The sequence below is a fragment of the Alosa alosa genome, chromosome 17 (assembly GCF_017589495.1).
Source record: "Alosa alosa isolate M-15738 ecotype Scorff River chromosome 17, AALO_Geno_1.1, whole genome shotgun sequence".
Taxonomy (NCBI): domain Eukaryota; kingdom Metazoa; phylum Chordata; class Actinopteri; order Clupeiformes; family Clupeidae; genus Alosa; species Alosa alosa.
The window spans coordinates 13264136-13336224 of NC_063205.1; the positions used below are offsets into that span (position 1 = coordinate 13264136).

General features: G+C 42.5%; 2 protein-coding genes across 2 annotated transcripts; both read right to left on the reverse strand.

Annotated features, from left to right (window-relative positions):
• Nucleotides 1–33051: 33051 nt before the first annotated feature.
• On the reverse strand, nt 33052–37653 carry gpr85 (G protein-coupled receptor 85). Its single transcript, XM_048267268.1, has 2 exons — nt 37517–37653; nt 33052–36196 (listed from the first exon to the last, which is right to left on the reverse strand). Exon 2 carries the CDS (start codon nt 36049–36051, stop codon nt 34921–34923), a length of 1131 nt encoding a protein of 376 aa, XP_048123225.1. The 5' UTR covers nt 36052–36196; nt 37517–37653; the 3' UTR covers nt 33052–34920.
• Nucleotides 37654–38380: 727 nt separating this feature from the next.
• On the reverse strand, nt 38381–39297 carry LOC125310715 (small integral membrane protein 30-like). The gene is made up of 2 exons (XM_048268355.1): nt 39054–39297; nt 38381–38894 (listed from the first exon to the last, which is right to left on the reverse strand). The coding sequence occupies exon 1, from the start codon at nt 39257–39259 to the stop codon at nt 39071–39073; it is 189 nt and encodes a 62-aa protein (XP_048124312.1). The 5' UTR covers nt 39260–39297; the 3' UTR covers nt 38381–38894; nt 39054–39070.
• Between the last annotated feature and the right edge of the window lie 32792 nt (nt 39298–72089).

The window sequence follows — 72089 nt, forward strand, 5'->3', positions numbered from 1 at the left end:
CAGAGAAGCTCCGGCAAATGCATTGAATATATTAATGATGCGGTAATGAGCTGGAGGAATGGGAGAGGCTCCAAATGGCAGCCTAATTAGCTCACATGCATTGAATGCTTACGTATCTGTGGATAGAGGGACCCAGGGGCTGATGAGGTGCAGCCTGCATCTCAGCAAACGAGGTCCAGAAGAGTTCCCCAGTCTGGGGGTATGGGAATGCTCTGTGAGAAGAGAGCCCAGGGATTGAGTTGATGCAGGCCTGTAAAGCCTCATTTATGCTCAATGTTGAATATGGATACAGATGCAGGCTGTGTGCTTTCAGTGAGCTGATAGATCATGAAACGGAGCAACGTTTGAAATGGACGTGTTTTCGTACAAAAAGGAGCAAACATCAGGCTCAAGCCAGTTAGCAATGGAGGCCTAGAGAATCAACCGCTGATCACCATCCTTAGTCTAAAGGAATTAGTGGAAGCATAGGATTGGAAGAGTAGCATGGATGGAAATTAAGTTCCTCTATTTCCAGAACCTTGTGCACTTAAAATAGCACCCTCAAAATAACCCTGTTCTTGTTCCTTTGACTGAGTTATGTGAACCTGGTGTCAAGTTAATGTATACTAAACTTGATTTTACAATGTTTACATAACTTAGTCAATGCAACAAAATCACTTTATTTTCTTGAGAGAGCTCATCTTTTGCTACAGTGTACTTTGCAGAGAGACCTTGACCACTTTATTTTCTGAGGATAATAATGAGCACTCAAGTTGTAAAAGGACCAAATCTTGAATAGAATGTGTCAACGCCTAGTTATGCCATTATTCAGCTGACGCTTTTGTCCAATGTGACTAACAACATTCAAGCTACTGTACAATAGGACCTTAGACTTAAGATAACCAAAGGCTAGTTGTAATTTAACCCCTAGGTTTGACTACCCTCCTACATTTGACAGGGAAGAAATCTGTTTGAAATAGGAATGTCCGATGTAATGTTTTAAAATGTCTTAGATAGATAGATAGATAGATAGATAGATACTTTATTGATCCCCATGGGGAAATTCAAGGGTCTCAGTAGCATACAGACATCACACACAACATGCACCTACAGCAGAAATGGTAAACATAAGTATAAGTATAAACATATAACTAAACTCCACTGTACAATAAAGACAGTACAAGATAAGAAAGATAAGAAAACTAACAAAACTAAATACTACTAAATACACTATATAAATTAAATTAAGAAAGTCCAATGTGCTTGAGGGTGATCAAGCATAAGACGCTTGTAGTGACAGGGCCGGGACTAGTAATGTGCTAAAGGGAGTGAGTGTCATGGTGAAGGTGCAAAAAGTAGTCCAACATTAGTCCAACAGTGCAACAGTGCAAGAGTAAGGTCTAGAGACCGGCATAAATAATATGGACAAATAGGAGAGTAAAGTATAATGTAGACAAGGTAGAGTAAAAAACTATTTCAGTGCAAGAACAGGTTGAGGTAATAGGGTAGCCATTCATTCATTCATTCAGTATTGTAGCAGAAGCCTGACCGCAGCCATTGATCATGTGTGCTAATATAGAATGAAAAACAGTGTAGCAGTAAAACAGTAGTGAAAAACATTAGGCTGTGTACATTAGTAAAACAGTAGTAAAACAGTAGTAAAGCAGTAGTGGGCAGTCAGTACTCAAACATGGAGAGGGTGGAGAGGCAGACAGACTAAGCAGAGAAGTCTATCTCTCCTCTTCCCTTTAGTGAGGCATTGAACAGTTCAATGGCCCTAGGAACAAATGACTTCCTCAGACTTTCAGTTGTGCATGGCAGTGAGCGAAGTCTCCAGCTGATCAAGCTCTTTTGCTTTTTGATAGTGCTGTAGAGTGGATGACATTCATTGTCCAAGATGTTGATCTGTTTGTTTAGGGTCCTTTTGTCAGATATTGAAGTGATGCACTCCAGTTCAGCTCCCACTACAGAGCCAGCCTTCCTTACCAGCCTGTCAAGTCGCCCAGCATCCTTCTTCTTTGTACTTCCTCCCCAGCATACCACTGCATAGAAGAGGGCGCTGGCCACAACAGACTGGTAGAACATCCTGAGGAGCTTGCTGCACACATTGAAGGACCGCAGCCTCCTCAGGAAGTACAGCCTGCTCTGTCCTTTCTTGTAGAGTGCATCAGTGTTGGCTGACCAGTCCAGTTTATTGTCCAGGTGGAGACCCAGATACTTGTAGGTGCTTACCACCTCCACATTGACCCCATCAATGGAGACTGGTAGCAGAGCGGGCTTAGACCTACGGAAATCCACCACCATCTTCTTTGGTCTTTGAAGTGTTGAGTTGAAGGTGATTGAGTTTGCACCACTGCACAAAGTCCTTCACCAGGCTCCTGTACTCCTCCTCTTGCTCGTCCCTGATACACCCCACAATTGCAGTATCATCAGAAAACTTCTGCATGTGGCATGACTCGGTGTTGTAGCAGAAGTCAGATGTGTACAGGGTGAACAGGACTGGAGAGAGCACAGTTCCCTGTGGCGCTCCGGTGCTGCTGATCACAGTGTCAGAGAGGCAGTTCTTCAATCTGACGAACTGCGGTCGCTCGGTCAGGTAATCTGTAATCCAGGTTACCAGGTGAGCGTCCACACCCATCTGCAAGAGCTTGTCTCCCAGTCTGAGGGGTTGGATGGTGTTAAAAGCACTTGAGAAATCAAATAACATGATTCTCACAGCACTTTTCCCCTTGTCTGGGTGAGAATGTGTCCTGTGTAAAAGATAAGTGATGGCATCGTCCACGCCCACTTTCTCCTGGTATGCAAACTGTTATGGGTCTAGTGCATGGCGTACCTGGGGTCTGAGCATACCTAAGACCAGTCGCTCCATTGTTTTCATCACATGTGATGTTAGAGCGACAGGCCTGAAGTCATTAAGCTCACTGGGGTGTGGTTTCTTGGGGACGGGGGTGAGACATGATGTCTCACCCCAAGTGTTGGAACTTGTCTGTCTTGGTGGAAGAAGCCGGGGCAGGGGAGTCAGTTTTCTCCCAGCGTGTGCCAATGGTGAAGGTCCTGACATAACAGAAAAAAAAAGAATCTGTAAGAAATAAAATGGCTGTAAAGTTTCTCATTACACAGCTCAATAGCTCTTCATTATTACGTAACAAGAAGAGGGCCTCCCTGCTGACTGGGAGGTCTTGTGTACATGATCTAATTTGCTAAGATGCCGGGGTATTGATTGGAGATGGCTAGCCAGCAGAAAATCTCCCTCCGATGCAATTCCCCTCCTCGCCGCCATCTTTTGTCATTTAAAAGAAGCTGAGCGGAGAGTGGAGAGTGTGTAAGCGTGGGTGTGTGTGTGTGTGTGTGTTTTTGGTGGCGGGAGGGGGGTTAGAGTGTTATGGCAAATGGGCTATGTAAGGTAAAAAGCTCTATTACCTGCCTGTATGAGCAATGGGGACAGAAGGCGGGATCAATACAGTTGTTGGGTTGTCAGTTGAAAGAGAAACTAGCTTTCGAGGAGGACATCAACGAGAAAAAAAATCTGTTTCATCGACTGAATTTATCAACCTCTAGCAGACGAGCATTTGCCATGTCATCCATTTCCACTGGTTTGTGTGGCAGCGATAAGTTCTGTCTCTCATACTTGATCACTCCACTACCCCAACACACAATGGATATGACCGGCTGTGTACAGTCAGTGTGTGTGTGTGTGTGTGTATGTGTTGGCAGGGGGTTAATTTATAGCTAGTGGAGACATGGACAAGGACTAACCCTCTCACCCACCCTCATAGAAACAGACTGACAGGTAATCTGGAATTCCTCTGTAAGGAGAAGAGAAGAAATTCCTCTGACTATTCATCTGTAAACCTCTCTCTGTGGCCTCTACTCACTCTCTTTTGTCTGTTTCTCTCTACCCTTTATTTCTCTCTCTCTCGCTTATCCTCATTTCCTGTATGCCTCTGTATGCCTCCATTTCTCCATTTTTGCTGGAACCTAAAAGCTTCAGTGTGTACATTTCTTCACTCTTGTGTGCATTCTCTCTCTCTCTCTCTTTCCCTCTCTCTTCCTGTCTCTGCTTACATGGCACTCTGCTCTGCTTAATCAAGCATAGTGTGTTGCCCTCGCAGCTAACAGTGGTCAACATTTAAAGTACACACAGACACACACTCACTCACACACACACACACACACATACAAATACACACATTCAAGTGCACACACACACACACACACACACACAAACAAACACACGCATGCGTGCACACACATACACACACTGAGCACATAAAACAAGCCTCACAGCTATTAAACCATGTGCTACGCTATATAACACACTGGGGCCTGAGCTGAGTTAACACAAGCATAAGGGCCTATATGCAGCATCTTTTCATGGTTCATGGGGAAAACGCCATGGACACTTTCCTCTGTATAAACAGCCACAAAGAGGCTATGTCTGAAGGTTCTGGGTCCAGGATACAGGCGTGCCTGCAGGTGTACGTCCGTACGCACTGTGCGTACCATCAGGCTACTCAACAACGAGAGAAAATTCCCCTTATGTGTGTGTGTATTCACACCAAATTGGCCCACCATACCTTCCCAACTATTAGCTGCAAGCCATCAGGCTATTTACAATGTTCTATTACATAAAATTAGCGAACACGTTATCAAAATGAATGCACACATTTTGTTTAAGCAGGAGAGAGAATATGCACGCAGGCACGCAACTAGGCTACTACTTGTTGTTTTCTTTTACTCGGTTATCAGCACACAATGTTGAGCTAATTCACTAACTCAATACTCATCATGGATATCACAAGTTTAAACAACGAAAACAGAAAGGATGGATGCAGCAAAGCTAGAGGAGTTATTCCAGATGGGCAAGAATAAGGTAGGCAATTGCTTGTCAGAACGTTAGACTGCATTACAGCTGTTTAAAGCCAGACGTCACGGTAGGCTACGCTAGAACAGAACTATAGGGCTGTATCAAGTTGTCCAAATGAATAGGTCATTATAGACGTTGTTGTTGTAGCTTAGCCTATTATTGCATGTGTGTTGCTATGCTATGTAGGCTACTGCTGCTGCAGGCACCCCTGCCAGGATATATGTTCTCTATTTTATAACTGTTAATTACATTTATGTAAGAGTTTGAGGTTGTAAAGAAATAAGAAAACCCCAAGAGTGAAATTGTGCATACAACTTGACAAATGTCAGTAAATGCTTTAAAGGAACATCCCAACATTTTGTTAAATTAGCTTATTCGCTGTCTGCCTCCAAGTTAGATAAGATTATGCATACCCTTTTTGTCTCTGTGCATACAGTAACTCAGTCTGATACACCCACCATTAGCCTAGCTTAGCATAGCTCATTGATGTTTGAAGAACCAACCTATCTCCCAAAAGAACTCCAACATTGTCTTATTTAGCTTAACATATAGTATTTCTTTTAATCAAATCTAAAATCCGTAGGTGAGCTGAAATCTGAATTCTCATTTGGAAGTGGTGAGTAGTTATGACCAACCACCCATATGAATCTATTATAAACTACTCATAAAACTCGTTATGAGTAGTTTAGCCATTATGTCAAAATGGCTGTTTCTTCATATTGATATTTCAAGGTCATTGGTAAATGTTTGTCACCTTTAATCTCTCCTCGTTCAACCTGGGTATTTCCTTGTGCAAACGGCAAACACATCCCTATCTTTACTTTCCAGCAGTCGAGAAGGGTGGATCTCAGGATGAACAGGACATCTTTGACTCAGAATCCCTCAAACACTCTCCTACTCCCACACAAACAAATTCTTTCTCTCTCTCTCACACTCACACACACACACACACACACACACAGACACACTTTCTCTGCAGCTTGCAGTCCTATATTCTGGATGAGTTGTCTCTCAGCTTATGCTGTGTTGTTTGTTGTGTTGTTTGTTTGTTCGTTTGTGTTTGTGTGAGACTGATTGCTTCTGTCTGACAGGCCTATTTCCACTGCTATTGTGTGATGCAATGTGAGCCATTACATCCAGCATTAAGAGCATCCCTCAGTGCATTGTGGGTAGGAGGAAGTGAGGGTCTTCAGTGAAAAGAAGTAGGCATTAGGGAAGAGGGGGGAAATGTTTTTTTTCTGAAAGCAGAGAATGAAATCCATCCTCTGGAGTCTCTGATAAACACTCACTTTCACATCCGACAGCTTTCTCTCTCTCATTCACTTACTCCCTCTTTCTCTCCACACCTCTGTCATTTCCCCCATGTCACTCTCACTGCTTATCCTCATTCAACCCCCCCCCCGTCTCTCTCTCTTTCTCTCCCTCTCATTCCCTTGCTTCCTGCCTCTTGTTGAAAGGTGAGATGTTGACGAAGCAGAGGCGTGACCCGACCTGACATTTCCCTCCAAGTTGTGTTTAATGAACCCTTTGGGTGGGGTGGAGGTAGGTATGAGTGTGTGTGTTTATGTGGAGGGAAAAGGGTGATGAGGAAGGGGGGAAGGAGGTGTGAGGGTATGCCCCCCCCCCCCTACACAGACACACACACTCAGAGTAGGGATAAAGCTGATGATTCACCCAAACGGCTCGATTATTGTGGACGATCATTGTGTGTGCGTGCGTATGTGTGTGTGTGTTTCACGGTTGACTACCTACCATATTTTTTGGTGCCTTTTTTGCTAAATGTCAGGCTCATCTTAGCACAGGCAGGGAGCTCTAGTGATGCTGGGCACCAGTGGTGGGGAAAACACCAACCCAAAACCTCATTGCCCGCCAATACTGACCACAGTCAGAGCCAGAGTCGACTGATTGACAGTCCCAGGAACCAATCTAAAGCTTTGTTCTCTGCATCCCACACATCCCATAGTTAACACTGCCCTGTGACATTCACACTGCATTATTTATAATTCTTTTTTTCTTTTTTGGCTTGTCTCTGACAGGCCTCACAGTGAATGCTTTATAGAGATGGGCGCCAGCGCCATGCCACACCCAAAGCCATGGTTCTGCATGGGCCTGACTGAGGAGAGACTGGACGGAATGATTGCCTGACCCTACTGCTGTGCTACAGCTTCCCAGGCATAACCAATCCTCCAATAAAATGAAATCAGACCAAGGACAGATGTGGTATTGGTGCCAGAAATAGGTTGAGGAGGCTTCATCGTCACTTGACTGATGATGATGTTGCTGACCGGTGATGATGAACTGCTATTCTGTCTGTTTACATAAATAGGGCAAAGTTGGTCATGTTGGGTGAAGAAGAACCTGATGGATAGTGACCCATTCACACTTTCATTGGTAATTAATATGCCAGCGCACACACACACACACACACACACACACACACACGCGCGCACACACACACACACACATACACACACACACACACACTGAGAGAAAGTGGAATAGAACATTATTTCCAATATTCCAATATGTGGTTTAATGTTCTGCATTATGTCCAATATTCCAATATGTGGTTTAATGTTCTGCGTTTGTCATTAGTAGGTCACTTTGATACTAAAAGTATGATTCTATGTAATGACTGTATGATATCTGTACTGTCCCTGTGTATATCTCTGTGTGACTGTGTTTAGAGATAAGCAAGAATATTATGACTTTGCAGTGTTTCACTGTTCTGCATGGCTGCGTCAGTAGCTATCTGCTCCGGATTGCCAGGCTGCCACTAATCAGGGTCTGATTCAGTGTAGTCCACGTGAGATGGGATGACCAACGCCATCTCCCGTCAGCCTGGAAGGATACCTAAACTCTAACTATTTCCTTGTCTAGTTAGAACAGCTGATGGATCTTTAGGTGAAGTCATGCTGTCTCTCCCTTGATGCGCATCAATGTAAATAAACTCTGTTCCTGATTTTTCATACTTTTGGTCTGACTGAGTCTCTATTAAATCTATGGTATCAAAATTAGCATCAGTTTATGGAGGTCCTACCGAGATTGATAAGGATTGTATTGATCCATTGAATTAAGGATTGTTCTTTTTACCAAACTTACTGTGTGTGATCCCTCAGCCCACTGGAAAGACACGCTCTCGGTGAGTAGTATGCTTTGTTCCTTTAAAGTGCTATTATGACTGCCATTGGGCAAAGGGGGATTGCGTTGAGTAGAGCTCCTGTCTTAAAAATAGACAGTTTGGGTGGTAGTGTGTTGTAGCAGCTATCGGCCCGTAAAAGAAGGAACAAATTGTGTGTGCACACAGGTTGGGCTTACGTCAACGAATCTCCGGAGCGTTACAGATGTTTTGAGTACAGGTCACATTCACTGGGTTTGCTAAATTGTACAATCTGTCAAATTTTGAGACCAGTCACTTTACGGTAACCAATCAGGAACATGAGTCAGTTTATGTCTCAACATGTATGTCTATCTATGTTTCTGACCTACGCGTTATGTGTATGTGTGCTTTGCAATTGTCTGCTACTCTCTGATACTAACATGTCTGAGTGGCAACCTGTCTCTGCTTGAACTATTATTTGGCATAGTTTGTTCGGAGCTGCAAAGCTATTTGAATCTAAGAAAACGTCCGCCTCATCTGCTTTGTTAAGGGAAAGTTAACTTACAGTACTTGGCAGCTTTGTCTGTCTGTGGCAGCCACACATGGTCAGCAGCATGAGTTGGGCCAAACTTAGATAAAGGTGGGGACGCCTATTCAAAACATCCCAGTGCTGCAAACATTGTGTGTCAGCCAATCAAAAATACCACAAAATAATTAGAAGAAAGAATCTGTCTAAAACTATAGGTTACATGTTATGGTTATGGTTATGGTTATGGATTTAGCAGACGCCTTTGTCCAAAGCGACACATAAATACAAAACAACATAATAATATTTAAAAATGAACAGGGAACAGATTAAAATGTAGGTCAAATATAGTAAGGAGAATAGTTGTAGTACACAATAATATCAATTCAAGCAATAGCCTAATAAAAGCAATGTAAAAAGGGGAAAGGCAATAATAAAACAATAATGTCAATTCAATCAATAATATAAAAACAATGACATGCTAAGACTACATTAAGGAGAATATCAATAATAAACAATAATGTCAAATTAATTAACAGCCCATAACATTAATTATGTGTTGCAACTAAAGACTGAGTCCGTTTTGTCTTTGTCTTCCCTCCTGTCAGTCGACATGAGGCCTGAGTGAGAGTGTGCTTTTTTTTTTGCTTCCTCTCAATAAGATAATTATTTTTGGGTTTTTGCTTGGGATTCAAACTTGTTTGATTTACTGAACTATTCTCAACTAAACTGAAGCCAAGATTTTGTTAAGTGTTTGAAGTCAAATTCCCTCTCTCCTGTTGAGTTGTTCCTTTTCACAAAGGCAAAGGATATTCTGTGGTCACCATTGAGGGCACTCTTGCTGGTACGGAAAACACTAACACACTTAACCACAAGGTACAGATCTTCTCTGACTTAGCTGTGTGTGTGTGAGTGGTTGTTATCTCTGCACTTGATGGTCAGGGAGCCAGTGTAAAGAGAGAGAGAGAGTGGAGAAGAGAAAATATGTTTATTACACTTGAATTATGAAGTTAAAGATATTTTAAGTTCGACCAATTTGAAGGTGTTTCTTGTCAGAGGAGTCTCAAATTCTCTTTTAAAATGACGTTTTGATGTTGATAGCATACCATTAATTCAGTCAAGAGTGGCAACATGTTTTGTTTTGGTTTGTGTTTGGTCAACATGCCTTAATTATTTTATTGGGGGCCTAGCAGCGAAGCTGCGAAGGCACCCATTGAGTTACTAGCTTTTCCTATTATTATACTTCCGCCATTGGAGTCTATGGCAGCCCATAGAACGCCTGGCTAAAAAGTGCTGAAATTTGGCAGAAAGTTTCGGGACACTTCACTGACCACTCCCGCTAATTTACGGATCTCTTAACCCAGCCGTCTAGCGCCACCAACGGGTCAAAAGTTGGTCGAAAATTGAACCGCTGGGTCGAAAGTTATGAAATTCGGCGCACTGATTCAGGACCGTCCCATGATCACTCTCACCAATTTACAGAACTCTATGCCCAACACTCTAGCACCACCAATGGGTCAAAACTGGGTTGCATTCACGCATGTGACCATTGAACGGTGCATCCGATTTTCACAAATCAGGCACTGTTGGAGTCCCTAGACCGACCTGAGTTCAATGACTCCTATTACGTCACTTTCCGCCATATTGGACTTCCGCCATATTGGATTTAGTCCAAACTCTACGAAAAGTTTCAGCGTTCACAAATTTTATCCGATTTTCACAGAACTTGTCGGAGATGATCTTCAGACCGAGCCGCACAAACGATACTTGTCAGATTTTTAATTTAATTTTGTTTTTGTTTGCCCACCAACAGCCAATCAAATATGGCGATGAAGCCACCAAACAGGAAGTTGGCTAACATCTCGGATATGCTTTTAATGTATGAAGTCCAAACTTGGTACAGGGACTTGGTATCTGATTGTGAGGACACACTAGAAATTGGCACATTTGGCCTCTATAGGGCTTGTAATACAGGAAGTAATGCATCTCAGCAACGAAAGTCCAAACTTGGCTCATATGACCTATATGGACCTGTTACCTCACACTAGGAAATTGCAACATCTCTATGAAGTCTCCTATCTTAGCACTAGGACTTGGTAATTGTGAGGACACAGTAGGAAATTGGCATCATTTGTGGCCTCTATAGGAGCTCACATCTCAGCAACACTTTGGTAATACAGGGAAGTGAGCTTGTATCTCAGGAAGTGAGCTTGTAAGCAACGCTTTGGTGTACAAAGTCCAAACTTGGTATAAGGACCTATAAGGACCTGTTACCTGATTATGATGACACACTAGGAAATTGGAATCATTTGGCCTCTATAGGGGGCGCTGCAATACAGGAAGTGAGCTCCTATCTTAGTAGCGCTTTGATGTATGAAGTCCAAATTTCGTACAGGGACTTGGTACCTGATTGTGAGGACACAGTAGGAAATTGGCATCATTTGGCCTCTATAGGGGGCGCTGTAATACAGGAAGCTGGCTCATATGTGAGCTCACATCTCAGCAACACTTTGGTGTATGAAGTCCAAACTTGGTAGAGGGACATGGTAGCTGATTGTGAGAATGCACAAGGACATTGGTGTAATTTTTGGGGGCCAAGCAGCGAAGCTGCGAAGGCACCCATTGTGTTTCTATCTTTTCTTATTATTATGCAACTTTCTTCCGCCATGGAAGTCAATGGCAGCCCATAGAACCGTCTGGTAAAAAGTTGTGAAATTTGGCACACTGATTAGGGACAGTCCCATGATTAATGTCACCAAGTTTCATGATGGCACCTCAAGCACTCTAGCGCCACCAACAGGCCAAATTTGGACGTGCGTTCACGCAAGTAACTTTTGACCCGTTTGCCCGATTGTCAAAAATGAGGTATCGTTGGAATCCTTGGACCAAGCCGAGTTCAACGCACCCTATGACGTCATTTTCCGCCTTGATGGATTTTCCGCCATATTGGATTTTATCGAAAGTGAAACTAAAGTTTCACGCCTCACATAGTTTGTCCGATTTTAACGAAACTTAATACATATGATCTTCAGACCAATCCGGACAAAAAGTTATCGATTTTTGTCTTCGAACTAAAACCGTTCGCCCGTAAAACTAATCGAAATATGCGCGAAGCCAAACAGGAAGTGAGCTTATATCTCAGCAACCCTTTCATCTATCATAAACCAAACTTAGTACATGGACTTATATCCCCATCTGTAGAGCACTCAAGAAATCTGGTGACCTTTGACCTCTAGGGGGCGCTGTAATTAAGAAACATGCCTTTTGGCCTGTAGCAGCAGTTGTGCTTAGAATTAAAACCCACTAGTGGTGTCTAGTACTACTGTTGATGGTCCTTAGGGCTGACCCAGGCCAACTTGTGATGTCATCGTAATTGATTCGGCCGCCATATTGGATTTAATCAAAAACACAAACAAGTTTTCACAGTTCACAAATTTCATCTGATTTTCACCAAAATTGGCACAGACCATCCTCAGACCATGCCTTATCACTGCCTAATTTTCTGGAATTATTGACAGAAGCATTGGCCCATAACGGGCAATCGAAATTTGCTGTGAAGCCACCAAACAGGAAATGAGCTCATATCTCAGCAACGCTTTCATGTATCAAAACCAAACGTAGTACATGCACCTTTGAGCCCATCGGGAGGACACTCAAGAAATCTGGTGACCTTTGACCTCTAGGGGCTCTGTAATTGACAAAAATGCATTTTGGCCAGTAGTTGCTAATGTGCATTATTCTGCAATGGAAGTCAATGGCAGCCCATAGAACCGCCTTGGTAAAAAAGTTATACAATTTTGCACACTGATTGGGGACAGCCCAATAATTAATTTCACCAAGTTTCATGCCGGCACCTCAAACGCTGTAGGGCCACCAACAGGCCAAAGTTGGACGGTGTTCACAGACTTAACTTTGACCCGTTGACCTGAATGTCAAAATGAGGTATCATTGGAATCCTTGGGCCAAGCCGAGTTCAACACACCCCATGACGTCAATTTTTGACCTCTGTGTTTAAATCACAGCAAGTGTGATCATATCTCAGTCAATCTTTTTTTTTTTTTTTTTTTTTATGTGAAACTGATGACAGCAAGTTCCATCTACTGTAGTTCATTCTAATGTGTGCGTGCAAGGGTGGGACGGGGTGGGATGGGCAGGGGCAGTTGCGGCGGTGGGCTGGCTGGGGGAGGGGGCGGCGACACTCAGCCCTGGTTCAGCCCCACAAAATCAGTTATGTTTTGATGTGAAACTTGACCTTGTAACTCAGCCAATCTTGGGTTGTATGCAGGCTTGGAATTTCACCATTCTGGGGCAAGGCCACTTGGCCTTCAGTTGGGCATATTTGGTGGGGGGCACAAAGGCCACATGTCAGGGCACCAAGGCCAAAGTTAACTATAGCATATAAAAATGATCAAAGTTGTATTTAGCCTATTCACTGCAGTAGACCTGCATCACTGCATGAAACATGACAAAAACATGAAAAATGACATATTACATAGAACTGTAAATCTTCTGATCATCTAATAATTACAGATATCTAGGCTACATATAACAGTTATTTTATATTTGGCCTGCTATGAAATCATGTATTGAACAATTTAAGCACAGCTCAGCTTTAAGAAACTCAAATAGCCTAGATGCATGCTTAGCATTTTGTGATCATTAAGGCTACTTTCACAAACTGTTAGTCAGCTGTCCTCTGATTTACCAATATCTAGGCGATATTTGTAACATTTATTTTGTATTTGGCCCATTATGAAATCATGTGGAACAATTTAAACACATTGTAAAACTTAAAGCCCAAATTTGGAGACATTCATGCATGTCGAAATTTACTGCAAATTCGAAACTGGATTACTCTGGAACAGCTAACTGTACAGGGACTGTTTTACACCTTTGTGTTCGGTAAGGTCTGCTGTTTATTCTTATATATGGTTTGTCATGTGTTAAAAAGAAGGGTTCGTGAAGTATTCCACCGATATGAATGGGTAGGGAGATCATGGACGAAAACCTTCAGTAGAATGTATGATTAAATTGAATTATATTATTTACTTTTATCGCGAACCGTTCAACACAGCAATTATCGGCTAACATCGTTTAAAAGCTGAGAAAAAGCTCTTTCATGTGATACTTGTGATGTCTGTGTGATGATGAGTAGGCTACTTTGCGAGTAGTTAAACTGAGAAGAATGGGTGAATTTGGACGCCTTTTCTTTCTTGCACTGTCACTTTCTCCACTTTCGTAAAAGACTAAATTAATTTGCTGTGAATGCTAAGATTATTTTGACAGGCCACAGGCTAAATAAAAATCCCTATTAGTAGGGCCTTAAAGCAGAATATTGAAAGAAGGGGCACCAAGGCCACAGTGGCCTGTAAACCTCTGATTTTCAAAGGGCATCACGGCCAACGCAAGGGGCGTGAAATTCCTACCCTGGTTGTATGGCATGGAACTTGCTGTGACTGCTTAACGCTATATGTCAAATTACGCTTACATGGCAAATCTTGCCTGCTGAACTCTCTGCTTGGCCCCCTCATTGCTGCTTGCAGCTATATTTGGTCTTGAATTTCCACTGGGGATCAATAAAGTATCTATCTATCTATCTATCTATCTATCTATCTATTTGGCCTCTTGCTGTGAGTGCTTGCTCATGCCATGGCAACGCCATTCCTGCTATAGCGCACTGCTAGGCCCCCGCATTGCTGCTTGCAGCTATATTTTTGTTTGTTTTCCTGTCAATGCTAAAAGAGGCATGTAATGCCCTTCGTTGATATTCTTGTTAGATTTGCCAGTTTTGAAAAATGATGTGCCATTGAATTACAATTGTCATTTAATAATTTCTACAGTCCTAAGTGTTTTTTCCTCTGGAACAAAATGGAGGGGGGTGATCTTACAGTCCTGGTTCTGGGGATGGGCCTCTGGAAACACCCGTAAGGGAGCTGAACACGCAGCAACGGGTAAACCAGAGACCTACAGCCAGACTAGGGCTGTTAGGTTGCTACAGCCCATCTTATCTTTTTTCCCCTGGTGATTCAGGCCCTAGCCCTAGAATAAGATATACTCAGAGAAGCCTGAGATTCTAATATATGAGAGATCTGCTCACAACAACAAGTAAGGTAACAAACCACCAACATTTGATTAAGTGACTGAGTAGTCACACTTGAGTTGTATGACTTTAGGTGTAGTTATGCTTGACTTATGTAGCCACTGAAGTATATAAGCACTCTTAGAATGTAAAACTCTTTGCTTCAACCAGCTGTGCTGGTTTGCAAAGATTCAATATAATTTGATGATTTTGATCACTGGCTCCTGTCTCATCTTCTTGATTCCGAATTGATTTACCTAACAGAATTGCGAGAGGTCCCGGGATCCCAACATCTGGGGTCAGAACGAGCTTTCTGAAAAACCGTACATGGTGAGGTCTGGGACCTTGGATTTGGAATCCTGGAAGCCCTTGGTTGTCTGAGACAGCAAGGCGAGATGGCTGACCTTCTGACCCCCGGTGACGGGATCCTACTGACAGGGAATTCTCCTGAGACGTCGGAGCGAGAACCAGTGATTAATCAAAGACAAATGTTCGGTGAGTAAAATATTTTTTTTTTTAAAAATCTCCTCCGAAGGGAGTCAAGGCTATTTGGTAGAAGTAGTCCTATGATGAAAAGAAACCCAAAGCGAAGAGGCGCAGGGGTGATTCATCCTAAATAAGAAAAACCTAGGTTTATGAGATCCTCTTGATATTTATAAGGACCGCTACGTAGTGCTCATTGGTGAGGGAAATAACAGTTTTGCATGTTATTTGTGATGATCTAAAGTGTATATTTACACGGTTAGCCGCAAAAAAAAAAAAAAATATAGACTCTTTCACCAGCCATTATAGATATATAAAATTATTAAAATGTGCTACTGTCTAACTTGATCTAACTATACTGTGTAGCCTACATTATCTGATTTTAATATGTACAGATATGTATGCTATATTTAACATTTAACATTTATTTTCTTTTTTGGTCTGTTATGAAATCATGCATTGACCCATTTAAGCACAGCTCAGTTTTAAGAAACTTAAATACATGCATGCTTAACATTTTGTGAAAATAAATCATTAAGGCTACATTGAACCGTGAGCTGCCTGTATATTCTCTGATTCTGATATTTACAGATATCTAGGCGATGTAAGCACAGCTCAGTTTTAAGAAATGCTTAAAGCCGAAAGACCATGTTGAAATTTGCTTCAATTTATTTCAAAACCGGATTACTCTGGAACAGCTAACTATAGCCTACACGGAAATGCATTACACCTTTGTGTTCGGTAAGGTCTGCTGTTTATTCTGATATATGGTTTGTCATGTGTTGCGTGAAGAGTGTAGGCCTACGAGATTCCACCGAGACGAATGGATGTGGAGATGTGCGCAGAGAATAATTGTTAAATCGCTTGAAGTTATTTTTCTGTTGGGGTGATAAAATAAAGTGTTCTCATATCAAATAATAATAGCAGATAAACATAAATGTGTGAACAGTATTACTGTTTATAATCATGAATGACACCACTGAATCACCCTTTCGGAAATGAATAGTTCAACTATTTCGTCAACATTACTGCTAGCTAGAAGCTAACCTATAACGTTACAGTCTAAAAAGTGGATGGGAATAGCTAACGTTAACATTACGGCTCCGCTTCAACCCTTTTTGCGATCATAGTATAAATTGAGCTACCACGTCACTCTTAATCAAGTTATAATTTTGCAACCCCAATCAAAGAGTATACCAGAGAAGACATTATAGACGGGCTCTGAGTATACTCTTTGATATGAAGCCAATCTGTTTAGCACCAAAATCTGGGTGGTCGGTGGGGAACGCTGCTTGGTTCGCAGTAAGCAATGTGGCTCTTCAGAAAGGCAGTAAAATTAGGGTCAAAAGTCCGTAAGCATTGCAAATCAGTTTCACAAGCTCGTACTTTCAGTGTTGCGGGAAAGCATCGGCGTGGCGTCAATGTGGGAGATTCACACACGTTACAAAGTATTTGTGCAGGTACATATTTTTTCCACACGTGTACAAAATATTTTTACAGATCCGCATTTCCCCCCCACATATGTACAAAACATTTCTACAGATACACATTTCTTTCACACAAGTACATCATATTTCTACAGGTACATATTTTTTTCACACATGTACAAAATATTTCTACAGGTACGAAATTTCTTTGCACAAGCTGCACAACTTTATTACACATGTGAACATCTTTTCACAAGCTCTCAATATTAAAGACCCTATTTTGACTCCATATAGGCTACTCAACGAGAGAAAATTTCCCTTGTATGTGTGTGTGTATGCCTTGTAGTGAAGTGAAGCTGAAGCGCGGAGACTGCGGCTCACTGGTAGTTATGATAGGTAACTTCAAATCAGCGCGATTTACCCTTATAGCATACCTGTCAACATTTAGCTTTCCAAAAACGGGAGTTTTTTTTTCGGGGGCGGGGCGGGCAGTGTTTATACCGGATCTGTGTTGTACGTTTCACACACGTGTTTCAACACTGCATTTCGGTCGTTGCTTTTACCTTACCATTACCTTACGCATGCCAGTTATGTATCCACCAGCTGCCTGCCTGCAGCCTACTTCCAAAACTCCAAAGCTGCTTGCTGTCAGATTTGGTTCCGAGGGCACAAGTTCAGTGTATCAACAACACTCAATAACAGTTTATGTGATGTGTTAATCAATTAACTCAGTTAATCAGTTAATCAGTTAAACAATTTCACAACAGCTAGTTCTGGAGTACTAGGCCATTCAACTAGCCCGCTTGCTTACGACGAGACTCAGGCTGCGCAGTCGGCACCCGCTTCCTTATTTGGGTTTTGGGTTGCCAGGTTTTTATGACAAAACGGTTAAAATTGAAACTAAGTGATCGTGTATGTGTAGGGTGTATTTCATACACAATCTGGCAACCTGAATGGATTAATGATTTTAAAAAAGTTTGATGGCCATGCAAACTACGGGAGTTTTCCGGGAGAAATAACAAAACGGAAGGGTGCTGGGAGATGACCTTGAAATAGCCTACGGGAGAAACCCGGGAAAAACGGGAGTGTTGACAGGTATGCCTTATAGGCTACTGCACATTACAAGATCTGTACGAGATGATCCGCAGCACTGAAGTGAGAAATGATTTAACTCTTTGTGTAGCGCACGTGAGCGCCCCATTTCGACCTGAATATTGGTGGGGACATTTCAATCGTAATTTGACATTGGTGTGGACACGTCCTTCGGTCCCCACGCAAATCTACGCCCCTGTCTCCGCCTAGGAATATCTGTTGTTTTAACTAAATTTAGTGAAGCTTTGCAGGGAAAATGAAATGCTGTGTGCTGTGCTATAAAGAGTGTTGGATGCCTGGACCAAAGCATCAAGGCCATCCTTGCTCTCCCAATCCACTACAAGTCACAGGAACACATATGCGAGATGGTATGTGAATAATATCAGATTACATATTCCAGTTTTGGTTTACATTTTCCAGTTATAAATTTAATGAAGGCCCCATAGAAAGTATGACCATTTTGCTTAAATACAGACTAATTGTTTCTCCAAGATCCCTGCTCCCCATGCTAATAGAAACTGACCCAAGTTATCCTGTTCCACGTGTAGGCCGCAAACACTGGAAGCCATGCGGACGCTATGTTCCTGCTTCAAGGTAGACACAGATGTGTTTTGACTGTTGATTGGCTAGGTGTGTAGGCCTTGAGCCCTGCCAGGTCCTGCAATCTTGTGCTTCTGGCAGTGACAACACTGACAAGAGTTGAAGCATATCAGTTAAATTCATACTTAAGGGCCAGTTTAGCAAAGTTGTAATCTTACCAACAGCAGTGAATTTATCAAATTGTTGATGCTGACGCACTTAGCTCTAGGACACAGTGTTATAGGCGACAACATTTTAGCTAAGGGAATAATCTTGCAGCCTTGCTGCAGATCATAAGGGGGAGTCTGGTTAAGAATAGTCTGATAACATAGACAGCTAGCTGTTGCAGTGTATCAAGTTATGATTAAAGATAGCTTTTTCTTTCATGGAGGATGAGAGGTTGTTGATGTTGACTTCACTACACTGAACTAATATTGAACTAATAGGTTCATATGTTTATTAACAACACACCCGCAGTTGTTATATTGGTATTTTTTTCATCATTGACATGGAAAAGGTTTTACAACCGTTTTTACAGCTATGCTAACCAGTGTCAAGATGTGGTATGATGACATACATACTAGACCATATTGTTTACAAATATGTTGGATACAGCAATGAAATAAAATAAAATACAACTTTTCATTTGTTTCAGACATTCAGAATATGTTCAGAATGAAGTTCTAACCAAGTTCTTTAAAATACGCCTTTAGGCCTGCTTTAAACAATGTCGAAAAAGGTTCAGATAATTTATAGCGTATGATAAACAATTTGTGATATGAGACACACACACACACACACACACACAAAAGAGTATCCATAAAGATCATGATCATGTGAATTTATATTTCATTGCTAATTACTAATTTAGTGACTAATCATAGCAGTATTGCAATTGAAATATTTTTAATAATGTTAGCTGAAACTTAGGAAGCACTACTGGGGCCTTGGGCCCAGATTTGTATATCTCTGTGTTTTGTTTCAGGTGCAATCAGTGGTCAAAAGGGGGAGCCTTACAGACTCTACACTTTTCCTTTTGTCTATTGTTTCTTTTTCCCCATAGAACTGTTTGGTTATTGTTTTTATCACTGGTACTCTGTGGTATGTAAACTTTTATTTTTTACACCCTGTGAGAAATCAAGACAGTCAGGGCCACTTTTATACATGTAACCATGTTGTTTAATTTGATTAATTACCTTTATTCTATTCTATTTGAGCATTGTTGAGAGACATTTCTTATGTGTTTTTGTTTTATATTCAGTTTTGCCTAAGTATTATACACATAGTAAAGAGACACAATTACTGCATTACTCTCAGTTAATTAGTAGGCTCATCCTGATTCAATCAGAATGTGTGCTATTGTTTGGTGTCAAATGCTTCAAAGTATTTTAAAGGGGGACTTGAGAGTATTGGATTCAGAACTATTATATGTGAATTATTATAATTAGAATTATTATATGTGATTTAGGTCCTGATGCCTCTAAGTTTCTGGATAGTTAAGGGGATGGACCAAATATATTATTTTTGATTTACTGTGGTTGTTATTGTACACCAATCATGTGTAGCTATTTTTCATGACTTATGGAGAAATTAGTTAAATCATGTATCTACTGTAGTCATGTACAGTACCTGCTTATTTGAATCTGACTAACTTTAATGAAACAAGTGTATAATCATTTATATTTTGTGCATTTCCCAGTAGCATTATTTGATTAAATGTTCCAGCCATAAAGGCTGAAAAAGGGGGACTGAGAGAAAGTGGAATAGAACATTATGTCCAATATTCCAATATGTGGTTTAATGTTCTGCATTATGTCCAATATTCCAATATGTGGTTTAATGTTCTGCATTTCTCATTAGTGGGTCACTTTGATACTAAAAGTATGATTCTATGTAATGACTGTATGATATCTGTACTGTCCCTGTGTATATCTCTGTGTGACTGTGTTTAGAGATAAGCAAGAATATTATGACTTTGCAGTGTTTCACTGTTCTGCATGGCTGCGTCAGTAGCTATCTGCTCCGGATTGCCAGGCTGCCACTAATCAGGGTCTGATTCAGTGTAGTCCACGTGAGATGGGATGACCAACGGCATCTCCCATCAGCCTGGAAGGATACTTAAACTCCTTGTCTAGTTAGAGCAGCTGATCTATCTTTAGGTGAAGTCATGCTGTCTCTCCCTTGATGCGCATCATTGTAAATAAACTCTGTTCCTGATTTTTCATACTATTGGTCTGACTGGGTCTCTATTAAATCTATGGTATCAAAATTACCATCAACACACACACACACACATACGTAAGCACTTAACCATGTATTTGGGTTAAATTAAACTCCAGCATAAGCTATGAGTGAGGTTTAATCCAACCCAGTTGATCACTCTCTCCTTAACAAAAGCCGATTTCCAACCAAGACACGCATATTCTCCTTTGTCGTGACGTCTGCTTTTGATAGCTCACATTTCCATCCGGAAGTTCCTTTGAAGGGCAGGGTAGCTTTGGATTCTAATCCCTGTATTTAGCTGTGAAATGAGTTCATCAATCTGAATCAAAGGTTCAAGGACATGTGCACTGCTGCTATGCGTTTAAAAACATTAGGCTAATTGTTATGTTGTGTTAATTAGCTGCTAATGTCTGACATCACAACTTCATTAAGTAATTTTAATTACAAATTAATTTAGCATTAACTATGTTTTACAGGATGAAAACTAACAACAGTATAGCATTTAATGTTTCTCTAAGCTATAGCTATGTACTGTGTTTCATTAAAGCAACACAATGTAAGAATTAATACTTAGCCTGTAACCTTAATTCACAATTTTTAACACGCTGAATACCCATTTAGCACTAAAGCGACACCCATTGCATAGAAAATTGACAAAAGGGTTGTATTTCTACACAGTATGACGAAGCCACTGGTGCAATACCAGCCATTCCAGGGGTGCATTGGTGATGTTCTCTATATTAGTCAGGGTATCATCAAAACGAGTTATTTTAAGGTAAAAAGAACTGCATAGTGCTGCTTTAATTCTTTATTTTAGTCAGTGATAGTCCTTTTTGTTCATACCAATTACTGGATTCAATTTATTATTTATTACTTAAAGAATACATATTCACTTTTGGCAAGCACTTTAAGGTGATTAAAAATTCACCAATCACATGAAAGGATAAACTAATAAAAATAAACAAATTAAAACAGCACAAGAAATTATTTATTAAGAAATTAAATGAACCTTGACAAGAAAATAAACACTGTGAAAAGTTAGGAATGTGACGTTACCAATGATAAGCATGAAAAATCATTAATACACAAATCGTGTTGTATTCTGAAAAGGGTGTTTTATTAAGATATGAAGGAAATACACAAAGATGTTACTTCTTGAGTTTTTAGAAGGCTAATTGGAAACAGAGGGATTTGTTTAGCCCTCTTTCCTTTAACTCCATGTCCAATTCTTTCTTATTAATGTACACTTTGTTGATGATAAGGCCTTTTCACAATTTTTTTTTCCCCCTTGTGTTTGCATTTTCTGTGGTACCCCCCCCCCCCCCTCCCCAACCATCCTATCCTTCTCAACTCCTAAGAAACTCATCCTCAGACATTAGAACAGCATTACTGAACACTACAAGGGCATTATCGCAGAAGCAGAAACACATCACCATAACAGCTGGGAAGAGCTCTGATGCCGAAAATGTAAACCTCTTGAAAAATATCCTGCAAGGTTACCATGGCATTACCAAAAGGGTCGAGCTGTGTGACATCATAACAAATACACAGCACCATAACATTACTGTCAAGACAATAGATGCCATTTGGCTATCCCGATCCATATGAACCACATTGTGTTAGAGCGTTAGAGAGTTAGAGAGTTATTTCACACGTTGAATAATACGATGTCAGGGAAGCATCCTCTGTTATGTGTGTTTGGAGAGAGAGAGAGAGAAAGAGAGATAGAGAGAGAGAAAGAAAGAGGGAGGGAGTTTAATTTTCTGTGTATGTGCGTGTCTGTGAATGTGTATGCTTGTGTGTTGTAAGTTATATTGTCTGTCTGTCATTTTGTCATTAATAATGAAGTCGCTCTTGTTGTTCTACCCTGGCCTGGCCCGGAGATGGCTGACATGCCATCACTGTGCCTAGCTAATCTCAGATCCTTTGGGGAGACAGTGGACCCACTTCTCAGACGATAACACAACAGTGCTGCCTGCTCGAAATTGTCTTTCCTGCTGCTGTCTCAAAGCCTCCAGGATTTTTGAGAGAAGATGAGAGAAGAGAAAAGTAGTGATTTTCTTTCTTTTTTTGGATCAAAACTGTCTCATCTCCACCACTAACCCCCCAACCCTCCATCCCCCACCCCCTTGTTCAGACACACAAACACACACACACACACTTGCATACATACTCGCAGATACACACACCACCACCACCACCAAAACAGTAACAAACACCATACACTCACATCGTCCATATGTATTTTGTCTCTTTGCTGCCAATCCAGCCCACCCACACACACTGCTGTACGGCACTATGTTTATGCGAGAAACTGAGAGAAAGTCTGTCTGATTGGTGTGGAATAAGGACACTGCTGTAGCCTATGCCCAGCAAAAACATCAATACTTCAGTATGGTAGGGACACAGAGAATGTTGACAAGGAGACTGAATGTTGTCAAGGCAAAACAATCTGTTGTCAAGCAACAATCTGAATGAGAATCTTGAGTCAGATTGAAGCCAACCTCTAGCCGGATCTGATCCAGAGCTGGCCCAGATGTGGGACTGCTGTCTGGAATGTGGGTGGGTGGATAAGCGGATGCATGATTTCAGCACTCACCTTCTCCATTTGACATGCATGTGTTGGTTCACCCACTTACCTGTTTTGGATGCATCCAAAATGGCTGACCTATTCTTGAGCACCTACTGTATCTCTCCCTCTCTCACAGACACTCTAGGACTCCCTCACTCTGTTGTACTGGTTTGTCAAATACAATTTAGTGCTTTAAAAATCCTTTCGTTCAATGCACGCTTATCATTTGCAAACAGCAGACCAAGGTCAAGCAGTCTTATTCATTCATAGTCATATTGTCCTCCTATTGCATATCGCTTCCAGAACATGCCCCTTTGTCCGAAGGATTTGATGTTTACAAATGTACAACACAAGGACACTGTGTCTTATAAATATGTCATCGACCATGAATGCCCGAGGACGTCATGCTCCATACATACTCCGTAAGGATTTGTTAAAAGCTCTTGCTGATCTCATCGCTATACACTGATGTTATTATGTGCCGCCAATAAGCGGCACATAAGAGTACAGAGTACTAGCTTCTTGCGGTGTGTCTGCATAGGCTGTGTCAAAACACTAACAATACCTCTTTACAAACAAAGTAGACTAAATTAGACCCGCTTAACCTAATATTGACAAAATCGAAGCAAGAACTGGATAAATGGCTCAATATTGTGTGCAGGTGGCTGTCAGAGTGAGTGCATGGGACTATCTACAAAGTGCAAGTGGAATTGTCATTTGTGTTTTAACAATGTTTCACTTCTGGTTTAGGTTACTGATCAAGGTGAACTAATGTGTAACGTCACAGATTGTTTGTCCACTTATTTATACAGGCTATGCTCACCAAACCATCAGTGACACACTCCATACCAGGAAAGTATCTTTGTGAAACATTGTATAGGTCTCACACACAGTCAGAAGTGCCTTAAGTGACGTTCTTTGACTGAAATATGCTGCATCATTTATCATAAGGAGCATGAATATTGTATATTGTGTATTGTTTTCAGAATGGTTTAGTGTTGGCCCTAGTCACTGTGATTAAATATTATATGCGTGTGATGAAAAATGACGGCTCGGGTAGTTAGCCTCGGGGATGGTGTAGCCTAGCATGATGTGTGTCTCCCCTACAGCAGTGATAAGCAAGCAGCACGTTCTGAATTAGCATTTTCCACCGCAAAGCAAAACAGGTCAGCACACACACACACACACGCACAGAGAGAGAGAGAGAGAGAGAGAGAGAGAGAATTCGGCTTTGAACTCTTCTTAGCTTTCACACCAATCCCCAATAGACACATACATGCACACACACACACACACACACACACACACACACACACACACACACACACACACACATACACACGAGTGAGAGAGGGAGATTCCAGAGTTGTCACTAACACGTCCAAATCAAATTCATATTTTGTTGGTGAATTGCAATGATGTGCATGAAGTGCAATGGATACAGGCGTGCAAAACGTGACACGGTCACAGCTAAGTGTGGGATGCTTCACGACACGACACGTCCGATCCACCACCGTGAGCAAGCATCCACGCTGATGCGTCCAGGCATGCATGCACGCACCCGAGATGAACCCACACATGCGCCATGCAGCCAGCTGCACCATTACAACTGCAAACGGGAATCCGTTGCACAACAAAAAACAAAACAAAACCAAAAAATGTATCTCAAAACCGCTGGGACACAGAAAAGGACTCCACATAGCCTTGAGAACTATACAGTTCTTTGTCATCAAATATTACCAACACAAAAAAAAAGTTCTCTCATTAGAGGAACTGTTGCAGTGGGAAGCAGAAAATGTGTAATTCGTTCCACCAGGTTATCGCCTTCATTATAGACCACCAGACGAATCACATCCACACACTTTGATAATAAAACAGCAGTTGCATCAAGGCCAATTAATTTATTGCTCCAAATTTCAGTACAGGATAATCTGAGAAGATACCCCCACGGAGGAAAGCTTGCCATCTGTGTGGGTTTCTGCTGTTTCCCTGCTTTCTTAAATCCGACAGAACAGTACAAACATCCCATGGGTAATCCATAACATCAGAAGGATTACAGTTTTTTTTTCCGGAGAACTGTATATGCATATGTGCTTCTTGTTATTTTCCACTTTGCCCTTGGGAGGAGAAGGACAAGTGGTTGTGTGTTAATCCTCACTGGGATTTGACTTTTTTTAGGCTCAGAACTACAACCACTAAAACTACGAAACCAAAGAGTGAATCTCGAAAATACTCAGCAAGATGCTACTGCAGCCTGAGGTGCTTTGCATTATAATCTTTTCCTGACAGCATCCATGCCAGATGTAGAATTGGACTGTCATAAACCTGGAGAGAGAGAGAGAGAGTCAGAGAAACGGTGTGGACATTTCTCCCAGAGAACCATTTCATAAATATTAAAGAATCTGTTACATAGGCCTATTCTCACTGAGGAGGTGTGTTCGGATGTTCGTAGTGCATATTGATACAGATGTGTTTGAGTACATACAGCTGGAAAAAATGTAGAGACCACTGCACATTTTTCTGATGTCATCCTACGGTCACTCGGCAACCGTAGGATGACATCAGAAAAATGCGCAGTAGTCTCCTCATTTTCCAGAGTTGTATGTGTTCTCAAATCTACTCAGTCATATGAAAATGCCATGTCTTGTGAGTCTCTGGCTTAATGGTGTTTTATGCCCCCAACGTCGTCTTCCAGGCAGTGCTGCCCCTGCTGACTTAAAGGCACCTAATCCTAAACCTAAACCTAACCCCAACCCTAACCCTAACGTTAACCCATGGCTAACCCTAGTGCCTTCGAGGCAGCGCTGCCTTGAAGACAACGTTGGGGGCATAAAAAAACAAGAAACGAGTCTCTGCTCTCTTGGAAAGGTGTACCCTGAGCTAAGGAAGAAACCATTAAATGTTGGAGGAGGTCCAACACACAAGCCGCCTGCATGGAATTTGTTTTGTTTTTTGCGACGTTGCGACTCATGGTATTATTTTGCTGTCTCTAATGTTAAGAGATTCACATCAAAGGAGACTGTTGGGCCATGGATGATATCTACATGGGTCAGTTCATTTTTTAAAAGTATTACCTAATTATCAAGCCATGAAACATATTATTAAATGTTGGGCACAGATTTGTTACATAATGCTTTTAATGGTCATTTTAATGTAATGAATTTAATCATACACTTGTTATAGCATTAGCATTAACCTGTGTGGGTAACCTGCATCGTAGCTTGGGTGCTAGTCTGCCTGATTGTCCTGAGAAACAGCTGCAGGCTAAGGGATGACAAAGGGACAGCAGTCTAACTACAGAGCATCATGAGGTGACACCACTATAATGGCTCAATCTGTGTCATCGCTGAGGCACAGCCGCTGAGCTAGCCTAGATGTTTTTGTGTGTGTGCGCGCGCGCATGCTTGTGTGTGTGTGTGTGTGTGTGTGTCAGCATTAGCGTAGCCTATGCTAACATGGCTGATGCCACTTAGTGCCAGGTCTGGCTCTGAGAGCTGCTGCTGCTGCCGGTTGCCATTGCCTACGTGACACTCCGGTAAGGCTGAGTCACCACAGAGCTGGCCACCCAAAAACAGAACAGTACAGGGACAGGCTGTGCTTTGAAGACCAGGCCAGATCACACAAAGAATCAGAAGAGATGGGAGGGGGAGGAGAAGGAGAAGGAAGGCAAAGATGTAACAGTCACATCTTACATTAGAGTCTAGGACCCGGAATATTCCTATGAATATAACATAAGGCAAACATAATGAATTCTATCAAATATGTATGCACAGTCACACACGAAAAAAATGTATCAATACGAGAAAAAATAATCATCAAACCACCAATAAACTTTCTGATATTAGCACTGCAATATTCATGTTGAATATAGCAGTTTTGTAATACTAAATAACAGCACTAAAACCATGGCCTGTGGGCTGGTTACTGTGTGTATATGTAGGCTACCATTCCGTCATCACCCAACTGAAAAAACACAATAAAGAACCTGAATGTAACAAACTCAGAGAAGAGCCTAAATATCAGCATTTTCTGCTTTTGCATGGTTTGCTCACAGCCACATTGATATAAATATGCTATAGTTTCATTTTCCTGCCGACTATGCTGATTTTGGGCGATGGAGACTGGGGAGGATATTGGAGTGTGTGTGGATAGAGTGCATATGTAAGTCTCTTCATGTCAGCATTGTACATCACAGTGGGATTCTCCTCCTCTGTGCACGGGCAAAAATTCAGAGCGTTTTTTTTTCCTTTCTTCTTCCTTTCCTGGTAGCTGGCAAATTTCACACTACAAGGGGAAATGTTAGCAGTGGGATAAGATGGCATCAACACTTTTTCACCTCTGCCATATATATATTGTATATGAAATGTTCAGTAACCTACTGTCAGGAATCCCTCATTCACTTTTCATATGACCTAAATATTCATGTTTACATACGGTTACTAGCTATATTCATGTTTCAAATAAGAAAAAAAAACATTGTGCCAGCTCCCCCTGTGCTTTCCTCACACTCTCTCTCTCTCTCTCACTCCAACTCTCTCAGTGAAAGTGAAATTTTACGTCACGAGATTATAATCTGAAGAAAAGCACTCATCATGCTCCCCCAGGTACCATGCACGTAAAGTCAGTCCAGACCATGTGATTAACGATTACGATATCGATCAGCTTTATGACATTGACAATCGTCATCTTCATTTTTGTCGCCCAATCCACTGATTTCCTGAGTGTGTGTGTGTGTGTGTGTGGGACAGCAAGTGGGATTAGCGTGACTGGATGGGAAGCGTATCGCGGTGGTGCTTCTCATTCCGTCTGGGAGAGGGACGGTAATCCCAACGGAACGCGGGATTACGACGCTGCACGCCCCGGGACTGAGCAGGACCCCGTGCCGCCTGGTGTCCTGCGGGTGGGGCCGATTACCACGGGACTTTGTGTGTGTGTGTGTGTGTGTGTGAGTGTGTTGTGTATGTGTTGTGTGTGTGTCTCGGTGAGCGAGCTGTTTCCTATCTGTCTCTCCCAGGGGGCGGTGCCTGCCGATCTTATCTGTCAGCGCGGTGTGGGCATGAGTGTGTGTGTGTATGTGTGTGCGTATGTGTGAGTGTGTGTGTGCGTATGGTGTGTGTGTCTCCCCGGGACCTCTGTGTTCTCGCAGTAAGCCTACAGGCCTCAAGCTGGCTGCCTAACAAGGTAAAGGGTAGTCCTGCTGCTGCAAAGCTGAAATATCACACACACACACACACACACACACACACACACACACATGCACGCACTCAAATACATGCACATACAGTACACACGTACACATCCAACCACACGCATAAATATATCATTACTAACATACAGTTACACTCCCAGTTTTGCACATATACACTATTTACTCACACTCACACTGTCCCAAGGGCTCATAGCACATGACCAGAGTCTCTTTAATCTAGCCTGAATAGAGGAGGACAGTCCAGCATTGGAACATATTTCAACATCATAGCGGTATTGCCCAATAGGGTGCCATTAGTGTGTGTGTGGGTGTGCAAGGAGAGACAGAGAGAGAGAGAGTGGGCGTCTAGGCATAAGTTTGTGCAAGGGTATGTGGGTGTCGGTGCATAAGCCTTTGTATAAATGCCATCCAAAACGAATCACCATTTCAGATTACAGATCAAGAACATATGATCATTAAAACATCTCGAGAGGGAGATGTGTTTTAGCAAAGATGCTAATAAATAGCTGTACCCTCAAGATAAAGATGCAAGCTATAGATGGACTCCCTCCAGCTGTGCTCACACTGTGCAAGGTAATATATTTAATAGAAGACTTTCCAGAGAACTCTGAAGGAGTATAAAGGGATGAAATACACAAAGAAAGAAACAGGATTTTTCTTTATCTGCATGCAAATCGTTTCAAAAAGCCAAAGAGCAACAACAGCAGCAGAAAGCAGCTACAAAGTGGCCTATCTGCTGTGCGATTAGTATTCAAAAGGCATCCCTGGCAATAATAGGTACCAGCCTGAAGATAAACACAGCAACATTTTGTCCAAGAAAACCTTGGGGGAATGACAATCATCACCTTTTCTTCTGATTGGTTGTTTTGCAGCCCCTACATTTTTGACATTCACCCCCACCACACACACACACACACACACACCTCTCTCTCTGTCTTTCTCTCTCTCTGTCTCTCTCTCTCTCTCTCTATTTCTCCCTCTATCTCTCTCCCTGCCTGTCCAAGCCTGTTTGGAGATAGTGTACGGTCCGCTCCGACATTGGGCTTTTCCTGACAGCTTGTCAACAAACAGATTTGAAAGCATCCAGCTCCAGCTGTTTGACTGCCAGCAGAGCCACGGACAGGGTTCAGAGACAGCTGGACGTTTGACGTTCTTGTCATCAACTGCCCTCCCAACCCCCCCGTGCAACAAATGCACACGTACCAACACACACACACACACACACTCACATAGATAGACACACACACACATAAGCACCTACAGATAATAATACAGATGACTATGCACATACACATGAGTGAACACGTGCAAACACACAGACACACAAACAAACACAATGGCATGCACAAACCCATTCTCACTCACACACACACACACACACACACACACACATACACACACACCAGCCCATACAATTGTCTTGTCTTGCAATTCTGCACTATAATGGAGACTGATTGGAAAAGCCATGCATGTGTCACAGAGGTTTGCAGTCTTGAACAGTATCCTGCAGACCGGACACAGCCCATTGATTTTTACACTCCTGGCATTTGCGAGACCATTTAAAACTGTGTTTGTGAGACAGGGAAAAAAACAAGAGTCGTGGTGACAGGAACCAACAGCAGTAGGGTGACAGGAACTAACAACAGTCTGGAGACAGGAACTTCCCAGCTAGCACCACATTCTGGAACTGTTTTGGGCCGGATGTTGTCCAATACTGTGCCTGACATGGGCCAGATCCACAACCATATCAAACCAGATTTTTGGTCTGTGTTATTGTCTACTGGCAGTGCTATCACTGTGCTATTTTTAACCCTCTACTGTAATGCAACAGTATGTAGCCTGCACAGGCTACATAGAAGCACAGAAGGACCAGAGGGAGAATAAGAAACCATGCAGTTAGACCCTTTGCTTCTGTTACACCACCACACCACAACACACACACAACACACACACACAGCACACACACTTGCCACAAAACGTCTATAGCGGTTGTGTCTCCTGGGTGATATTTCAAAGGAAACGGCGATGGGAGCAGGAGCCTCGATTGCGTTGGCCGCTGTGAATTAGCTTAGTGCTAGCCATGTGCTGATGGAGTCGCCCACTCACTTCCCGCTGTTTGTCAGCAGTGTTGAAGCAAAACCGCGCACTACAAGCCCATCTTAACCACGTAGCAACAATTTGTCTGCCATGTTAAGAGTTGCAGCCTCCAAGGCCACTCTGCTGGGTAGGCTGTAAGGTACACAGATGAATGCAGCTGATATCATGGAAAGCCAAATATACTAAAGGACTCAGCAGATGTTTAGTTACAGTAATCATTGCAGTCCCCCTAAAGGCTATATAATACATCAACATTTCCTCACAAACATTATTGATGTCAGAGTGTTAAAAATCTATTGATCGTACAAGTGTTGCGGTGTTGCGGGGACCTGTCTACCCCCATTGCAGTGTGTGTGTGTGTGTGTGTGTGTGTGTTTGTCTGATGCTGGCAGCATCACAGAGAAAAACCCACAAAGAAGAGAACACACGGCATGCTGGGAGAAGCTGATCAGAGGCAACAGATGGCGTTTCCTCGCCCGTGATGACATCATCGGCCACAGATGAGGGGTTATCACCCTCTCTCTCTCTCTCCCACCCTCCCTCTGTCTTTCTCTCTATCTCTCTCTCCACTCACACGCCATTTGGCACTGGTCAGTGTTTCCGTTCATGCCTCTGGCATGGAGCCAGCAGAGGAAGGGGGAAAGGGGGTGGAAAAGAAAGAAAAAGAAAAAAAAGGAGAGATCTCACACTTCTAGGATCATCTGCCCACCACCACCACCACCACCACCCCATCACCCATCCACCACCCCATCACCACCACCACCACCACCACCACCACCACCACCACCCCATCACCACCCCCATCACCACCACCACCCATCCACCACCACCACCCCATCACCACCCCATCACCACCACCACCACCACCACCACCACCACCCCATCACCACCACCACCCATCCACCACCACCACATCACCACCACCACCACCCCATCACCACCACCACCACCCCATCACCCCATCACCACCACCACCACCACCACCCCCACCACCCCATCACCACCACCACCACCACCACCACCCACCCCATCACCACCACCACCACCACCACCACCACCACACCCCATCACCACCACCACCACCACCACCACCCCATCACCCCATCCACCACCACCACCACCACCACCCCATCACCCATCCACCACCCATCCACCACCACCACCCCATCACCACCACCACCACCACCACCACCCATCACCCCCATCACCACCACCCCATCCACCCCATCACCACCACCACCATCACCCATCCACCACCACCACCACCACCACCACCATCACCCCATCACCACCACCACCACCACCACCACTCCACCCCACCACCACCACCACCACCACCCCCCCATCACCCCATCACCACCCCATCACCACCACCACCACATCACCACCCGACAACGACAAACACTAAGGAGCCAGTTAGCTGTCATGACTCTTCGACTGAGGCAGCAGCAGCAGCACCAAACATCCAACCATACAGGCCCACATGTGGCCTAAGAGCTGTTTCTGTCCCATCCACAACACAATGGCATGAGATTCATCTCCATATACCTCCCCTTACAACTGATAGACAGATCAATAGATTGAAAAGAAACACTGGAGGATAGTTTGACATATAGATAGATAGATCGGTAGGTAGATACAGTAGATAGATAGATAGATAGATCTCAGTCATGAAAAGGCCTACAGACAGTCATGAACCACTTCTCCAAACCTATGCACAATGCCTCAAGCATAGCACAGGGAACAATGTGACAAACCCATGAAAAAGGATATCACATGGATAAGGCAGATGAAGAACAGGTTATAGTGCACCCCACTCCACACACATACACACACACACACCACCACCACCACTAATCAAGCTATTTTCAACCTCTTCTGAAAAGCAAGGTTCACATTGCAGGGTTTTATCAACAAATCAACAATCTGCCATTGTTTGAGATAGTGAACAAAAACAGAAGAGAAGAGAAAGGAAAGGAAACACACACACACACACACACACACATACCCGAAACTAGGTCTGATGCCATTTTTGGCATGATCTATTTCCGACAGCCTCCGATTATGAACATAAAATAGACTGTAATGATGTCCTCCTGAGCTGAGTATCACATGCAAATAGAAACAGACTGCGAGTGCAGATGCTGTGGAATGAGAAGAGGTTTTTTCTGTGTCGTTGTTGCCGCTAGTTTTTGCCATTAATGACACTGTTCCAAAGAAAACAGTAATTGTCTGTCTTGCAGCATTTAGCCCCCGACCCAACGAGAAATATTTTTTTTAAAGTCACCATTTGGCGAGCACAAGAGCCATGTTGTTTACAAACAAGCTGCTCATGATGGCAGCCATTTTTTTTTACCACCACGCTCTCTCTCTCTCTTTCTGTGAAGTCTGCAATAATGACAATGTGAGCGATAATCATTTTGTGGATAAAATGATGCAATCGATGTCAACACAGAAAATAGGCTGTTGTCAAGCAGCTCATGTACCAACACAAAAAAGCAAGGACAGGTCTATCAAACTAATTCTCAGGCACAACATTGGATGGGGATGTTGCCATGATTTGCCTAGAGTTAGTTTCTTGAAAACATTTTTCACACTGTGCAATACCTAGTCAACACACAGGCCCTTTTGAGTGTTCTAACAGTATTCTTCTTATGTACTGCTTGGCCAAACTATCACTCTCACTGTATGGCCAATTGGCTAACGAATCATCAGATACAAATCAAAACATTTACTTGAACAGTTGTGCATCCAAAATTAGATACAAGCAAGAGCAGCCAATTTAATGTTTGTTGTTGAGGAGGGGGAAAAAACAGGCTTGCAAAATGTAAAATTTTATTTTTTTTTTTCCAAAAACGTAAGCAACAGATTACACTGATAACTTTCAGCAAATGCAATCCTAACTGAAACAGTACTCACGTCCGGGACTTCAAAATAAAAGACTCACAAACTTACACACTATCTACCTATAATATACAAAAAGAATACAGAATAAATATTAAAATGGCCACAAGAGAAAAAAGTAAGTTGTTCAAAACAATCAGTAGAGAGCAAATGTAAGGAAAGTAGAAACAAGACGCTGTGCCTTAAATACAGATTTTTTTTCTTTTACATTTTTTACAAATTGTGCAAGATCTCATACTAAGGCTCTGGTCTTGACGTGACAGCTGTCTGACTTAAGGACAAACATACACACACACACACACACACACACACACACACACAGACACACACACACACACACACACAAACACATGCTTTCCAGTGCTTAAAGCACTCGTGGGGGTGGACCAAACCTTTTTTTCCAGAATTGAACAAAAACAATGGGATCATTTATGGCCTGTGATGATGTTCATGAGTGTGGGTTATCTTTTCTAAATGACCATGCACTTCACATATACATGAGGAGACAGAAAAGAAGAAACTCTCCATGTCAGGATCTCTTGAGGAGCGAAATGTGTCAACCTGCCGACAGCGAAAAACAGAATGATCATCATAACCGTTAAGGCAAAAACACCTGGAGTGGCAGCGGAGGAGACTGTGGCATTACGTCAGTGGTCAGGTAACATGGACATGACACATTTAACTAGTTTTTCCACTGTCTGTTGTAGCACAAGGTTTTCAAGAATTAAGCTTTTTTTTAATCCAAACATCATTATCCTTTTTAGTCAGATAGAAAATGTCATAAGAAAAAAATGAACGATGCCAGACAATAGGGACATACTGAATGAGTCATTGAACAACAATTAGTTAAGTTGCAACTTCAAAAAAACTCACACATCATTTTTTTTTCTGAACCCCCGCTGACAAAAAAATTAAATAGATATCACTTACATTTACTGTAAATCAATTTTTATCCTCTTGTGAAGGTGTATTCCAACTGTATCTGAACCCAAAGTGTTCTGTTTTGCAGTACTTTACAGTGAATGAGATGTCTGATGCAAATTAAAGCATTCATATTCTTAGTCTGGGAGGAAAAAAAACAAGAACAAGTTGTCCTTTGCAATGCATCTGAGCATAAAGCATCTTAATTTCTTCTCTTTAGTGCAACTTTGAAAAAAAAATCAATTCCACTGATTCCTAAAATTAAATCTCAAGTTGTCAGTTGAAAAAAAAAAATATCCATAGCAAGGTTGCCAGTCCTTGGTTGATGTTCCATTTCTCTTAGTTTTCTTTTTTCCTTTCTTTCTTTTTTGCGTGTTTGCTTCAAAATGGCCTTCAAACAGCAGTTGTTTACTAGAACATAAACCTGGGAGGACTTCTCAGAATCCTGCTTTTCTTATTCCCTTCAAACTCCATGTTTGATGTTCAGTCATTTGGAGAAGCCTTTGAATGACAGTTTTTTCCCTCTGTCACGGTAACAAGGACAAGAAAGAGGAGGAGGTTTTGGGTGAAGGAGGAAGGGAAGAAGAGAAGGCAGAGAGGGAGGGAAGGGAAGAAGGGAAGGAGAGAAGGCAGAGAGGGAGGGAAGGGAAGAAGGGAAGGAGAGAGGAAGAGAAGAGCTGTACAATGAGACAAATCCCCGAGAATCAAGTCGGGATCAAAAAGGAGACAATAAAAGAGGGAATAAATGGTAAAGGAGGAGAAGTAGTAGAATACGAAGAAGTAGGGGGAGGGGGGGGAGGGAGAAAGGGGGAAAAAAACAATCCCACACAACAACATCCAACATCAACCCCCCCAAAAGCCTTCATATAACACAATAGGGTTCCCTAGGTAACCTGGATTTTCTGCAGTAGAGCAAGGTGGTGCTGAAGCAGCGCCGGAGCTCCCTGTTGGAGAAAATGCAGATGAAGGGGTTGACCCCTGCCTGGGCGAAACTCATCCAGACGGCGGCAGTCAGGTAGCCGGCGGGCACCACCGGTCCGCCAGCGAAAACCCGCCAGTAGCAGGCCACCAGGTAGGGCCCCCAGAGCGCCAGGAAGAAGAACGTCATGATGTAGAACATCCGGCTGATCCGCTTCTCCGTCTTGAACTCGTCCAGCACCAGGAGCCGGCGCCGGCCTGCCGCGTTGCTGTTCTGGCGGATCCCGAGCAGAGTGGGTGGGGTGGGTCCGCGCCCGAAGCCGGCCAGCCAGTTGGCGGCCGCCTGGCCGCTGGCGCCGGGGCCGTGGAAGGTCCAGTTCTGGCTGACGGCGGGCACAAACTGGACGGGCTTCATCTTCCGGCGGTCGTGCACGAAGAAGATGAGCTTGAGGTAGACCAGCTGCGTGGCGAGCAGGATGAGGGCCAGCAGGAGCATGAATCCCAGCGAGTCGTTGGCGCGGAACGAGCGGTGCTGGAACGTGCACTGGTCCTCCTCGCGGATGAACGAGTACGTCCCCACGTCCAGCACCGGCGGGAAGGCCATGGCCACCGACAGCGTCCAGACCATGCAGATGACGGCCAGGCACGTCCAGAAGGTAAGCCGCTTGGTGTAAAAGCGGTGGTGAGCAATGGCCAGGTAGCGCGTGACGCTCACACAGAAGAGCATGAAGGCCGTGTGGAAGCACGAGAGCACGCCCAGGAAGGCGATCACTTTGCAGGTGAGCGTGCCGTACGTCCAGGCCGAGCCATTCTTGACCGAGGTGAACACAAAGGGGAAGCAGATTGCTGAGCGCAGGATGTCCGAGGCGCACAGGTCCAGCAGGAAGTAGTAGGGCGCCCGGTGCAGGCTCTTGTCTTTGACAAGCAGGATGGAGATGAGCAGGTTTCCCACGACGCCGACGCCAATGATGAACCCCAGGGAGGTCAGTTTGAGGAATGTGGCGAGAGGAGAGACATTCTGCAAGATGTTGTGGTCCCCTGCATGGCTATAGTTCGCCATAGATGGAGGGATCATAAAGATGACTATGGAGCTTCAGCTGTGTTTCATGATCTGAAAGCGTGGAGGAGCGATACATCCATTTGGTGTGCTTTGAAGCAGATTCCACGTGTGTTGGCAGCCTTGGTTCTAAGGCATCCTTTGTTCTTTTGTCTCATCACACCTAAAGAAGGAAGAGAGAAGAAAAAAGTCCTGAAAATGTGATCCACAAATCAAAATTGACTCTCAACAAGAAAAAACCACCTGTGCTGGATTTTCTATGCGTTTCTAACCGTTAGCCTATATTCCAGGTGTGGACAAGTTGCATAAGAGCCGTGCGTCTGTGTTCTTTTGTGTCTTCTGTTTTCCTTTCCCGTTTAAAATGCACATTGCAATTCTAATGGTATGCAGTGCTCGCCGTGATCTCGCTGGCGTCGTGCATGTATATATCTCGATAAAACACCACCATTAAACCTTGCTACAATAATCAACTAATGAATATGGAGTGCCCTCAAAAACCGAACGAATATCGCCGACAGAATGACACCACTTATCAAAGAGGAAGAACATTATAGAGAGAGAAGCGTCGAATAATTGTTCAGTGTTGTAGCCTATTTTATGCACAGTCAAAACATGCTTGGCAAACAAAGGGCTTTTAAATCGGAGGTTTTGTTTAGTCGCTACAGCATAAAGCCTGTGAAACATTTATAGAAATGCAGCAGGAAAGCTGTTGATCACACCCATATACCCCGCAGAATTGATGTAGGCTATCTTAGCGGGAGAAGCCCCGTATCAAGTCACCCAGCCCCGGTATTGTGTGGGGGGGAAGCGGAGGGCGCACATACAATTATGCATTCGTGTTTCAGACAGATCGACTGTTGCTTGAAATTACTGGGTTCACACAAAAAAGCCATTCTTTTGATTAGGGTGTTCACTGAACTGAACATTAATCAACAGCCTCTGGAGCATATGTCGCGCGTAGACAACAAACGGGAAATCCACAAAATGAAATTTGACATTTACATTTTGTTGAAAATATTTTAAGATATGATCATTATTAAAATAGAGATATAATGCAGAGAGCTACGAATGACCAAACAACCTAAGAAAATGCCTTCCAAGACGAACAATGAGATTCTATGACATTGCAAATGCACAGAGAGCGTTCTGTCAGCTGTAATTATAAATAAAATGTTTGCGTCGCAGGATTTTCGGCATATCAAACAGTAGACTCCATATACATGTTTGAACATATTCTGACGTTTAGGCTAAACATAATTACTCAGTTAGAGCGCAGCGAAATCGTCGACGTTTCGCCCAATGCAAGACAAAGATATTTTTCGTTGCATTTCTGACAGTACATCGCTAGACTGACTGTAGCCAAACCGCACATCCATTAGGCAAAGCAATTTCTAAGTAACCGCTTCGAATTGACTGCGATTCGACCCACACGCAAATGCCAATTAAACAAAGACGGCAACGAATGTATCAATTAAAACCATACCTGTTGATATTCCTCTTTGTCTCCCTGAAGGTTATTTACATTGTAGGAGTCACTTTGCTGTAAAAAACCTTGGTTTTGTTGCCTGCCCTTTTCCCACTGTGAATATACAGTAAACGGCCAGATCGGAGCATGCGCACTGATCCTATTTGTGATCCAAGCCGAACCGCGGCTGGTCTCTTGTTGCAGTAGCACACAGTCTACGCCGGCAGCATCTGCTCTCCGGGAGACCATCACAAGCGTTAACATTTCCTATATCACTCAAATAGTCAGATAGTGATAAAGACTCGATCATCCTGGTAGCGGGTACAGCCTTGTTTCCAGATGATTTGGTTCTGAGGAGGACGTGGGTTCTTATACTGCACTCTTTGTATGTGGCTGCGTCCTTAGTCATGATATGAAGCCTGACGTGTTTTTTTTTGTTCTTATGAAGGGAAATGGGAAATAGGGAACATTTAGGGACTTATGGGACCTGACGCTTGTGGCTCTTTAAAAAAAAACGAAAACAGTCACGAAACTGTTAAGTAAAGAAAGCAGTTCAGCTAGGGATAGTCTTTTTTGGCATGCATAATTGACGCACACTTCACGGAGAAGTGGGCATTGCACTGCGCGTCGCGAGCAGTAGCTTTTCTATCCACATACTCCGTGTTAAAACCAATCAAAGCGTGAGAATTATAAGATGTGCGGGAATTAAGAAGCGAAGTCTCTCTCCCTCACGCGTTATCAGATATTCAGTTAGCACACGTGGGCCTGGAAAAAATATATGTAACTTGGTTCATTTGTTCTTTTGATGCATGTAAACATATGTGAAGGCCTTTCTCTGATAGATCTGTGTGCATATGATTATGATAGTCATTGTGCACAAAATGACAGCAGTTGTACAATTTTATTACAGAAATACAGTAGCACACATTATTCACTCAACAATTACGCACAGCTCGTTCTGTAAGAGCAAGATTTTGCATAGAAAAGCAACCCTGTCAGAGACAAAAGTTTAAGGTGCCAGGCACAAAAATTTAAGTCTGAAACATGACCTATATTACAGGGTTGTGATGTGACTATCTGAACACAAATGTGAGACAAGCGTACAGCGAGGCAAAGGGTTACACTTTGGTCCGTCAACATGAATTGAGCATAGCTAGGCCTATTCGTGATTCTTCAGTCCACTGCCGAAGCTTTACAGCCAGTTCACGTGTTGTAGTTTACAGTGGATGTGGACAGTATGACCATCGTCACTGTTCAATTTGTGCTAGGTTCGGGGCAGGTAACAATAGGTTTTCAAAAGTGTTCGGTTCTCCTTTTCCCTCTCCATTGTGGATGATGGTGCGGTCTCCTTTTCTGAACGTTCTGTTGCAGTCCAGTGGTCCATGTTCCTTGTACCCTTCATCGTCGTCGGGGTAAAAAGAAAGCACAGCGGAGAAGCAAGAAACGTTTAAGAGATTCACTTAGTAGAAAAGTCACCGTATCGCTCTCATGTAGGCTAATCTGAAGCGAGGACAGTAATAGTATATTTCCGGGTACATGGCCTGTTGCAACTCACAGCACAGCTGGGTGAATTCAAAACTGTCCATTTCTTTTCCGCGCATACCACCCCAAGCAGGCACAGAAGCCTACCACAGTAATGGTCATTCCGAGTAGCAGCGCCACTGCATCGCCACCGTCAATTGCTGCAGCCGACGGTATTATTGCCATAAATACAAGTAACGAGTACATAGCTACAGCAAAGAACTCCAACGTGGGAGCCATGTTGTCGGCAGAATCAGTCAGATGGTTGGTGACGGCGAGTCAGATGATGTAGTACAACTTCCTTATTTGTGCTCAACCAATGGCATCGCTCATATCGCCGCGCTGTCGCTGAGGCTGTCTTTTCCATGGTCTTTTCACCCGCAAACAAGTGTCATCCTCATACGACCACAGTGAATCGTCAGTGGTTGCAAGACAAAACACTGATAACGTATCGCTGTTGTTCCTAACCAAGCTGACAAACTCATTACAAAAATAATTGAATAACCTTCACAAATTTACTATAGAATGATGCATGGAATATAAATATCCTTTATGGTAGGTTTCGTAAAAGCAACTAGGAGATATCATGCACTTCTTGCTTCTCTGTTGTGATAAATTGAGTTTGATGGTGAAGATTGGGAACAGGGTAATTAGTAGCCTAGACCTCACCACGTGTGACAGATTTTTCCCCGTTTTTCTCTGTCCTGGAAAATCCCCGATCTACAGGCTCACATTACTTTTCAAATGGGTGATTTGTTCTTCCATAAACTATGTCAGTACAATCTCTGAAAAATTATAAGTGACTAGGATTGTGGTCATTTACCAGATAAAAATATTTATAAACGTTCACAATATAATAGTTTACCTACTTGTCATAATGTCATGATGTTTAGACACTTTGAAAAGAGCACATGCAGGAATAATTTTGCTCATGCTGTCCTGGTTTTACATCAGACTGCAGGTCAGTAAAATACTGTAATACAACATGAGACATATAGAATTACCTATGCACCTGCCACTAGTCACTTGTCCCTGACATAATCCCAGGTTTGGTTCTGCATGTATCAGCCTAAATAGAGTCTTCCTCGACGACCTTGTGTTAAGAATCCTTTAATCCTCTGCCACCCCTTAGGTTTTTCTGACACTGTAATTGCGGAGTAAATTGCACATCCAGATCCAGCATTAGCCGCCCCACTGTTCGGCCATCGCGAGCCCATTTTACAGAGCGCTCAGAACTGGAAGCCAAGCATGTTTGGTGTGTTGCTGACCGCGGTGCAGCTGTGTGAGAGCCTCACCTCAGTCCACCTCGGCCTGCGCCATGGATTAATGGACATATGGCGGGGCAGGGGTTCCTCCATCTCTGTCAGTGACTCACCTGTCCTGCCTTGCATGATGTGATGTGGCTCAGTTCTAATTTAATTAGAAAGGGCCCAGCCAAAATCAAAATACAAGAAAAAAAGAGGAAAAAAAGGTTGACCTTACAAGATGGCTGCAGGGATGTTTGACCTCTTCTCTGCACTGCTATGTTCTGTTCTCTCTCTCTTTCTCTCTCTCTCTCGCTCTCTCTCTCTCTCTCTCTGGCAGATCAGATCAGCTGGACAACCAAAGGCTGGTGTTTGTTGAGGGTGAGCCATTTTTGAATGCCATGCATGCTGAGATTGTGTGTGTGTGTGTGTGTGTGTGTGTGGTTGCTCACTGTTCAGGGGAACCCAACAACAGCCAGATGTTATTGTGTCCGAGTGTGTCTGTTTATTGGTTTGGGCATATCAAAGTTATGCAAGGTGAGACGTATGTAGTTTGTGTGTAATATGTGTGTATATGGTAAGTCAAGTGCCAATAGTGATTTTGCTGATATGAAGGAAAAGGGAAATTTGTGTATGCTTATATCAATCTGTGTGTTGTTTTCCATTTGCAGATAGGTCCTTACACAGGTTTTGATAGCTGAATAAGTGACTTTCCTTTCAATCAGACAGGTAAAGTGTTAACCATGTGTAACAGGGTGGTATATAGGAAGGGCCAAGGGGCCAATCACAGTAGCCTGACTACGCCACCCTGAGGCCTAGTGCATCAGGGAATCTTTAAGAGATTGTACTGCTTTCAGGTTCGTAACTACACAGTGGACATGAATTATAGGAAAACAATATTTATTAAGACAAAGGTAGGGAAGTGGAGATCTGAGGGTGGCAACTATGGAAATTCAGACCAATACCATGCAAGCATAAAGAAAGGTTCACCTGTTACACAGCAAAGGTACACAGTAAAGCTACAAGGAATACACCAAAAACATCACACATGTGCTTAAACTAGACCCCCCTCAGAGCCACCTCCCTACTAAATAAAGATGAAAGTTACACACACAAGGACAAGACAGGCAACACAAAAACCAAACATAAAATAACCAAAGCAAAACCAAGACAAGACAGCAGCACGACCCATGTTCCCCATCAGCATGACTGCTGCCTAAAAGAACAGAACACAGAAGATTAAACAAAGAACACACCACAATATACATAACATAAAACCACAAATGTCTATGGGGAGACAGCATACCCGACGGTAGCAGGCAGGGGCTACACCAGTGGAGTCTACATTGCTACTGGCTACTGCCCTTCTTAAGTAGCACTCCACTGGCGCCAGATTGCTCAAATGCCTATGCCCCGCCCCCTTCATTAGCACTTCCAGGTGCTATGGGGAAATAGCAGGCAGAGAAGGTCTACCTGCTACACATGCATGCCATATATTAACTTTGTATACTGTATATTAATACACCATTTCATAATCATTTCAATGAATGTTCCATGTACTTTCCTTCTGTTCCTGGATATACTTACTAGGTTAAATTATCACTGCTTTGTGAACAGAACCAAACAATACTCTCTCAGTCACCACCATCTGACTATCTCAGGCACCCAATTATCACTACCCAGTGTACTGACAGTCTCTCCCACCTTGGCTAAATAGGACAAAAAAAACAGCCTTTCGGAGGATTAATTATACACTGAAATTGGATTCTCGGAAAGAGAGAGGGGGAGCGAGTGGGAGAGAAAAGGGAAGTGTGAGAGAGAGAAAGAGAAAACTAGTGAGTGAGACAGAGAGAGAGAGAGAGAGAGAGAGAGAGAGAGAGAGAGAGAGAGAGAGAGACTCATAAAGGCGATTGCTGCTTTTGTAGATAGTTCTCTGAACATGCATAATGAATCCCTGTGTAGGGGGTCAAGACAAATGGCTGGTCCTGTGGCTTTTCAACTAATGTTCTGGGTGGTAAATACTTAACAGATCTGAATCACTGTCAGGGGGAGAAGGGCACCCGGTCATTCAGCAGCCATGGGGGACAGTAGGAGACTGGGATGAATGAATGAATGAATGAATGAATGAAAGAATATTTTGTCTTTGAAACCTCTTGAAGGTGTGTGGTGTTGGATGGACTGGTGTGTGTGTGTGTGTGTGTGTGTGTAGGGGTTTGTGTTTTTTGTGTGTAGATGTCTATAGCCTTTTATAGACATGAAGTGGACTCCTGACATGATCCGGGCATCAAATGGGTGCATGCGACCACTATGTCCAAATTATTTTACCTCAAATTACAGTACTAGTGGGCTGGTGGTCTGACACCACCAGTGGGGGCGGGGCGATGACGTTCGGTGTAAAACTGATGGTGTATTGGGTTAACTGTAGCCTGTACATTTATGACATCATCATAATCAAGTTCATCATTAGTTCTCATTCATGATAGACCAGCAAATAAGGTAAGTTCCATGGTTTCATGAGCCAGGATAAGGAGCATCTTGCTCCATTATTGACTTCTGAATGACAGGTGAAGATATGATGAGTGAAACAGAAATATATATAGCTTAATCTATTGATAGAATCACATGTGAACAACATGCTAAGTTAGCCCATTCACATACACAGGGTTTAGGCTACCACTTAGATGAGAAAGGTAACTTAGGTGCTAAACTATACTATAGCCTATGTGAAAAAGAAGACAGTCTTAAAAGGACAGCTTTCGATTCCCAAGAGGGAAAATAAAATACGTTTTCAGAACTTTTAATTTCAATGATCTGGACTTGCCATATATGACCATTATTAATCCTCATTATTGATTGATAGCCTATATTGAGCAGCATCCCCCGACAATATATTGAGCGTCAACCCTGACTCCTCCTTTCACTTAAACCACCCAGAACATTTAGTCCAGGTATGAATAACTCCCACCTGTGTAATGTCCGTTTGCGATTCCACACTTGAGTCTGTTTGAGATCTAGACGTAATTGCATGGACATATGTCCTGAGGACATGTCTGAAAACAGCCTATGTGATGTATTGTGTGTGTGTGTGTGTGTGTGTGTGAGAGAGAGAGAGAGAATGAGAGAGAGAGAGAGAGAGAGACTGTGCTCTGATTCCTGGTACTGGATAATCAAACACACAGGTATGAATGCATTGGCTTTGGATACACTCACCGGATTTTGCCACAGGTGGCCGACAAAAGTGCAGGATCAATCCGAAACAGCCTGATCATGTTGTTCTTTTTATCTTTTCTTCTCCAAGGGGCATTGTCTCTCGCTCCATGTAGAACTACACTGACCATTTCTCTCCCAATTTGCAGTGGTGTCAACTCTTAATGGAATTTATGATCAATGGTTTAGAGCTCAGGACACTTTATTTTCTTGTTTTGTTTGGGTTCTCTGATAGTGCTCTTTTGTCTTAACAGAGATAAATTGTGTGGCTGCAGTTAGATACCAATTTTTCTCCCTCACTCTGAAATCCTCTCTGTTTCTTTTAGCTTTTTTTCCCTCCAGCAAGGGGAGGTTCTGTCCTCGAAGACTGTTGCAGGCAGTTTGTATGCAGTCCGCATGCCTCCAGCAATGCACCGTAATTCATGTTGATTGTGTGTATGTTTGTGTGTGCATTTGTGTGTGTATATGTCTGAATTAATTCTGTCTGTATGTGTGTGTATGTGTGTGTGTGATAGAGAGAGAGAGAGAGAGAGAGAGAGAGAGAGAGAGAGTGTGTGTGTGTGAATGTTGTATACATCTAAATGTATTGTGGCTGTATGTGTGCACTGGTGTGTTGTTCAGTGACGATAGAGGGGGTAATCAGAAATCACACAGCTGTTGATACTACCATGCTATCTGCATGCATATGCCTATCTCTTTCTGTATCACCAATGGCAATGCTTTCCACAAGTACACACTCACACACACACACATATACTAGTACACACACATGCTCTCTCTCTCTCTCTCACACGCACACACACACACACACACACACACACACACACACACACATGCTCACACACATACACACACATACACACAGACACCAATCACACACACACACACACACACACACCTCATCCACTTACTTCTCTCTTCACCCTGCCTGATGATGCCACCATTCAGCCCTGTCAGTCACTCAATCAGCCCTCCAGATCGGCTCCTCCTCCGAGAGGAATTTAATCTTAGGCCAGAACAGCTTTGGGTGCAGATAATCCTGATTGCTTGGGAATATATATATATATATATATATATATATATATATATATATATATATATATATATATATATATATATATATATCTCACACATCGTTTCTGAAAAAAAAAGACAAAAAACATCTTTCTAGTATTTGACTAATTTGACAGATTAGAAGCATCATGATGTTGCAGCCTTATTGGTCTTCTGTAGATGTGTGGCCTTTTGTAAGACAGGCTATGCAGTGTGTGTGAGACAGAGACAGAGGAGTTGTGCTAGAATCCTGATCATTCAGAGGCCTTTGGAGAAGGCTGTCTATTCTATCCAGCCCTGCTTTTAGAGTGATGTCTAGAGGGAAGTGTGTGTATAATAATTCAGTGGAAATGCATGGATTCCAGTTGCTGCTACTGGAAGAAACTGGAATCCATGCATTTCCACTGAATTATTTTTGGAATCTGATCCCTTATCATACCTGTTCATTCTTACTCGTTGCTCGACTTATCGTGACTAAATTCAAGATGGCTGCAAACGCTAAACTTCGTGAAGATACTGTCTGTATGAATCGTCTTGTAAGTAAACTACCAGTGCTTTTTCAAAGTTCTCAATGTCTCGTTTTAAATGTCAGGGCCCTCGGAAGTCTACCAATGAAGTGTGGAGATACATTGAGCCTCGTAAATGGGTGTAAAACAGTGATTTATTTGCATGGCTAGCCCGATGCCGAAGCACCACTATTGAAAAAGCTGTTGGTAGCATCGGCTAACTAGCGCCAGATTTTGGAGTGCAGGGGACAAGCCTAGATGGGCTATGAGACATACGTTCACACTCGGTATCATGTTTCAATACACTTTAGGTCAATATCACACCGGAATTCTCCTTTAAGAGTCCACTCCCGTCAAATGCCCATTCAGTTGAATAGTTCCAGACCATAACAGACATACTGAATAGTGCATAGTGAAGTTAGGAAGCCAGAGCTGCCATAACCCTTTTCAACAGAGTTATGCTACTCAGAGTTTGGGTCCCAGTTTTGAAAAGATGAATGAAACATCTGACAGAAGAATGAACAGTGACAGATTTTACGTAAGTAGAAAAAACACAGGAATGACCTACAGTCTATCATCCATCAGTGATGTACCAATGTTTTTTCCGAAAAGTCCGATAGGAGAATTCCGGCAAGTTTTCCCATAGATCCTCGTTTCTCGAGGTCACCGAGTGCTACTGTCGGTATGAAAAAAACCCCGAAAACAATCGGATTTACCAAGTTGCCACAACCAGCAGCTATCAGGCAGCTCCAGCGCTACACTCTGGGGGCATGTCCATGAGCCCCCATGTAAATGCCCACAGAGTGTAGCGCTGTAGCTACCTGGCTGCGTTAGCTGCTGGTTGTAGCAACTCGAGCTAGGTAAAACCGAGTGTTTTTTTGTTTGTTTTTTTGTGCTGACAGTACTCGTGACCTCGAGAAACAGAGATCTATGTGAAAACTCACTGATTTCTCCTTTAATACTTGTATGGTACAGTATGTGGCTTAAAGCTGTTCTATGTCATGTGGTTGATTTTCATGATTGTGTTAAAACTGTGCTGTGTTTTCTGACCTTCCCCCTGTGTTTACTTGTTGCTGTGCTGTGCTGACTCACCCCTCTCTCTCTCTCTCTCTCTCTCTCTCTCTCTCTGTCTTTCTCTTCTTGTCACACCATCACTTCTATTATTTGTAGATTTTTAAAACAAAATGTGTCATTTGGATGTATTTGATCACCTGTCCACTTGTAGAAGTCGAGAGATATGGAACAGTTTTTTAAACATCAGGATAAGAGTCATTTGGGCCACAGAAAGGGTAACGTGTAAGTGGTTGCTGTTTCCATGGTAACATCAAATGTAGCTGCTCTCTCTCTCTCTCACACACACACACACACACACATAGACACTCTCAGACACACACACACATACTCTCTCTGTCTCTCTCCGGCTCTCTCAACCAGTATTTTTTTAGCACCTGAAGTTCAAAATGAGGGCAGCAATAATCAGAAGCATAGCATGAGAGACAAGCTATCATTGAAATTGTCATAGTGATAAGAACAATTATTTAATGGTAATGGTTGGGCTTTGCAGTCACATCAAATGGAAGCACTAAGATATGTTACACCTCACCCAGACAGATGAAACAGAATTCAAATGGACGTGTCAATCTCACTCCTTTCTCTCTCAATTGCCTTTCAATTCAATTTCAATTTATGGGCATGACTGTACTTACAGTGCTGTCAAAGCAAGATCTCTCATAGGTGCACAGGAAGTCAACATGACAATATAAGTGAGCATATTAAAAAAGTAGAGACAGTAAAGTGAGTATAACTGATAAAAAAAAGCTAATGACGTGGGATACAGGCGTCAATTCTGTCTCTCTCTATTCCACCTAGACTTAGAAACACACACAAACAAAATAGACACGTAAACACACACACACACACACACCGATACATGTATGCAGTCCATAAAAGGCCATCTCCTGGTTGCATTTTCATTTTGCATCCCTGCATTTTCATTCAGCCCAGCTCCATGCTCTCCCATGCATCGTGTTCGCTCACACAGTAAACAACCTATTACGTGACCTATATATCTGGGGCCAGTGCTGTTGCCTCACTCAACTCAATTACCTTGGCCAGCCTGACTGCTGTGGAGATTCTCACAGGATGGTGTGTGTGTTTGTATGAGAAAGAGTATGTACAGTATGTGTGTGAGAGAGAGAGTGTGTGTGTGAATGTGTGTATTTGATGTAGATATATGGAGGTGTGTGTGTGCATGCATGTGTGTGTGTGTGTGTGATAGAGAGGGTGTATGTGGGTGTTCACGTTAATATATGTGAGTGACCGTGTGCTAGTGTGTTTGTGTATGCGAGTGTGTGAATGTGTGTATTTAGTTGAAGAGGGTGAAAGAGGTGTGACACCCCTTACCTCAGCAGGCTGTAGAGCCATAAGTGAAAGAATCTATGCAATATCTAGAGACTGGGAGTAAGTGATTCATAAGTGATGTGTATGTGTCGGTGTGTATGTGTGTGTGTGTGTAGATATGCAGTACACAGATAACACTTGACAATTTATGAGATGCTGAAGTGTGTGTGTGCGTGTGTGTGTGTGTGTGTGTGTGTGTTGGCTGCTCGAGTGGTGGTGTGAAAAGCATGTTAAATGTGCGAGACATGAGAGAGCCTTGGCATGACCAGCTGCATCAATAGCTCCTCTGGCTTGATTGCTGTGTGAAGCTCGAGTTTCTTGAGGATGTCGCTGCTGGCCTGCTTTGGTACAGTCCCTGTGATTGAGCCATCAGTATCTGTCAGTAACAGAGAGAGAGAGGGAGAGAGGGATGGAGAGAGGAAGAGAGAGAGAAGGAGGCAAGGGAAATTAGTGGCATTGCTGATTGCACAGGCTGCTAATCAGCAGTGTTGAGCAGAAAAGCAGAAAGCTCTGCTGGGTCAGAGGCAGCCACCTAATTTCACGCTAGCGTCTCCTTTTTCACTCTCTCTCTCTGTCACTCACTCCTCTTCTCTTTCACGCCTCCTCCCTCACTCTCTCTTTCTCTCTCTGTCTCCTCTTTCTTCTTTTCTCATTTTCTCTCTCTCACTCTGTCTCTTCCTCCCTTGTGCATTCTCTCCTTTCTTCCCCTCCATCACTCTCTCTCTCCTCCTCCTCTGTCACTCTGTCTTGCTCTGGACACTTCGGCAATAGGTTTTGTTGTCACAAATGTACATTTTTTTAAAAAGATGAACAATGTTTCTTTCTTGTTTGGCCTTTCTTTCTCAGTTAATATCTGCCCATGACATGTTTTTTGTCACTCTTCTCTCACACATCATCTCTCTTTCTATATTGCTTTCTATCCTCCACTCACCTTCTCTCATTCTCTTTGCTTTTTGTGTCAATCTCCATTCTCTCTCTCTCTCTCTCCCACTCATTATCCTGCCACCTGCTTATCCACACACACACCTCACTCTATCTTCCTTTCTTTCCTTTCTTCTCCCTCCTTCTCTCTCTCTCTCTCAGTCGTTCACATGTCACCTACTTATCAACACACTCACCTCTCTCCAGCTTCCTCTCAACTCTCTCTCTTTCTCTCCCTCTCTCTTTCTCTCTCTCTCCCCAGAGACAGAGTGTTAAAATGGCCCAGGGACTAGCTGTAATCATAACCCATGCTGCCATCGAGGAGAGCTACAAGGCAAGACGAGGTCGTGATGGGGACAGGCCTTTAAGCATTTCTCATGACAGCTGCCGACTAGAGAGACACACTTGGCCCTAATTCGGCCCTGATCTGGTTAGGATCTGGTATTGGTGCTACATGAAAAAGTACTTTTTATTCATTTAAATATATATTTTTTATAATATTCAAAGACATGTTTATTTGTTTTCCTGTTTTAAAGAACCCCATATGTGAAGAATATGGTCGTTATATTGCTAGTGCAGAAGGAATTATAAAACAAATTACTTTTATATGAGAGCATAGCACAACAAAATGTAACAGTGCAGAAAAAACATAACTTTGTAAAGCTGAAATCAATCAACAAAATAGAACACGGCAATGCATGATACAGTGGACAACCCAGTTTAACACTGTGACGGCCTGTTAGGCCTTCTGCATATTGACTACTTGTTTTCAGGTGTGCTTAGGACTTAACGAGCTGATGAGCTGCACCTGTACACTGGAGTCCTGATAAGAGGACTGCTTCCTCTCCCCTTAGCGGGGCCATTCTTACTTTGGGTTTTGGACATGCAACACTTCACTCAGACACATTGCAAACACACAACATCCCACCTCACACTGTTTGTTTGTTATTTGGTTAATAAATCTATATTTTAGTTAAAGATCCAACCTCTCGACTCCCTCTTTTGTTGTGGCCTTACCCCTAGGTCATAACAAACACCACGTAGAACTATGCCTGGCAACTATGCCTGACATAATACTACATACAGTCCATGATGCACCTGAACATATTGCAGCTAGTCACATCAGCAACCAAGCAGAAGACAGTGTGCATGTATCTGCATAGCTAATCCTGATGAGGGATATTATAGACCCTTTCAACAATAAAAACAAAAACAATGTTTGAACGTTCTATTTGGGCCCCAATCTACTTCCTCTGCATTAAGATAACATATGGAATGTTAAAAAGGAAGTCTTGTGGGGCCAACTATGATGCTGATAATGGAACTCTCTTGAAAGGGTCCATAGTTAGCAGGTAGCATCTCCTCCTGAAGCATCTTTCTGGACCCTGTTTTAGACTGGACAGAAAGGTCCAGGGGGACTACGGGAACAGAGGCAGTGTCTGCGGGCATGCATGTAACCCTTAAAGGTGTAGGTTTTTGAACATTCTAAGTTCCGCAACAATTGAAGGTTCTAAAATTCTATGTTGAATTCAATGAACCCAGATATTCTTTAGAACGTTCATTTCCCAACATTCCTTTATGGGTTTTAACGCTGGCACGGGTCATCGCTCTAGTGATAACGCAGGGCTGAGCTGACAGCGTCTCCGTGCCAATGAGTAGCCACGGCGACTCACCCAGTGACAGGAGCTGATGGCGCTGTCTGGATTCCAGTGATGCTAGACTCTGCCTTAGCGACAAAGGTTCCTGTGCAGGGGCATGATAATGGAGTGTGTGCATACATCTGTGTGTGTGTGTGTGTTTGTGTGTGTGTGTGTAAGAGAGAGAGAGAGTGAGGGGGAAGGGTAGAAAGGAAAGATACAGAGAGACACGAAGCCCAGCTAATCAATACAGCTGGACGTGATGGTGTGGAATGTGGAATTGAACTGAAGGAGATCGCTGAGCTATCGTCCTTCCACAGGGACAGGGATGAGTCTGAGAGTTTGTTTGTTTTGCTTGGAAAAGCATCCATCAACAGGTGACATTGCTCTAGTCTAGCACATGTGAAGCAAGAGAATATTGGACTCGTTAAAGCGAAATGTGGAGGGATGGGGAAGGGAGATGAAGATAGAGAGAGAGAGAGAGAGAGAGAGAGAAAAAGGAGGGAGAGAAAGAGCATTGGAAAAAAATACACAACATTTACATAAACAATGTCTTACCTTCCCTTAAATGTGTTTTGTGGTTTGAGAGATGCGTGTGTTGTAATTTTGTATATTTTTTGGGGGGGCTACAGACAGATCATCACCCCCCACACACACACACACATGCACATGCACACACACACACACACACACACACCCCATAGCTCCTCCCACATAACTGTCCTGTGATTAAGCCAGCCAACCTTCACATTTTACCAGATAAGATGACCTTTCCAATCGCCTGCTAGTTTTCTGTTGTGTGCTACACGGCCAGAATGCAGATCAGAAATAGAGACGGGCGGACGGGGGGGGGGGGTATGAGAGATGGAGAGAGAAGGGGAAAGATATATGAGAGAAAGCAGGAGTAAGAGAGAGAGAGGGAAAGAGAGAGAGAGGGAAAGAGAGAGACAGGAGGTGGGTGGAATGAGGGAGAGTGGGATGAGGCGTACACAGAAGGCAAAGGAGAGAGAGGGGGATGCAGAGAGACTAGAGAGAGAGAGAGAGAGAGGGAGGAAGAGTGGTGAGAGAGAGAGAAGGCATAAGTGAGAGAGAGAAAAGAAGAGAATAAGCCAATAGATAGAGTTGTAAGAGAGGGGTAAAGAAAAACAAGGGAGAGGAAGGGTGGGGGACAGAGAGAAGGAATAGGAGGAGGAGAAAGAAGAGGAGGAGAGCTGAGGAAGGGAAGTGAAGCAGAGGCAGAGAGATGGAGGGAGGAACTAAGGGAAAAGGTCAGCAAAGGAGAAAAGAAATGGAGGATAAGAAAAAGAGAGAATGTGTGCGAGAGAGAGAGAGTGAGAGAGAAAGAAAGAGTCCTCTGAATATGTAATGGATCAGTAACATCCATCAGGACTAAAAAATGCAGGCTCAACCCTCACTGACAGTTAACACCCACAGTGCTATACAGTAGCTATGCTCTGCTGGCTGTAATAAACTATTTTCATACTGTGTTGGAATGGCTGATTACTTCCATTCAATCCCTGCACAGCATGGTTGAAATGGTGATGCAGAGTGTTGCTTTTTTGATGGGTGTTGCTGGGTGACCTGTCTTTGTTGCCTTTCCATATACATAATAATACAATGATTAATGAACATAACAGTTGCATGACTTGAAATGACATGACTTATGTTTCACACATCAGTTGCTTGAAATAACTATTTGATGTTAAGTGTTGTATTATGTCTAACTGTTTCTTGCTTTGAATTTAGTCATTGGTGAAATGTGATCACCGAAGCATTTTGAAATAAAATAAGTCATCTTCAAATAATCTTCCAATGGAATGGCCCATTGCTATACAGTGTACATTACAAACAGCAAACAGGCTAGTGCAATATCGGCAAATTGCACAGGAAACTGGTAGTTATTTGCGATGATATAGAAGTTTATTACATACATGCATTTTATTTGCAAGTGTATAGACAACAGTAGCTTTTAAAACAAATAATTATTCATGATTTGTTATGGTTATTATTCACAAACATAATGGATGAAATAACACAAAAAGAAAGAATAAGGAGAACAAGAATATTATTTATCTTAAACAAAGATATTAATTATTAGAGATTACAGTTTATTCAGGTCTATAGGTTTATGTCCTTGGTTGATAACTGTATCTTAACTTTTGCAAAACATAAAAAACTGCAATTATTTATACATTCCATAGGATTAACTAAATATAAGGATTATTAATGCTACTTCACAGCTGCAAATAAATCTATTTGGTAGTGACCCCTAGTGAGAAACATTGGACAAATTAGTTTATGTATTTTGTAAATTATCTTAAGCTATATATTCTGGAAAAAAAACCCTGTTGGTTTACAGTACTGGATTTCATTACAGCTAGGTATGTACTAATAGAAATGTATTGTAATTGGGAATGTCTTTTTCATCATGTTGAAGTTAACCCGTTTAATCCCAACGGTCACAATTGTGACCGTTCAAAAAATCTTGCTCTTGTTTCTTTAAAACTGTTACTGGATGAATTATCAATACATTTCTCCCAAAAATAGAAACCTGAAAGGGTCTCAGTTAAATATGTGCAGTGCCAAATGTGTAGTGTAATTTGTCACATGGCCAGAGCTGCTTATGTTTTGGTTGATCCCTGACCAGAAAATGTCCACCCAAAAGCTCCCAAACTAAAGCTTAGAAAAGTATGTTTATGTAAACATAGGACAAAGATTTTTGGTACACATCATCTTTAAGGTGTCTAGTATGGAGGGATGCAATTGAAATATGTGAACTTTGTTCAGCGTTCTCATAGCATCATGGCCGGATCTAGAATAGGGCTGGGAGGGGCAATGCCCCTCCAAATATTTCTTCTGCCCCACCTAATTGGTCAATTTTAATTGACAGCTATTGAATCTGCCAATCACACTTTTCTAATTCGTCCTGTCTGAATTTCGAGGGTGCTGATTTGCTGGTTGGATAGTCATTCCTTAACTGTGTTATAAGCAGGGTGGGAATTTTACGGTGGCCACGTCGTTGCCCCTTGCGTTGGCCGTGATGTCCCTTTGAAAATCGGAGGTTCACAGGCCACTGTGGCCTTGGTGCCCATTTCTTTCTATATTCTGCTTTGCATCCGACTAGCGATTTTTATTTAGCCTATGGCCTGATTAAGCTTAGCATTCACAATGCAAATTCATTTAGCCTATGTCTTTTACGCAGTGGAGAATGTGACAGCGCACGGCAAGAAAGAAAGTGCGTCCAAATTCACCCATTCTTTGCTGAAATAGCCTATACTCCGATAGCCTAGCCTACTCTTCACAAAGTTGTGGTAAACAGTTCGCGAGAAAAGTAACTTTAATTTATCATGTTACATTCTGCGCCCATCTCAATACCCATTCATCTCGGTGGAATACTTCACAAATTTTTCCCGAACACATGACAAACCATATATTAGAAGAAACAGCAGACCTTACCGAATAAAAAGGTGTAAAGCATTCCCCTGTACAGTTAGCCATTCCAGAGTAATCCGGTTTTACATTTGCAGCAATGTCTAAATGCAGGTCTCCAACTTTGGGCTTCAGGTTGTTTAAATTGTCCAATACATGATTTCATAACAGGCCAAATACAAAATAAATGTTACAAATATCGCCTAGATATCTGTAAATATTAAAATCAGCTGACTAAGAGTTTGTCAAAGTAGCCTTAATGATGACAAAATGCTAAGCATGCATGTAGACTATTTGAGTTTCTCAAAAGCTAAACTGTGCTTTAATTGTTCAATACATGATTTCATAACAGGCCACATAGAAAATAAATGTTAAATATAGCCTAGATATCTGTAAATATTAAAATCAGGTCTATGATTAACAGTTCTATGTAATATGTCATGTTTGCTATTAGGTTTTAAGGTGAAAAGTAAGGCATTTGTAGTGAAACTGAGGGGGTGTATTCATTGTGTCCACCCCAAATTTCTATTTGCCCCCCCAATCTGAGCAGCCTAGATCCGGGCCTGCATAGCATGCGTGAACATGAAAAATAAGTCACGCTGAAAGGCATATATGATTCTAACTGTCTCACTGAATTGCATTATGCACACTCAATTCTCACTGGTATCTGCTAGACAACAAGTACCAAAACATGATTAGTTTATAGATTTCACATGTAATATACATTTTATACAACCCCACCCCCATCTTGCCTGTTCATAATTCTGAGAAATTCTTGAATTGTGTGCATGTGTGCATGTACATGTTTATGTTTATGTGTGGGTGGGTGTGTGTGCGTGCATGTGCATGTGCTTGTGTATTTGCCTGTTTATGTGCCTGTGTGTGTGCATGTGCATGTGCATACATGCGTATATATGTCTACTGTGTGAGTATGTGTCATACGTAGGATTACTGTGAATGTATGTGTGTGCGTGAGTATCTGTTTATGCACATGTGTGCATATGGAATGGGTTTACATGACCCCTGGAGGAAAACATATGCAAAAAATTGGTCATCCTAGGCCCTACGGTTCTCAAGATATTCACAGAAAACTGTGTCTGCCCTACCCTCCTTTCGGGGGTCCAGTCCAGTGGGGAGGCTACAGATCAAAACGAAAAGCGATGGTTCCATGCTATCCATGTGGGGTTACATGCCCACCAAGTTTAAATTGTACCCGGTCTTTCAGTGTCCCGGGAATCCTTGTTGGTGTAATGGTCATTAAATGTACACATAAATTATTTTATTGTAAGGCCCCCATGAACAAAAGTCCGCGAAACTTGGCATGCATTCGAGGGTGTCATAATGATCCTACACTTACATTTTGTGCAGTTTTGACCATGTCAGCCAGAGATATTGTGATGAAAACACCTAATGTTTTGCTTTTTAATTTTTAACTAGGTGGCGCTATACATGAAATAAGTGGTAATGGGATAGGTTGACATGCCCCCTAAGACCAACATACAAAAAAGGTGGACCTCCTAGGCCCTACACGGTTCTCGAGATATTCACAGAAAACTGTCTCCGCCACCTACAGGCCAGTTGGTGTATAGTAACATAAATTAATTTATTGTCTGGCCCCCATGAACGGAATTCCATGAAACTTGGCGTGCATTCAGAGGGTGTCATAATGATCATACACTTACAATTTCGGTGCAGTTTATGTTAGGTCACAGATACCTGCGATTACAACACCTCATTTTTTTACTTTTGTGTTTAACTAGGTGGCTATACATGAAATGAGTGGTTATGAAATGGGTTGACATGGCCCTTTGAGATCAACATACAAAAAAATGGTCCTCCTAAACCCTACGGTTCTCAAGATATTCACAGAAAACTGTGTCTGCCCTACCCTCCTTTCGGGGTCCAGTCCAGTGGGGGGCTACAGATCAAAACGAAAAAAGGAGGTTCCATGCTATCCATGTGGGGTTACATGCCCACCAAGTTTAGTGTACCCGGTCTTTCAGTGTCCCGAATCCTTGTTGGTGTCACGGTCATTAAATGTACACATAAATTATTTTATTGTAAGGCCCCCCATGAACAAAAGTCCACGAAACTTGGCATGCATTCGGAGGGTGTCATAATGATCCTACACTTACATTTTGTGCAGTTTTGACCATGTCAGCCAGAGATATTGTGATGATGAAACACCTAATGTTTTGCTTTTTAATTTTTAACTAGGTGGCTATACATGAAATAAGTGGTAATGGGATAGGTTGACATGCCCCTTAAGACCAACATACAAAAAAGGTGGACCTCCTAGGCCCTCACGGTTCTCGAGATATTCACAGAAAACTGTCTCCGGCCACCTACAGGCCAGTTGGTGTATAGTAACATAAATTAATTTATTGTGTGGCCCCCCATGAACGGAATTCCATGAAACTTGGCGTGCATTCAGAGGGTGTCATAATGATCATACACTTACAATTTCGTGCAGTTTATGTTAGGTCACAGATACCTGCGATTACAACACCTCATTTTTACTTTTTGTGTTTAACTAGGTGGCGCTATACATGAAATGAGTGGTTATGAAATGGGTTGACATGGCCCTTTGAGATCAACATACAAAAAGAATGGTCCTCCTAAACCCTACGGTTCTCGAGATATTCACAGAAAACTGTGTCTGCCCTACCCTCCTTTCGGGGGTCCAGTCCAGCGGGGGGGGCTACAGATCAAAACGAAAAAAGGAGGTTCCATGCTATCCATGTGGGGTTACATGCCCACCAAGTTTCGTGTACCCCGGTCTTACAGTGTCCCGGGAATCCTTGACGGAAATTTGGACATGCGAAAAAAAAAAAAATCTGACTAAACCTATATGACATAATAAATCATACAATAATATACATTTGTGGTTGCTGTTGCATTGTAGGGTGGTGTTGTTTACACTATAGTCATAATAGTGTGATATAATGCCTTTTCTATGTAAAAATCGGCACACTTATAATATAATATAGAATTGCAGAGGCAATGTTGAGCATTGTATTGTGATACAAAATTAAAAGTAAAGAACAGACCTGGGACAATGTCCCCTTATCATCTCTGATTGGAATTTATTGAAAATTAGATGATTGCACAATGCAATGAGTGAAAATCCCTAAAAATCGGACTATGTTGTTTCCCAACGGTCACAATTGTGACCAAGCATAAAACACTCCTTTTCACCCACTTTTTCAGGAAAATTTGAAAAAATAGTAATTGATTACTTCAAAGGGTTACTCAAGACATATGATTTTGATATATTCAAGTCTGGGAAAAAATTGGGATTAAACGGGTACTGGCAAAAAGAAGAAATGAGAAAGGAAAGACAAACATTCTGTTGAGATCCAAACACAGTTATATACAGTGTGATGTTGGGATCACAGCTGACCAGGGTTTTGAAACATTCAATTCATAAATTTACTTGCACCTTCTGTTTGTGTGTGGAGTGTATACGTGATGTGCATATCTGATACATGTATGTACCTCTAATGCTTGGGATAATGCTTAATCAGCAACCCCCCCCCACACACACACACACACACACACACTCACACAAAGACACACTTACTCACTCTCTCTCTCTCTCACACACACACACACACAGAGATGTTTAATCGCAATCCCAAGTTTTCAAATAAACAATATCACTATGCATAAATGCTCAATCACTCAATTAGTGAGGTGAGTTCAGGTTGAATAGTGATTGTGTATAAGTGTTTGCTTGTTTTTGTGTGTGAGTAATGTATGTGTGTGTGTGTGTGTGTGTGTGTGTGTGTATGTTTCTGTATGTCTGTGTGTGGGTGCTCCGACTGGCAACACACGCTCACAGTGGTGATGGAACAGCCACTGGCACGCCCAGCGGGCATGATGTTGTCAGTGGCGTTACGTAAAAGGCTTTCCCCTCCTCTCGGCCAGCGGGACACAAAACGGCGTCCCGTCCATCCATCACAGAGGGGTCATCCAGCTGTCAGCCACAGCATCGCCGCCTCAGCCACAGCCGGGGGCGGCCACCGGTGATTGGACAGGCACAGGAGTCACACGAGGACACAACACAGGAGTGAGGAATCCTCAGGATTCAGGAACGGACTTGTAGGAGCCAGAAGGTGAAGTGAGGGAAATAGAGAGAGAGAAAGAGCGAGAGAGAGAGAAGAGAGAGAGAGAGAGAGAGAGAGAAAGATAGAAAGGGGGGGAGAAGATGAGAGAGAGGGAAAGGAGAGAAATAGAGGCAATCAGAGAGAGAGAAGATGAGAGGGGAAGAGATAGATAGAAGAGATCCCAAAGAGAGAAAGAGAGATCAAGGAGAGAAATATGGAGGGGTGGTGAAGAGAAGAGAGAGAGACTGCTTTGATAAGATTGGGGGAGAGAAAGAGGGGAGATCAACGAAAGAAAGATTGTGGGGGAGGGTAAAGAAAAGAGAGCGATAGAGGAGATCAGGGAGCGAGAAAGAGAGAGGACATCGGAGAGAGAGAAATAGATGGAGAAGATGAGAGAGAGAAAGAAATAGAGGAGGTTAGAGAGAGGAGACCAGTGTGAGGAATATAGAGAGACAAGATGTTACTTGATTCACATGCAAAGGCACGAAGTAGAAGCATAGAATCAATGTGTATATCCATCGCTCTCTCTCTCTATCTCGCTTTTTAATTAGCTCACTCCTTGGCTCTCTCACTTTCACCTCCCCCACACTCTCTCCATCTTTCTTTTCTTGTAGTTCCCTTTTGTTAGGTGCTCCTTGAGTATTTTTTATAGTGACTTATCGTTGATTTTTCATTTTCTTTTAACTGTATTTGGTATTGGAACAGATCTTGAAACTATGATTTATCTATCGACTCAATAAGTGCATCTCAGACAATCTCTTTCTTCATTTACTTTTTCTCCATCCCTCTATTTTTTCCATCATCTTTTTCCATCTCTCCACCTCCATCTCTCGCCCTCTATTCACACGGTTAGCTGTGATTGGTACAGCGGTGGTGCTCACGGTTGCAGGAGTGTGGTGGTGTGGTGTGTGTGCATGCGTTTGTGTGTGTGTGTATGTGTGTGTGTTTAGGATGCAGAGCCTCACTGAGGATGCTGGGGGTGAAATGCGAGAGGGATTGTTCAGGGCCGGCGCCGCGACTAGGAGGCCGGGCGGCTGCAGCTTAATCTACCAAAACACGATTCTGTACACAAGGCTTACGTTGATTTTCCGGGGCTTTGCATTGATTTGGCCTCCACTGTGCAGAACTGTTGTGTCCTGTGGGCTGTTTTTTTTTTTCCGGGTCTCAGCCAAACAACTTTTTTTTTATGTGTATTGTGACAGTAGGGAATATGGTGAGGACAGGGTTTCAGAGAAATGAGCATCATTCACAATAAATCACAATCGGTGTTTAAGTAATTTCCGTACAGTACAGCACCGTAACGCACGAGTACAGCACCATAACGCACATCTCTTTAAAGGAGAAATCTGGCGAGTTTTCACACAGATCTCCATTTCTTGAGGTCACCGAGTACTGTCGGTATGAAAAAAAAAAAAAAAACTCAGAAAACAATCGGTTTTACCTAGCTCAAGTTGCTACAGCCAGCAGCTAACGCAGCCAGGCAGCTACAGTGCTACACTCTGTGGGCCTGTCCTTGAGCCCCCATGCATACTGTATGTCCCCCTGAGTGTACCGCTGAGTACTCGGTGACCTCGAGAAATGGAGATCTATGTGAAAATTCGCTGGAACTGTATGCATTGCATAAACTTGAACATCTACCCATTAAAGGAGCTTTGAGGAAGTTGTCTTGAATGCAGTTACACAGCAGTCTTCCATTGTATTTAACACAGTGCCAAAGAGGCACAACGTGGTATTGACCGTCACTAGCTGGTTTGCATGCTAACTACAGTTGATATCTGGAGAATACAGAGCATAGGTGTTTTTGAAATTAAATCTAATCCATCCCCAATCCATTCCTCATATATTTGTTGAGCATGTCAGCAGTAGAGTATATTTCATGCTTCCTAGATGCTCCCTTGATTGAAGCAGTTAGAATACTGTAGGATTGCATCAATAGCATTGTGTTACGTCCCTGTATGTTTTATTAGTGTTTGCTTTGGTCTGTCCTGTGTATGTTTTGTTGTGTTTCAGACAGTCCAGCAGGGGGTTTAATTGCTGGGCCGGCCTATAAAAGGTGCCGGCTGACGTCATCGGAGCTCGCTCGTTCGCTCGCTCACTGGCTTTCGGGATTGTGCTTGGGGTTGCCACTGCCATGCCACGCTACGCCGCTCCGCTGCTTAGCGCAAGCCACGCGTTCCAGCAGTTCTGTCTCCGTCGCTCCTGCCTGCTCTCGGAGTGAGAGTCCGGGAAAAGGCTGGGGATTGCCTGGGCCTGTGTTCGAGGCCTTTCGTTTTGGACTTTTGTTGCAGCCTTAGTTTTTGTTCTATAATACTTTTTCTTATATTTTTGTAAATAAATATTTTTGAATTGATGCTCCGCAGTAGTTTTTCGTCGTCTCCTATCTTTTGCTCATGTCCCATAGAACCCCTAGACTGGGACGTGACAATTGGAATTGTATGGGATCTGTAATATGTAGTCACTTTCTTCAAGCCCATAACACCTCCACAAAGCCTCCATGGTTCATTCAGAGATGTGATCTCATGTGGATGTGGCTGCTATCTCTGGATTGGATCAAGGTAAAAATCACCCCCAGAGAAAAGAGGCCTTTTGGGAAACATCTATCTCCAACCAAACTAGCTGGCCACGGTTGCTGGCATCCTTTGAACAGTCTCAGGAACAGAACTTTTGTTTGGAACCACAAGCTGAGTTTACACTGTATGCAACCACAACCAGTGTGGAAATAACCACCACATAACTGATCAGAAGCCTGTGTTTATAAGGCGTGTTACATGGACACATACTGTAGAAGAATAAAAACCCAACAGCCTCATTAGTGTTGCCCTAGCTGCTTCAGGGCACACGCAATACTGTGACTGACTTTAATGGAGAGCAGAATGACATCTGATCACAGGGGGAAACTAGAGAGAAAACAATACAAAACCTCTCTACTGTATAGGGATAGCAAGTGAAGTAGGGTATGGAGAGGGATAGGAGTCTCACTCTGTGTTTCTATTATTATAATTTTTTGGGCTTTTTGCCTTTATTTGGACAGGACAGTGAAGAGTGACAGGAAGTAAGTGTGAGAGAGAGAGATGGGGTGGGAATCGGGAAATGACCGCAGGTCAGATTCGAACCTGGGTCCCCGTAGGCACTTGAACCCATACGGGCGCTGTAGCCTGCTGCGCCACAGCGCCCCCATCACTCTGTGTTTCTGTTCATCTGCCATTCTTCACTTCCTTTTCTTTCCTTCTCATCTTTCACAGTCCATGTTGGTCCATCACACTGCCTTATCCACACATTATAGCTGCCTTCAAACACGTCCTCTGCAGTGTATGTGGATCTTTGTCAAACGGAGGTCTTCAGATGTGATGCTAACATGCGGACACCGACGCACAAGAACAGAATCTCCGCGTGGTTGAACAGGCTGAACGTGAACAGAATCTCTGCATGTTCTTTGCTTCGTTCAGACACAAGCTCATGACCGTTGGAAATACTAGGAGGGGAGTAGTGTAAGAGCCGGCTAAGTTCAGAGATCCAAATCTCCGATTATGTTGTTCAGACATACAACCCAACCGCTTGGCATCCGCGGAACATGCAGACTTACACCTAGGTCTGAAAGCAGCTTATGTTTCTTCCTCCTTCTCTTTTCTTTGTATCCCTTTTTCCTGAAGACTCAGTTCACACACACACTCACTCAAATTGAAATGGGCTTTATTAGCATGGCAGGTTGGTACAATGTTGCCAAAGCTAGTGTTAGCAGCATTCTCTCGCTCTCTCTCTGATTGAGGCAACGGCATGTACAGCTGGTTAATAAGCACCTCTGACCTCACCCCACACACAGACACTGCACTTACTGTACCACACACACACACACAAACACACACACACAGATATAACCTTGAAATACTGCACTCCGTGAAAACAAAACCCTGTGGTTGTATTTGTTCATTGACAGAGTTGGCTAGACTTCCTTTTGATGCTCAAAACCCAAAACATGATGCCACTAAGAGACACTTACTCTCATCAAAAATGAATGAATTCCGTTGGCCAGGACGCCGCCACTGCTCTTGGTATGTGTGCACATTCAGCTTGCACAAACTTCCAGCAGCATGCTGGCAATAATGAGGAGTTTTGCAGCAAATAAAGTTGATCTTGAATTTCAACAGAGCCATCTGTAAAGACTCTGTTGGTGGACTATCAAAATAAAGTGTAATCCGGTCATCTGTGGGCTTTGACTGCTGTAGACATTAGTGACAGTTCTCTTTATGAAAGGTTGTAACAATTAACACCCAAAATGGTAGACTGCTGTCTGCTATCCCTAGATCTGGAGGGATAGAAGATGAGAGTGTATTTGTGAAAGTATAATTTGTGTGTGTGTGTGTGTGAGTGAGTGAGTGTGAGAGAGAGAGAGAGAGAGTCTGCCGTGTGGTGTGAGCATGCTTCATTAATCAGCCTTGGCTGCACTGCAGGGAGCCTGGTCGAGGCCAGGAGATAACTAAGGCATGTAAATGCACACACACACACATACGCACTCACGCACGCACGCACACACACACACTCACGCACGCACACACGCACGCGCACGCTCACACACACACATACACACACACGCACATATACACACACACACACACTCACACACACACGTATATACACACACACGCACACACACACACACATATACAGTATATATGTGTGTACATTCACATGAACATTTACTGTGCACAGCTCTACATTCAATGTGCATAATGACCAATGTACATCCAACTAAACAGCAACAGTCTAGGTGTACTAGAGTAGGATATATATCATAATCCATAGAAAAGACTGCTTGAATGCAGATAGATAGATAGATGGATAGATAGATAGATAGATAGATATATAGATAGATAGCCACAGAGCCAACACTAGTGGTATTTGATTTCGGTACAGTGTGTTATTCTCGCAGCATAATTAAAGGGAAACTTAGCAGGATTTCCCCCTCTGCTGGAGAAATTGTACATTATGCTATTTCAAACTGTGGAAAAAGGTAATGATAAAGCACATGGATTTGTTTACAAGCTAGCAAAACGGTTAGCATAAGTTTGGCAGACAATGTGGATGTTACAAGGTAAGAAACACGATTTAAAACAAGTTTCTTGTTTCTCACTTCTCTTTCCGGGACAGTAGTCTCAATGTTGCAAGGTTGGTTTTCCGCCTGGGGACGCTAGGGGCAGCGGGAAAAGTCACCATTTTCACCGGAACAGGTAATTTAACCATCCAAATGATTTCTAAACTGGTTTATTACGTTGAAATAGTAGCCAAGTTCTCCTTTAATAATTGGACAACAAGTAATATTGTATAGAACGCCAGTCATTATCAGGAAAATAAGTCCCGACAGGGCGAACAGGACCCCGACACGCCAGCAGAGGGGTCTTGCTTCGTCCTGAAGGCACTTATTTTCCCGATAATGACCGGCGTTCTTTACATTATCCTGCTATTACGCGGCTACTTGCCAAAAAGAAAAAATGTAATTCCACATGATATGACTTTACGTTTATTTGTTAACGATTCATTGTGGCTTTTGCTGAGAAACAAATAGTTTGCAACATACGATGAACTTAAATCAAACATTCTTTACTTTCACTTTTGAAATAAGTTCCATTGCAAGAAGTGACCGGACTACTTGGGGAGTGATATGAAATACGTGAATAAGAAGCACAAAACTCATTTTCCTTGACAGCGGTCTGTTATACTTAGCAACGGTCTGTTATCATGAAATATCAGTCCTCCAAACGTTGGGATGGCCCATTCAAGTAAATGGAGCATTCTGCAGCAGTATGAAGAGCCGTGTAATAATAGATATTACACATCTTAGTTATAGAATACTTATTACACGGCTCTTTACAAGGCAAGTAAAACGCTCCATTGACTTGAATGGGCTTTCCAAAAGTTATGGTAAAATATTTTCATGTAATTACCGCTGCAAACATATAATTACCGCTGTCAATAACAACGGAGTTTTGGCAAGTAGCCGTGTAATAAACGGGATAATGTATAGAACGCCGGTCATTATTGGGAAAAATAAGTCCCTTCAGGGCGGAAAAAGACCCCTCCGCTGCGCGTCAGGGTCTGGTTCACCCTGTCGGGACTTATTTTCCCAATAATGACCGGCGTTCTATACATTATCCCTTACATATACTAGACCATAAATGCACATTTGTACAATCTTAGGCACAATAGAGGGGAACTCAGCTGGACCTATATGTGACCAGCATAGAACAGCAACATTACCATTAGATGTCTGTTTAATTAGCTACAGGATGTAGCGGCTTCCTACATGCCAACATAATGGAGATGTAGTGGACATAACTGTGTTGCCAGAGTTATGATGCTACTGGGCGCCCACTGATGCAGGAGAGCTTTATGTGCTGATAAAAACCATTGTGTTGGCTTAACTGTCGCACAGGGGGAAGCGTTATGTAGTGGACATAATGTGCTGGGAATGACTGGAGGGATATTAATGGCGTTTACAAACGGAAGTTCGGGAGGAGCATGCCGGAATTTGCCACGCCTCCTTCAATCAGTCAGGCTACTTATTTGCAGTCTACCTGCTGAAGTTGCAGCATCGGCTTTACTCCGCTCACAACCCACCACTTCCCACAATCCTGTCTTCCTTAGTTGTAGAATAAAGGGGTGTAAGGCGGGATCATGCTTGACTCCTGTGCAGTCAACTCCTGCACGATCCCACGAAGCACTTCAGGACCCTGGACAGAGATTTGCCAAACATGCTCTTCTATTATGCTACTATGTCTTTATGCAAATTCCGGAAAGTGAACTAGTGAATGGGTTGTTATGAGGCATTCAGGTGTTTTTTGTTTAAGTGTGTGTGTGTTTGCATTAGTGTCAGAATAGGTATGCCTGAGTGTGTGTGTGTGTGTGTGTGTGCGTGCATGTGCTCGTATGTGTGTATGTGTGTGTGTGACCTGTTAACAGAAAGCTACATGTCTGGTCTGAAAACCCAAACTGACCATAGCACACAGTATTAATCGACTAGTTTAATAAGATTAAAACATGGTCATGCTTCCTCAACTTCACTGGTATATTTGCAAGCTGTAATCCTTGAATGTTGTGCATGTTTTGTTTTGGTTAATTGTAATGAAAGCTCCACCGGTAATCATTTGTCTTTAAAGTCACAGGAGTGTGCATGATCAATCACAAATACACACTGGGGTGAGCAACAGCATTCCTTATTCCACAGAGGAAGCCATGGATTCATTTAAAATGTTTTGTTAGCAAGCGAGAAAAGACAGAGAGAGAGAGAGAGAGAGAGAGAGAGAGACAAACTGTGTTTGTTATGTTATGGACACTCTTCCTCTGTGTATCTGATGAAGAAACAGGGAAGAGAGGGATAATGTATTTATTCATGTTAAGCGTGTGTGTTTATATGTGTGCAGATGCATGACTGAGATGGATAGAATATGTTTGTTGGTCTGACAGACTGTACGAAGGGAGTGATAAAGACAAGACAGAGAGAGAAAGAGAGAAAGAAAGAGCGAGAGAGAGAGAAAAAGAGAGACCTCCACCGCGAGCTGCATGTAGATGTAAGTGGTCCTGTTGCGTTTATTAGCTGTTTGACATTCAAGCTGAGGTAGAGCTGGTGTGTGTGTGTGTGTGTGTGTGGGGGTGTTGGGGTAGCCTTGGAAACCCTTAGTGCCTTTGCATGTGCATGCTGCCATTGATGGAAAGGAAGTGAGCTAGACAGAGAGAGTGAGTGAGAGTGAGAGAGCATGTGGCTAAGGATTCCTCCATCTGAAAACGGTGAGGACAAGCTTGTGGTGTTACTCTGCTCTCTCTCTCTCTCTCTCTCTATCCCTCCTTCCTTGGAGTGACTTTATATCTGTGTGAAAAGGGATCCCCCTCCCCCCTCTTATAAATGAGGGCAGGTTGGATTCCGACTCCATCTGTGAGCAGAGACAGCGATGGAGAGGCACAAACAGACAGGCAGACAGACAGACAGACAGACAGACAGACAGACAGACAGACAGAGACAGGAAGGGATGCATATACACACAGAGCATGCGTGAGTGAGCGGTAGATGAAAAGAGATAGAGATAGAGATAAAAGCAAGAGAGATGGACTTACAGACACATTTTAAAGGGGTTATATCTACAGAGGGAAAGTGAGAGAGGTAGGCAGACAGATGGAGAGGCAGAAACAGAGAGAGAGAGAGAGAGACTCAAAGTGGAGGCAAAAATGGGGTAGCTTTGAAAATGCTGTGTTTTTGATGATATTCCTTGTGAAATGGTGGAGTGCGGCCATGCCCATTGATATGGTAACTGACTGGCTGCTTATGTGTGTGTGTGTGTGTGTGTGTCCATCCTCTGGCACTCAGACACAACACAGTGACACTAACCTACAGGTACTACTGTGTGCTTTAAGGAGCTATTCAAAAGAAATGGCTAAATTGGCCTCAAATTGGCCAAATGCATGTGTCTTTCTGTCTGCTTGAAAATGTGTGTGTGTGTGTGTGAGAGAGAGAGAGAGAGAGAGAGAGACAGAAAGCATGTGGAAGGAAGTGGGGCTGTGTGAATGTACATGTTTGTGTCAAAATGTTGTTTTTTCTTTTCTATCATTGTGTTAAATGCTCCAAATGTAGAGCACTTTGAGCTGCATTCTGTGTATGAAAGGTACAACTAAAGCTTATTGTGTGATCACCACTTCCAGTCCAAGATTACGCAGATGATGTGCAAATTGCGTCCAGAGATGAGCGCGCGAAATGTGCCGTCTTTTATGCAAGACGCAGCGGAGGAAACCGCTGGTACTCCTCAAAAACAGACAAACCGCCTACATTTACATTGCTACAGCAACCAATACATGTTTATTCACACCGTGAAACACACACATACCTCGGCCATAAATTCAATATAGAAAGTAACTAGGAAGAGCAAATCAAAGAACTCACCAGAGACTACTGCAACAGACTGGACCTCATCGACTCCTGCCCCTTACCCATCATTATGAAAATTCATGCTATAAGAGAAATAGCCCTACAAACTACAAACCAGACTGCATTCTTCACTCCACTAACTATGTTAATGAGACCACTGCACATGTCCTGAATGGGTGCAGTTTTTATAAAGGACTACATAGCAAGGCATGATAGACGGTGGACTTAGTGTCGCAAAGCATCAAACGAGTACAGGAGGGAACGACAAAAATGTACAAATACCACACTGTATAAATGGACTGGTTCAATGACGAAACCACCAACAATATCACTTTCTGTAATATTCCAAATACCCCAGATATCACCATTATAGATTACAATAATAAGAATGTGACTATTGTGGAAATAGGATGTTCTTTTGATTTGTACATGGACATTTGTTTTAACTCCAAGCTGCTGAAATATCCGCCACTTGCTGACAACATCACAAATATGGGGTTTCTTGAATTTCCCCTAGGAATCAATAAAGTATATCTATCTATCTATCTATCTATCTATCATTGCAAAATTATCATTCTTGTTTTTGGGAGTCTTGGGCATGTGCACAAACTTGTCTTACGCAGACTGCAACAGTGTGTAAGCAAGCCAATTGCAAAAAAACTTGCAAAGTACTGCTCCATTTCTGCAATAGGTAGTTTATCCATCTGGAAGCGACGATGCAATGTTTACTCATAATCATGCAGTTCAAAATGAAAATAGCACAATGCATTCTGTGTTTGATCAGACCTGCCTAAGTGTGTAACTTACTTACTTCCTTCAATGTTTGGATCTGTGAATCTTCCCCTGTGTTAAGGTCCAAATAAAAGCATTAAATTGTGTGTGTGTGTGTGTGTGTGTGTGAGAGAGAAAGCACGTGGAAGGAAGTGGGGCTGTGTGAATGTACATGTTTGTGTCAAAATGTTGTTTTTTCTTTTCTATCATTGTGTTAAATGCTCCAAATGTAGAGCACTTTGAGCTGCATTCTGTGTATGAAAGGTTCAAATAAAGCTTATTATTATTATTATTATTATAATGCCTGTCTGCATGTGCATGAGTGTGTGTGTGTGTGTCTGTCTGTGTGCACGAGCGTGTATGCATCTGACCTTGTGCTGCCTATAGGTTCCAGCTGTCCTCTGTTCCATACTGCATGGGTGTGTGTGTGTGTGTATGAGGCGGTTGATGAAACCTTCATTGATTTCAGTGCATGTCTGCGCCGTGCACAAGGTCTTCTCGACCCCTCTACTGAAAGACACGCTGACTTGAGAAATAAACCCGCCTGGTCTCGATCCTCTGCTTCCAGACCACCACTGGAACAGCCTGTAGACTGGGGCCAGCATCTGCGGAAGCATCTGGAACATTAGACCCTTTTCACTTTTCATTTCAACACTCTTCGATGAAAGTCTCGGCCACCATGTTCGGAATTCAAATGCAAAAGAAGAAAAACTGAAAGTGGTGTTTGGTATTTCACCCACATTTAATTTATTAAAATAGGAAAGAATATATTAGAGTGCAACACGCGGAGCGTGCACAGAATTCTCATGGGAAGACAGCTTTAGGTATCGCCTGAAACAAAGGAAAACAGAAAAAAGACAAGTCCCCACAGGGTTTAACTTCCAACATGCTGTCTCCAAATTGGGTAGAAAGCAATGGGTGTGCAGTGCATTTAATGTATCGTGACTGTGAAACTTTATTTTTTCCCCTTTCCAATTTTATGATTTGTGCATCTCTCTCTCTCTCTGTGTCTTTTTTAAATTCATCATTGTGTTGGTGTACTGTATCTGCCTTTGCTAACACATTACAAAGGCAGAACTGCCACAGCATTGTCAGTCCCTCTTCCATTATATCAATGCTAATGAGCTACAAAGCTACATATCTGTCTATATGAGTTAACCCCATGCCATGATGCACTGCCACACACCTTTGTCTAATCATAGTAGCCATATTTTGACATGGTGCTCGTATATGTTGTATATGATGACATATCAAGCTGTAAAGATTGCTGTACTGTACACATACTGAATACACCATATTGGAATGCACAATTCAGTGCCACAAGCAGCCTTGAATAAAATTAATTCTACAAGGAAGAAAACATGGCAGAAATCCAAAGATGAGACTCTGCGCTGTTTAGTGTGAGGAGATATCTAATTGTACCAAGTATAATACCAGTGACATACCCGGCTCAGTCTCTTTAGGCGTTTAAATGAATTCCAAATCCAGCACTTGTTGTAGTGGTCCGTGGAGATTTGCCCGTGCCAAGTTTGTGTTGTGACGGCATCTGGTCGTAAGCCCCCTCATCATATGACTCTTTATGTGATGCCTGGCACAGACGACAGCGTGTCAGTGGCGTTTTGGCAGCCCGGGTGGCTAATGCCCGAGTAATAACGATCACGATAAAGAACGTCAGCCGCCCAAAATGTGGTGTTTTCACTGGCGCGGATCAAAAGCTGGCTGAAAGAACATGAGATGTGTGATATATGGTTTAAATGCTCTTAATGTGGACTGGATCTGACTAAATCAAATGCGGAGGGGGGGGGATGTGGATGCCATCTAGATCGTTTTTTCTCTTTCTTTCATTTTTGCTTTCACTTGGATTTTCCTCTTTTTTCTCATTTTCTAATTCTGATTCGACGTGGCAGAGCTGCAACTGAATTGTAAGCGACTCTTTTATTTTGACTCAATGCAAAGGCAGTCGCTATGGCAACATATCAGCCCTATAAAAAAAGATCTTTGCCACCCCCTCCTATTCCAAATGGAGGGATTGGCCTACACGTGTGTATGATATGTGTGTGTGTGTGTGTGAGAGAGAAAGAGTTTGAGTGTGTGTGTGTGTTTGTGTGCACATGCAGGAATGCACAGCATAGATAGATAGAGAGACTTTATTGATCCTCAAGGGGAAACTCAAGAAAAATGTTTGTGTTTAAGTCTGGATATGTGTTTATGCATATCTCTCTCCATAATTATGTCTTTGTGTGTGTGTGTGTGTGTGTGTGTGTTATTGTGTTCTCAGAAGCAGCCTTCAAACAATAGTAGCATTAGCAACAGTCTGAGGTTGCGGTTTCTCAGCAGACTGAGAGATAAACTGGCCTGGTTTCTCTCATCTGTTCAATAAGAATGAGGAATGGAGAAACATGATCCGAGACGTGCGGATTGTGGTGGAATTCAAAGATGCCACATGCTAGAGCATTCTCATAAGATGGTTGGAGAACAGTTGGAGAACAAACTTACATCACAGCAGAGCATCAACAACATATTTCCATTATACAATGCAGAATAAAAAAAGAGTGCGTTTCCTAATGTGAAAGTTTATGTGTGTGTGTTTATGTACTATAGCTTACACACCTATCTCTTTCTTTTATACACATACTCATGCTCTCATACACACACACACCCAGGTGAAAAAAAATCTATTAAAAATATACTTTTTAAAAGTGTACTAAGTTCAGTGCGTACTTTTTTCATCAAATCCAAGTGTAGTTAAGTGTATTCAATTATGTATTAAGTTCAACTTAAAATCTATTTGACTACACTTCAAGTGTAAATTGTATGCTAAAATGGAACAACTTTTTTCAAACTTTAAGTGTTCTTAAGTACATTATACAAAAAGAGATTTTATGAGCATTTGGAACACAATCACAGTACAATTTTGTAACATCCCAAGTGTATTGGAAATGTACTTAAAAGGCATTACAGTATAACTAATAATAGTGTGGTAGTGTATTTTGAATACACTCTTATCATCCTTATTTCTACTCATTTGGCATGCTTCTGTAATATTTAAAATTAACTTCAAATGTACTTCCTGACTCCAATAAGTGCCTTGAAAGTTTGCAGTTATGTTAATAAAAGTATAGTCTTAAGAGACTTTAAGCATTATAAAGGCATGCAATTTAAGTAAAATATTTGTGTGATTTAAAATTGTACTATTAGTACTCTCGTACCTATTCTGTTACATGACAAATTACACTTTGATTATGAGAAAAAACATTTTATTGACATGAATGAAAGCAAAACATAATATTGATCCATAACAACAGTAAAACATTTTTCTGAAAGTTATGGATCTCTTGAGCATATCTTTTCAAGTTGGATGTGGTAACGCGATAAAACATGCATTTGGGCGTATTATATTATTTCACATGCATAGATTTTTCGAGTGGCTGTTTGGAGCGCTGGTCAGATTCCTCCTCGCTCGCAGCATTTTCTTCCATGCTCAGGGAGCAGTTTCCTCTGAGTGCACACGCACAGAGATAATTTGTGCGCACACATTTAATATCTACGTGTGTGAAATAATATATAATATAATACACCCGAATGCATGCTTTATCGCGCAAGTGGTTTTTGCCACTATTGTGTCGCGATACTCTACAGCCTCATTGGTAGACCATCAATTCAAAATGCAGATTTCATGAAAAACAAATGTTTTTACCCTCCTAGGTGAGAGAATTTGCCCTCTAAGCTTGAAATTGTTTACTGGACACCCAGCCTACAAGCCAACAACTTAACAGTCTAACATGGCTAAATTTGTAATGCATGATCATTTATTGCTTATTTGTTTGCAAAGTCTCCTGGCCCAGAAAGAATACCATGGTGCTTACGGATCATGGCTGAGGAGGAAAGGTACAGCTGGTAGAGTTGTGCAGTGAGTGAACTTCCCTCCCAACACTGAGATGTGGTGGCAAAAGTGGTGGTAGCTAGCTTCCTTACTAGCACACCATCTTCCAGTCCAAGATGCATAAAGTTTTCGGTGGCAACCCGGGGCTGGATAGCAGTCAAATGCATTGACCTTGGTATTAGAGAATTTGTCTCTGTTGTCTATGAACAAGATGGACAAGATAAACAATATTTTACACAGAAATCCATTGGCAATGATGAGATTAATACAGATTATCTGTACCTATTTGACATTTACTTTTTATGGGTCAAATTGGTATTGACACCATCTGTTTGCCATCCTGGTATGGGTAGACCTGGCCAGGTAGTCTTTCCTTAAAGCGTTGTGCACCTTGGCACCGATATGAGTGCAACCACCCTGTTTTCTGCATTTGATTACCTTAGATTCCTTTGTTTGCAATACAACCGTATTATCGTTTTCGGGTCAAATGGCATTTTAAATGGGAGTCGTAGGGGCACTAGCCTACTATTTTGATGCATGAAAATCATCATGTATCAAAATAGTTCTGCCCCTACGACTCCCATTCAAAATGGCATTTGACCCAGAAATGACAATACAGTCAAGCTTAATGGTGGCGCTTCTGACTTAATTATGCTTTTAAACGAAAGTTTGACTCAGGTACATTCACAAAAAGACCCTAGGTTGCATTTTGGCTTGAGTTATGCTTTAAGAGTAATGGGGCAAGGTCCTGGATGAAGAACATTTACCTTTACTGCTGATTATTTGAGGCATTCAGACATCTCGGTTTCAAAACTGTCCAGGAACACCTGTAAAAACATAGTTAGACTACAGATTAAAACTAGGTAAATTACAAACACTACCATGAAATGAACTTTAATGCTCTGTCAAACACGAATAATTATAATAAAACAAAATAATAAATCTATCGCATAAACCAAGGCTCAAACATGTAGCCTAAGCTTCATAGCACTAACTTAGTAG

Excerpts from the sequence above, each read along its gene's own strand:
- LOC125310715 (XM_048268355.1), bottom strand. The coding sequence starts at position 39,259 with ATGGCTCCCACGTTGGAGTTCTTTGCTGTAGCTATGTACTCGTTACTT.
- gpr85 (XM_048267268.1), bottom strand. The coding sequence starts at position 36,051 with ATGATCCCTCCATCTATGGCGAACTATAGCCATGCAGGGGACCACAAC.